Source organism: Bubalus bubalis, chromosome 5 (genome assembly GCF_019923935.1).
Source record: "Bubalus bubalis isolate 160015118507 breed Murrah chromosome 5, NDDB_SH_1, whole genome shotgun sequence".
NCBI lineage: Eukaryota > Metazoa > Chordata > Mammalia > Artiodactyla > Bovidae > Bubalus > Bubalus bubalis.
In genome coordinates, this window is record NC_059161.1 from 107,201,971 (window position 1) to 107,267,774 (window position 65,804).

Consider the following 65,804-nt stretch of genomic DNA (forward strand, 5'->3'; position numbering starts at 1 on the left):
ACTTCATAGATCAAAATTTAACATGTTTATCATAAATAAAAAATTTGTAATTTTTTCAATTTAAAAAATATCCTTGAAACAAATTTTCCAAAGAAGTTTGGATAAAGTTTAATACTGAGAACTATATACATAAAATTTTCACACTGATAAAATCATATATTGTACTATACTATATTGTATTTCTATGTTGCATTGTACTATTCTATTACTATATTTTTTAAATGAGCAAGTGTACATTACAGAGATTATTAGCTCTGCAAATACACTACTTTGTCTTTAAGCTTCAACAGAGCTTTCTTCACGTCCTTGTTCCTCAGAGTGTAGACCACAGGGTTCAGAAGGGGCGTCATCACAGTGTAGAAAACAGCCACAATCCTGTCCATAGCCTCCTTGGAGCCTGGTCTCAGGTAAATGAAAACACAAGGAACAAAGAAGCAAAGAACCACAGTGCAGTGGGAGGCACAGGTCTGGAAGGCTCTCCATCTTCCCTCTGAGGTGTGTATCTTCAGGATGGAATGGACGATGGATACGTAGGACAGCACTATCAGGAGAAAGCAGCCTGAGGCCACCACCCCAATGTTGACAAAGATCACCATCTCCACGGTGGACGTGTCTGCACAGGCCAGTTTGAGGATGGGTGGTGCATCGCAGAAGTAATGCTGGATCTGGTTGGACCCACATAAGGGCAAACGGAATGTCAGTGTGGTCTGGACAGCAGAGTGCACAGAGCCACTGAGCCACGTGGTTGTGGCCAGGAGAGCGCACGTCCTCCCACTCATCATGCTGGTGTACCTGACCGGGTAACTGATGGCCAGGAAGCGGTCATAGGACATGACGGTGTAGAGGAAGCACTCGGTGCTGCCCAGGAAGTGGAAGGAGTAGAGCTGGGCCACACAGCTGGGAAAGGAGATAGGACTGCCTTCTGGGGACACCAGGGTCATCAGCATTTTGGGCACAGTGACCGTGGAGAACCACATGTCAATGAAGGACAGGTTTGTTAGGAAGTAGTACATGGGGGTGTGCAGGTGAGGATTCACTATAATCACCAGCAGGATGAGAAGGTTCCCCACCACAGTGAGGACATAGATCACCAGGAAGATTCCAAAGAGAAATGTGTCCAGCTCTGGTGCATGGGGAAGGCCCGTGAGGATGAACGTTGTCACTAGGCTCATATTTGTCATTTCTCCAGGCTTTTGATCTCTCTTTCTCTCTATGGGAATATCAAGAGCATCCAGCATTTAATTGAGAACTGAGAACCTATTCTCTATATAGAAATTGCATTATACATGGTAGATAATTCTAAAATTATACTCCACTTTATTACAAAACTTCTTTGTTTTTTCTTTTTTTAAAAATATAAATTTATTTATTTTAATTGGAGGTTAATTACTTTACAATAATTTTATTTTTAATTGGGTGTTAATTACAATGTTGTGATCATTTCTGCATGGAATACCTTCATTATCATCCTCTGTGTCTCTGTCTCTCTTTCTCTCTCTCACACACACAAATTGAGATATATATATACATATGCAGATGAAAGTACAAGAAATCCATTTCATATATTTATTGATGCATCATTGTTACTGTTGTTCAGTCACTAAGTCATGTCTGACTCTTTGTGACCCCATGAACCGCAGCACACGAAGCTTCCCTGTCCTTCACCATCTCCCAGAGTGTGCTCAAACTCATGCCCATTGAGTCAATGATGCCGTCCAACCATCTCATCTTCTGTCATCCCCTTCTCCTCCTGCCCTCAATCTTTGTCAGCATCAGGGTCTCTTCCAATGAGTTAGCTCTTTGCATCAGGTGGCCAAAGTATTGGGGCTTCAATTTCAGCATCACTCCTTCTAGTAAATACCACAAATTTAGTAGCATGCTGCTGCTGCTGCTGCTAAGTTGCTTCAGTCATGTCCGACTCTGTGCAACCCCATAGACGGTAGCCCACCAGGCTCCCCCATCCCTGGGATTCTCCAGGCAAGAACACTGGAGTGGGTTACCATTTCCTTCTCCAATGCATGAAAGTGAGAAGTGAAAGTGAAGTCACTCAGTCGTGTCCAACTCTTAGCCACCCTATGGACTGCAGCCCACCAGGCTCCTCTGTCCATGGGATTTTCCAGGCAAGAGTACTGGAGTGGGGTGCCATTGCCTTCTCCGTTTAGTAGCATAAAACAATTCAAATTTACTGTTTTACAGTTTTTTGAGTAAGTTCAGAGCAGGTTAAGAATCTAAACTCCATCCAAAATCCCTACAACCTCCCATATGACCCAGAAAATGGCAACACTCACTACACTGCTGGCCTCATGCTTGTCTTCTTTTTAGATAGTTTTTCATGAGGCTCTGAGAACATAAACTTCATACGTGTTATCCCAACCACAGTCCCTGGGTAGGGACTGGTTTCTAATATAATGATACATATTACTCTCTTAAATATATATGTATTCTTTAATGTTGGCTTTGTTAGAGGTGATATTCCCAGCACCGCCCCCCACCCCATCTTCCACTCCTCATAAATCCAGGTGATACTCCCAGAAGAGAAGATAATTCTGTCAAGTATTTGATTCTTATTTAAAGTTACTACCTGTTATAGGAAAGAGAGAGCCAACATAAGAGAAAAGAGCATATGCCAGCTTGAAGTCAAGAAAAGTTGGAATTGTGTACAATGGAAAGTGAGGCAGAAATGATATTTGTAACAATGCAATAATGTTGAGGTCAGGGTTATTATGAATTATTTTTTGAGGGAAGACTCACCAAGATAGGAGAATTGAAGATATCTACTCTTAGCAAAGCCTATACAAAATGGATCTGATCTGCAGACAATGTGATTTAAGCTACATTAAAGCTATATTTTTCATATAAGAGAATAAATAATGGAGTCAGAGTTAACCCTATATATATATATAGACAGATATCAGAACTCAAAAAATGGAACAAATGTATCTCTAAAGTTTCTACTGTACCAGGGGATCCCATCATCAGGATAAATCACAGTCAGGTTAGATAACATATGAAAATTTTCATCAGGTGAATTGCAAGGTAGCCTGAGACCTGAGGCAGGAATATCATTGAGAGGTATGTGTTTGACTTGTCTGTCCATACAATAGCAACTTACTTGCTATTCGTAGGTCCTTATTACTATTTCATATATACATCTATGTATTTATGTTGTGAACAATGCAGGGCTTAGTGGCACCAACTTCTCACTCAGCCCCTGCACAGTCAAAAATCCATATAAAACTTTGACTTCCCAGAAACTTAATGACCAATAATCTACCGCTAACCTTCCCTTACTGATGGCATAGCAATAAATTAACAAATATTTTGTATGTTATATGTACCATATACTATACTTGTATAATAAACTAAAGAAAAGAAAATGCTATAAAGAAAATTATAAGAAAATACACTTATTGTACTGTATTTATGGATATTGCAAGTTTATGTCAACTGTTTACAAAAGGAATCACCTGTTTTAGCACTATTTTAATGTTGTCATTCAGGATGGAAGACACTGTAGGTGTTACTCATATCACTAATAGTAGACATCAAAATGAAAAGATAAGTGAAAAAGAAATTCACCTTTATTTACAGCTATAACAATTCATGCATTGATAATGAAGATGTAGTTAAATGATTGCTTCAAGGTAGCCTAGTTCATACACTAATGAATGAATTGTTAGAAAACTCTTATGCGATACAGTATTATAGCTATATTCATTGTACAATATTAACAACATTGTTACTTAAAAAAAAAACCATATATCTGTGATGATAGGCTAATGTTTCTTCCATTATGATGAAGAGAGGCATTCTGTATGGGAATGTAACTCTTTGAAAGTAAAGTTGTAAAATGGTACAAAAGCTAACACAATATTAGTTTTATGTTAAATGTCACTCATCTTTGCCTCTTTAAGGATATACTAGTATCTCCATATGTTTTATGTATTCATGACATACCTAACAGTTTCTTAATTTTTTTGATATTTCTAGGCTATGATTTCTAGGTGACTTTTTTCAAATTGTTGCAACCTCCAAAAACTTTCCAATATATTTATTCAAAAACTCTGTAAATGGATGAGTGTTCAAACTTGTTTTATTCAAGGTTCAACCATATGTGTGTGTGTGTGTGTGTGTGTACATATATGAGAGAGACTTGATGACTACATTTAGATGGAAGTCTAACAATCCCCAAGTAACTTAACTCTGAAGAAGTTTAAGAAGGGAAACAAGAGGAAATAAGAGAAATACACCTTTCTAAGAACTCACCTTCTAGTATGTGATTCATTTCAGTATAAAACTGATCTGTGCTTTTGGTTGTTGTTGTTTATACCAAAATCTTACTTCCTACATGCTATGTTGAGATACTTGTTTGCAGGTTACAACTAAAGGAACAGATACTCCCGTGATTGCTCAGTGAGAAAGAGTGCTTGATTTCTGTTCAAGAACCCCACTAGTTTAAATGCAGAGAATGGGAACTAACACAGCTGGATGGGTAGGAGATTATCTTGATTTAGTGTCTCAAGGGATAGGATTACTCTTGAGTCTTCAGGTTCCCTTGATAAGCAGAGGAACAACAGAAAGATTAATAAAAGGTTTTAAATAATCATGCATATTTCTCCTATGTGCTGGTTACTTGAATCATCTTGAGAAGAGTTCATGTCTTTCAGAAACTAATATTTATACCTAAGAAGAAAGAAGGATCCAGTTACCCCATCCCCTCAAAGGGGATGCAGGTAGACTTGTAACTGCTTTCTCTGAACTTAAAATGGTCCAGAAATTATAACTCTCATCACCTGCTGCCACTCTTCATCTCACTGTCTCTCTTCCACCATCTTCTTCAGGTGGCTTAAAACATCTACATTTCCAAAGATTTTTATTATTTAAAATTTTAGAGAGACTTTTCCTATAGAAATACCTAAAGATAATTATTTCCAAGTTGATAATTAACAATAATAAGATTCTATTGCTGACACATGTTTTATGGTGGCATGACAACTAAAAGCCAACAGAATATCCCTAAGGAGGAATGGGTGAACAAAATATGCTACATTATAAAATATCAAGCAGCTATTTAAAAGATTGTAACAACAGCAGTTAACTTTGTAGGGTTTTCATGAGATATTTTCATGGGGGCATATATGATGCACAGAGTGTAGATAACATTGTGCCATTTTTGTAAAGAAAACAATGACAGTTTATATATTTTAAAAGTATTGATAAAGGAGCATAAAAATATAATTATTAAACTAATCTGGGGTTGAGGGGTGGGAATGAAGGAAAACTAAAAAAAATGCAAAAATGCAAAAATAATAATATAGCATATATGATATAATGTAATTGTATTTAAATTATATACATTATCATATGCATAAAGAAACCAGAAAATATAAGAATTAGATATTGATTTACTGATTGAAGAGTGGCCCATAATATAATTTTTAAGTGAAAGAAAGAAGGGTAAACAAAATTTTATGTGTCAGCTAAAGCATACCATTATACTTTCTCATACACACTCACATGCAACAACCCAGAAAAGCCAAAGAACCAAACTTGTAAAAGAAATAGGAAACTGGTAGAATTATTGCAAAATCATGCCAATGAATATCTGGTGAGGGTCCACTGCTATCTCCATGCAGTTTAGCCCCACAGAGGGTCACCACAAACATAAACCTCCTAAAGCATGGCTGGCATGAAGTCAGTCCTGCCTTTCAAAACCAGATGTTGCCAATGCTATCACTGCATCATCCAAATTCATTCTCCCTTATATGTGCTTGTTATTGCTGCTTGCTTCTGATTCAAAGTCAAGATTGACAAATTCTGCTGTTCAAGGCTAGATCCCATACCCACCTTCTGTATTTGCTGTGAAAGTGAAAGTCACTCAGTCATGTCCGACTCTTTGCTACCCTATGGACTATAGAGCCCATGGAATTCTCCAGGACAGAACACTTGAGTGGGTAGCCAGTCCATTCTCCAGGGGATCTTCCCAACCCAGGGATCGAATCCAGGTCTCCCACATTGCAGGCAGATTCTTTACCAGCTGAGCAACCAGGGAAGCCCAAGAATACTGGAGTGGGGAGCCATTCCCTTCTACAGGGGATCTTCCCAACCCAGGAATCAAACCGGGGTCTCCTGCACTGCAGACGGATTTTTTACCAGCTGAGCTACATGAATGGGAAACTATCTGGTATTTTGGCTTCTATAGCAGAAAGCATTGCCACATGCACAGAGAGTATAGAAGATACACAGCCAAAATATATGAATAAGCAAATACATCAATAACAATCCATGACAGTTCACCACAAAGATCACTTACAAGTTGTAAACATACTACCCCTTGGATTTATACACACACAATATCAGCACCTAAAATAATGCAAGTTAATTCCTCATGTCACTCCTCTCAGAGAAAATGTCATGCCAATATATCACCGTTTATTTCATACAGATCAAATCTGTAGTCTCAAAAAATGTATAGATGTGTAGTCCAGGTTCGATGCACGATACTAGATGCTTGGGGCTGGTGCACTGGGACGACCCAGAGGGTTGGTATGGGGAGGGAGGAGGGAGGAGGGTTCAGGATGGGGAACACATGTATACCTGTGGCGGATTCATTTCGATATTTGGCAAAACCAATACAATATTGTAAAGTTTAAAAATAAAAAAAAGTGTAGATGCATTTTGTCCATAAATCACAAAACGTGACACATGGATAAAATAATAAAGTTATCATGAACCTGTCTTATATATGACAATGGAGTGAATGGAGGGGAGAAAATTAAAACACAAAAATAAATATACACTGAAACAATGCAGAAAACACATGGAGAAGGTTGGATACTAATTTCCCAAATGGTTAGGAGGTAACAGCTAATATTCATGACACTCGCTTCTTCAACATTTTATTATCAGGAAATTCAACATGCCAGTGTTGCCAAAAAGGTGAATCAAACCATTATTTCTGCAACACACAAACATGTTTGAGCTCGCTAAATTAGGTTACAGTCATTTGCTGTTAATTTTTCCTTCTGGATATAGTCAAATGCAGAGGCATCCCATGGAGTTACCTAGATTCACTGTCTGGATTGGGCTTCCCCAGTGGCTTAGTGGTAAAGAATTCCCCTCTATGCAGGAGATGCAGGAGATACAGGTTCAATCCATAGGCCAGGAAGATCCCTTGGCAGAGGAATGGAAACCCATTCCAGTATGCTTGCCTGGAGAATTCTATGGACAGAAGAGCCTGGTGGGCTACAGTCCATAGGGTCACAAAGAGTTGGACATGACTGAAGCAACTGAGCACAGCACTGCACTGTCTGAGTAAGGAAGAGGGCAAAGTATGAAATTACTGCCTATGTGTTAGTACAGTATCAGCATGTTGTTCAGTAGAGGGATAAAAGCCAGTCATTCTACAATTTTGTGTTCATATGACAGGCCAGATAACTCTCATAATACATTATGCCAAGAAAGTCTCCATATGAAAATAAGAAGGCATGTTTTCCCTTATATGTCAGGACCTCATTGAGATTATTTGAACTATTTATTTAGTGCTTCAAGAATAAAATGAAATAAAAGAAACTTCAGGATAAATTAGAAGTTTGTGGTTAACATAAACAGGCTGCTATATATAAAATAGATAAATAACAAGGGCCTATTTTATAGAACAGTAACTATATTCAATATCTTATAATAACCTATAATGGAAAATAATTTTAATATATATATATGCATATATACGTATATATGAGTTCACATGTATATATGTAACTAAATCATATTTTGTACACCTGAAAAACCTAAACATTGTGAATAAACTATACTTCAGTACAAAGTGGTTAACAAAAAGAAACAAGTAAATAATAAGAATAAACAAAACAAGTAAAAATAAATAAAAAATAAGATGAAAAATTCTGGCCTCTCCTTACCTAGTTCCCCACAAATGTGGCCACAACCACTGATATTCAGCCTCAAAACCACTATATTTTTTTGAGCATAATTACTTTCATTTTATTTTTTAATATAAATTTATTTATTTTAATTGGAGGCTAATTACTTTGCAATATTGTATTGGTTTTGCCATACATCAACGTGAATCTGCCATGGGTGTACATATGTTCCCCATCCTGAACCCCCCTCCCTCCTCCCTCCCCATACCATCCCTCTGGGTCATCCCAGTGCACCAGCCCCGAGCATCCTGTATCATGCATCGAACCTGGACTGGCAATTTGTTTCATATATAATAGTATACATGTTTCAATGCCATTCTCCCAAATCATCCCACCCCTCTGCCTCTCCCACAGAGTCCAAAAGATTATTCTATACATTTGTGTCTCTTTTGCTGTCTTGCATACAGGGTTATCATTACCATCTTTCTAAATTCCATATATATATGTGTTAGTATACTGTATTGCTGTTTTTCTTTCTGGATAACTTCACTCCGTGTAATAGGCTCCAGTTTCATCCACCTCATTAGAACTGATTCAAATGTATTCTTTTTAATGGTTGAGTAATACTCCATTGTGTATATGTACCACAGCTTTCTTATCCATTCGTCTGCTGATGGACATCCAGGTTGCTTCCATGTCCTGACTATTATAAACAGTGCTGCGATGAACATTGTGATACATGTGCCTCTTTCAATTCTGATTTCCTCAATGTGTACGCCCAGCAGTGGGATTTCTGGGCCATCAGATCAGATCAGATCAGTTGCTCAGTCATGTCCGACTCTTTGCGACCCCATGAATCGCAGCACCCCAGGCCTCCCTGTCTATCAGCAACTCCCGAAGTTCACTGAGACTCATGTCCATCGAGTCAGTGTTGCCATCCAGCCATCTCATCCTCTGTCGTCCCCTTCTCCTCCTGCCCTCAATCCCTCCCAGCATCAGAGTCTTTTCCAATGAGTCAACTCTTCGTATGAGGTGGCCAAAGTATTCTGGGTCATATGGCAGTTCTATTTCGAGTTTTTTAAGGACTCTCCACACTGTTCTCCATAGTGGCTGTACTAGTTTGCATTCCCACCAACAGTGTAAGAGTGTTCTTTTTCTCCACACCCTCTCCAGCATTTATTGCTTGTAGACTTTTGGATCGCAGCCATTCTGACTGGTGTGAAATGGTACCTCATTGTGGTTTTGATTTGCATTTCACTGATAATGAGTGATGTTGAGCATCTTTTCATGTGTTTGTTAGCCATCTGTATGTCTTCTTTGGAGAAATGTCTATTTAGTTCTTTGGCCCATTTTTTGATTGGGTTGTTTATTTTTCTGGAATTGAGCTGCAAGAGTTGCTTGTATATTTATGAGATTAGTTGTTTGTCAGTTGCTTCATTTGCTATTACTTTCTCCCATTCTGAAGGCTGTCTTTTCACCTTGCTTATAGTTTCCTTTGTTGTGCAGAAGCTTTTAAGTTTAATTAGGTCCCATTTGTTTATTTTTGCTTTTATTTCCAACATTCTGGGAGGTGGGTCATAGAGGATCCTGTTGTGATGTATGTCAGAGAGTGTTTTGCCTATGTTCTCCTCTAGGAGTTTTATAGTTTCTGGTCTTACATTTGGATCTTTAATCCATTTTGAGTTTGTTTTTGGAATGGAGAAGGAAATGGCAACCCACTGCAGTGTTCTTGCCTGGAGAATCCCATGGATGGAGGGCTGGTGGGCTACAGTCTACGGGGTTGCAAAGAGTCAGACATGACTAAGCAACTAACACACACACACATGGTGTTAGAAAGTGTTCTAGTTTCATTCTTTAACAAGTGGTTGACCAATTTTCCCAGCACCACTTGTTAAAGAGATTATCTTTTCTCCATTGTATAATCTTGCCTCCTTTGTCAAAGATAAGGTGTCCATAGGTGCGTGGATTTATCTCTGGGCTTTCTATTTTGTTCCATTGATCTATATTTCTGTCTTTGTGCCAGTACCATACTGTCTTGATGACTGTGGCTTTGTAGTAGAGCCTGAAGTCAGGCAGGTTGATTCCTCCAGTTCCATTCTTCTTTCTCAAGATTGCTTTGGCTATTTGAGGTTTTTTGTATTTCCATACCAATTGTGAAATTATTCGTTCTAGCTCTGTGAAAAATACTGTTGGTAGCTTGATAGGGATTGCATTGAATCTACAGATTGCTTTGGGTAGTATACTCATTTTCACTATATTGATTCTTCCAATCCATGAACACGGTATATTTCTCCATCTATTAGTGTCCTCTTTGATTTCTTTCACCAGTGTTTTATAGTTTTCTATATATAGGTCTTTAGTTTCTTTAGGTAGATATATTTGTACATATTTTATTCTTTTCATTGCAATGGTGAATGGAATTGTTTCCTTAATTTCTCTTTCTATTTTCTCATTATTAGTGTATAGGAATGCCAGGGATTTCTGTGTGTTGATTTCATATTCTGCAACTTTACTATATTCATTGATTAGCTCTAGTAATTTTCTGGTGGAGTCTTTAGGGTTTTCTATGTAGAGGATCATGTCATCTGCAAATAGTGAGAGTTTTACTTCTTCTTTTCCAATTTGGATTCCTTTTATTTCTTTTTCTGCTCTGATTGCTGCGGCCAAAACTTCCAAAACTATGTTGAATAGTAAAGTGAGAGTGGGCACCATTGTCTTGTTCCTGACTTTAGGGGAAATGCTTTCAATTTTTCACCATTGAGGATAATGTTTGCTGTGGGTTTGTCATATATTATATTGAGGTATGTTCCTTCTATTCCTGCTTTCTGGAGAGGTTTTTTTTTTTTTCATAAATGGATTTTTAATTTTGTCAAAGGCTTTCTCTGCATCTATTGAGATAATCATATGTCTTTTATTTTTCATTTTGTTAATGTGGTGTATTACACTGATTGATTTGCAGATATTGAAGAATCCTTGCATCCCCAGGATAAAGTCCACTTGGTCATGGTGTATGATATTTTTAATATGTTGTTGGATTCTGATTGCTAGAATTTTGTTAAGGATTTTTGCATCTATGCTCATCCATGATATTGGCCTGTAGTTTTCTTTTTTTGTGGCATCTTTGTCAGGTTTTGGTATTAGGGTGGTGGTGGCCTCATAGAATGAGCTTGGTAGTTTACCTTCCTCTGAAACTTTCTGGAAGAATTTGAGTAGGATAGGTGTTAGCTCTTCTGTAAGTTTTTGGTAGAATTAAGCTGTGAAGCCATCTGGACCTGGGCTTTTGTTTGCTGGAAGATTTCTGATTACTCTTTCAATTTCCATGCTTGTAATGGGGCTGTTAAGATTTTCTATTTCTTTCTGGTTCATTTTTGGAAAGTTGTATTTTTCTAAGAATTTGCCCATTTCTACCACGTTGTCCATTTTATTGACATATAATTGCTGATAGTAGTCTCTTATGACCCTTTGTATTTCTGTGTTGTCTGTCGTGATCTCTCCATTTTCATTTCTAATTTTATTGATTTGATTTTTCTCCCTTTGTTTCTTGATGAGTCTGGCTAATGGTTTGTCAATTTATCCTTTCAAAGAACCAGCTTTTGGCTTTGTTGACTTGGCTATGGTCTCTCTTGTTTCTTTTGCATTTATTTCTGTCCTAATTTTTAAGATTTCTTTCCATCTACTAACCCTGGGGTTCTTCATTTCTTTATTTTCTAGTTGCTTTAGGTGTTCAGTTCAGTTCAGTCGCTCAGTCGTGTCTGACTCTTTGCGACCCCATGAATCGCAGCGTGCCAGGTTTCCCTGTCCATCCAGGCCTCACTGTCCATCACCAACTCACAGAGTTCACTCAGACTCATGTCCATCGAGTCAGTGATGCCATCCAGCCATCTCATCCTCTGTCGTCCCCTTCTCCTCCTGCCTCCAATCCCTCCTAGCATCAGAGTCTTTTCCAATGAGTCAACTCTTCACATGAGGTGTCCAAAGTACTAGAGTTTCAGCTTTAGCATCATTCCTTCCAAAGAAATCCCAGGGCTGATCTCCTTCAGAATGGACTGATTAGATCTCCTTGCAGTCCAAGGGACTCTCAAGAGTCTTCTCCAACACCACAGTTCAAAAGCATCAATTCTTTGGTGCCCAACCTTCTTCACAGTCCAACTCTCACATCCATACATGACCACAGGAAAAACCATAGCCTTGACTAGATGGACCATGTTGGCAAAGTAATGTCTCTGCTTTTGTATATGCTATCTAGGTTGGTCATAACTTTCCTTCCAAGGAGTAAGTGTCTTTTAATTTCATGGCTGCTTTCACCATCTGCAGTGATTTTGGAGACCCCAAAAATAAAGTCTGACACTGTTTCCCCATCTATTTGCCATGAAGTGATGGGACCAGATGCCATGATCTTTGTTTTCTGAATGTTGAGTTTTAAGCCAACTTTTTCACTCTCCACTTTCACTTTCATCAAGAGGCTTTTGAGTTCCTCTTCACTTTCTGCCATAAGGGTGGTGTCATCTACATATCTGAGGTGATTGATATTTCTCCTGGCAATCTTGATTCCAGCTTGTGTTTCTTCCAGTCCAGCATTTCTCACGATGTACTCTGCATATAAGTTAAATAAACAGGGTGACAATATACAGCCCTGACGTACTCCTTTTCCAATTGGAACCAGTCTGTTGGTCCATGTCCAGTTCTAACAGTTGCTTCCTGACCAGCATATAGGTTTCTCAAGAGGCAGGTCAGGTGGTCTGGTATTCCCATCTCTTTCAGAATTTTCCCCAGTTTATTGTGATCCACACAGTCAAAGGCTTTGGCCTAGTCAATAAAGCAGAAATAGATGTTTTTCTGGAACTCTCTTGCTTTTTCCATGATCCAGCATAGGTTATTTATTTGACTTTTTTCTTGTTTCTTGAGGTATGCCTGTATTGCTATGAACTTTCCCCTTAGCACTGCTTTTACAGTATCCCATAGGCTTTGGCTTGTGTTTTCATTTTCATTCGCTTCTATGCATATTTTGATTTCTTCTGTGATTTGTTGGTTATTCAGAAGCGTGTTGTTCAGCCTCCATATGCTGGAATTTTTAATAGTTTTTCTCCTGTAATTGAGATCTAATCTTACTGCATTGTGGTCAGAAAAGATGTTTGGAATGATTTCAATTTTTTTGAACTTACCAAGGCTAGATTTATGGCCCAGGATGTGATCTATCCTGGAGAAGTTTCTGTGTGTGCTTGAGAAAAAGGTGAAATTCATTGTTTTGGGATGAAATGTCCTATAGATTAGGACATTAGGGCTAACTGGTCTATTGTATCATTTAAAGTTTGTGTTTCCTTGTTAATTTTCTGTTTAGTTGATCTATCCATAGGTGTGAGTGGGGTATTAAAGTCTCCCACTATTATTTTGTTATTGTTTATTTCCCCTTTCATACTTGTTAGCATTTGTCTTACATATTGTGGCGCTCCTATGTTGGGTGCATATATATTTATAATTGTTATATCTTGGATTGGTCCTTTGATCATTATGTAGTGTCCTTCTTTGTCTCTTTTCACAGCCTTTGTTTTAAAGTCTATTTCATCTGATACGAGTATTGCTACTCCTGCTTTCTTTTGGTCTCTATTTTCATGGAATATCTTTTTCCAGCCCTTCACTTTCAGTCTGTATGTGTCCCCTGTTTTGAGGTGGGTCTCTTGTAGACAACATAAGTAGGGGTCTTGTTTTTGTATCCATTCAGCCAGTCTTTGTCTTTCAGTTGGGGCATTCAACCCATTTACGTTTAAGGTAATTATCAATAAGTATGATCCAGTTGCCATTTATTTTATTGTTTTGGGTTCGAGTTTATACACTCCTTTTGTGCTTCCTGTCTAGAGAATATCCTTTAGCATTTGTTGGAAAGCTGGTTTGGTGGTGCTGAATTCTCTCAGCTTTTGCTTGTCTGAAAAGCTTTTGATTTCTCTTTCATATTTGAATGAGATCCTTGCTGGGTACAATAATCTGGGCTGTAGGTTATTTTCTTTCCTCACTTTAAGTATGTCTTGCCATTCCCTCCTGGCCTGAAGAGTTTCTATTGAAAGATCAGCTGTTATCCTTATGGGAATCCCCTTGTGTGTTATTTGTTGTTTTTCCCTTGCTGCTTTTAATATTTGTTCTTTGTGTTTGATCTTTGTTAATTTGATTAATATGTGTCTTCAGGTGTTTCGCCTTGGGTTTATCTTGTTTTGGACTCTCTGGGTTTCTTGGACTTGGATGATTATTTCCTTCCCCATTTTAGGGAAGTTTTCAACTATTAATCTCCTCAAGTGTTTTCTCATGGTCTTTCTTTTTGTCTTCTTCTTCTGGGACTCCTATGGTTCGCATGTTGGGGCGTTTAACATTGTCCCAGAGGTCTCTGAGATTGTCCTCATTTCTTTTAATTAGTTATTTTTTTTCGTCTCTGATTCATTTATTCCTACCTTTCTATTTTCTACCTCACTTATCCTATCTTCTGCCTCTGTTATTCTACTGTTGGTTCCCTCCAGAGTGTTTTTGATCTCATTTATTGCATTATTCATTATATATTGACTCTTTTTTATTTCTTCTATGTCCTTGTTAAACCTTTCTTGCACCTTCTCAATCCTCTCCAGGCTATTTATCTGTAACTCCATTTTGTTTTCAAGATTTTGGATCATTTTCATTATCATTATTCAGAATTCTTTATCAGGTAGATTCCCTATCTCTTCCTCTTTTGTTAGGTTTGGTGGGCATTTATCCCGTTCTTTTACCTGCTTGGTATTCCTCTGTCTCTTCATCTTGTTTATATTGCTGTGTTTGGGGTGACCTTTCTGTATTCTGGCAGTTTGTGGAGTTCTCTTTATTGTGGAGTTTCCTCGCTGTGGGTGGGGTTGTATTGGTGGCTTGTCAAGGTTTCCTGGTTAGGGAAGCTTGTGTCAGTGTTCTGGTGGGTGGAGCTGTATTTCTTCTCTCTGGAGTGCAATGAAGTGTCCAGTAATGAGTTATGATATATCAGTGGGGTTGGAGTGACTTTGGGCAGCCTGTATATTGAAGCTCAGGGCTGTGTTCCTTTGTTGCTGGAGAATTTGCATGGTATGTCTTGCTCTGGAACTCATTTGCCCTTGGGTGGTGCTTGGTTTCAGTGTAGGAATGGTGGTGTTTGATGAGATCCTATTGATTAATGTTTCCTGGAGTCAGGAGTTTTCTGTTGTTCTCAGGATTTGGATTTAAGCCTCCTGCCTTTGGTTTTCAGTCTTCTTCTTACAGTAGCTTCAAGACTTCTCCATCTATACAGCACTGATGCTTCTCAAGATCTATAGGCCCCTTCCTATGTAGTCGGTGCTAACTACAGGGTTTTAATCTATTGCACCTGTCACTTCCAAGGCGTACCCTCGGTTTGTTTTAGCTTCTGTTTGCTGATCTCTTTAGTGTCTAATTTCTGTCCTGACACAAGGGGGCGGTGGTGGACACTTTTTAGGCTCACTTGTTCAGTCGTGCTGTGGGGAGGGAGAAACACTGCAAACAAATAACACTGGCATGTGCTCGCAGTGTCTCAGCCACAGTGGGTTTGCCCCTGCTCACGGCGTATGTGCTTTCCCTGTCTACACTGCTTAGGCTCTAGGTTGCTCTGTCGGGAACTGTCTGAGGCTGGCCCTGGGTTGTATGCACTCCCCGGGTCTAAGCCGCTCAGGTTCAGGCACTAGGGTACTCCTCAGATGTACAGACTTGGTTAGGCCTGCGTTTTGTGCCCTTCCCAGGCCCAAGCAGCTCAGGTGAGCAGGTGTTTGGCGAGTGCAGTTGCTGCGACTTATCGCCTCCCCCGTCCCTGCCGCTTGGTTTTCTGGGTGTACAACCAGTGCACCTTCTCAGGTGGATGTCCACCGTCCAGAATCCCAAGAAATCTTAGTTAGCAATGAAGCCTGCTTGCAGTTTGGTAGATGATGCCTCTCTGGGGCCGCTATTGCCCCGTTCTGGCTCTGGCTGCTCTCGCCTTCCTGTCTCTAGCGGGGGATGGGCTGGTCCACAGCCGGCTAGCTCTAGTCAGTCCTTTGTTCTGTGAGCGGGCCTGACGGTGTCTTAGGTTAGGGCTTTTCGCGGGGTAGCTAGCCCAGTCTGGTTTCCTATCTGAAGTTAGTTCCCTCAGATTGCCCTAGGGGCATTCAGGCTGGGTCCTTTCTCTAAGCAATGCAGCCCGCGCTTCCCTGCCCAGTCCCTGCTTGCTGGTGGCGGATGTAAGCGTCTGCGCTGTTTCTCCACTGGGAGTTACCATTGGGCATGTAATCTATGGGTTTTAATTATCTATTTATTTTTCCTTCTGGTTATGTTGCCCTCTGAGGTTCCAAGGCTCACCACCAGACTCACCAGTGAAAGTGTTTCCTGGTGTTTGGAAACCTCTCTTTTTTAAGACTCCCTTCCTGGGACAGATCTCTGTCCCTATCTCTTTTGTCTCTCTTTTTATCTTTTATATTTCTTCCTACCTCCTTTTGAATACAATGGGCTGTTTTTCTGGGTGCCTGATGTCCTCTACTGGCATTCAGAAGTTGTTTTGTGGAATTTATTCAACATTCAAATGTTCTTTTCATGAATTTGTGGGGGAGAAAGTGGTCTCCCCGTCCTATTCCTCTGCCATCTTAGGACCGCCCCCCATGTCCAGTTCTAACTGTTGCTTCTTGACCTGCATACAGGTTTCTCAGGAATGATGAAAGCTGAGCTAAACTTTCAACACATTGTGCTGTATTTTGATGTATTCTCTTGAGACTCTCCTTGAAATAACTGAAATAACTTCTGTGGAGCCCTGAACTTGTTCTCAGAGACATTATTATGGTGTTGTTCCTCTGTTAACCTGAATTTTAAAATATTGTTTGTAGTAACATGATGTGTATGATTGATTCCTTGAAGCTGTTTTCTCTGAGTTTATTAGGACTTGAAAAGGATCCTAAATTATAGAAGTAAATAGTTAAATTATAAGAAGTAAATAGTTAACATAGAATCTGGCTCAACTCCATAATGAATAGGGATAACTGAGAGTGGAAAAGCTGGCTTAAAACTCAACAATAAAGACACTAAGATCATGGCATCTGGTCCCATCACTTCATGGCAAATAAAAGGGGGAAAAGTGAGATGACCATTTATGGGTTCTGGGCAATTTTATGTTTAGAATAAACAGTTGTGAGTTTATCTGTATCACTGATAAGGAAATAGGGTAACTGAGTCCTTCTTTCCTCTTAGGCATAAGTACTAGGTGCAGAAAGTCATGAACTCCTCTCAGGAGTGTTTAGATAACAAACACATAGGGAAATATGTAGGTAATTATTAAAAATCTTTCATTAGTCCCTTTCTGTTGTTTTTCTGTTCATCTAGGGAGCCTGAACACCCAAGAGTAATCCTATTCCCTGATAGAGCAAATCAAGTTACATTCCACCTTTCTAGCTATGTGAGTTTCCATTCTCTGCCCTTAAGTTAATTGGGTCCTTGAACAGAAATGAACCACTCTTTCTCAACAAGCAACCACAGATACACCAGCTCTTTGAGTAGTAACTTGCAAATAAGTGCCTTGACATAGCATGCTGAGTGTTCATTCTTCAGGGTGAAGGGTAAACACAAATGAATTTTATATTTTTATAAATTTATATAGTTATATTTTTATAAATTTAAATATATTAAATTTAAATTATCAATATAGTTATATTTATATATTTGGAGAAGGCAATGGCACCCCACTCCAGTACTCTTGCCTGGAAAATCCCATGGATGGAGGAGCCTCGTAGGCTGCAGTCCATGGGGTCGCTGAGAGTCGGACATGACTGAGCAACTTCACTTTCAGTTCTCACTTTCATGCATTGGAGAAGGAAATGGCAACCTGCTCCAGTGTTCTTGCCTGGAGAATCCCAGGGACGGGGGAGCCTGGTGGGCTGCCGTCTATGGGGTCACACAGAGTCGGACATGACTAAAGTGACTTAGCATAGCATAGCATATTTATATATTTATAAAATATATATACATAATCATGCAGTGAAGGTGAGTTCTTAGAAAGGTAAATTTCTCTCATTTCCACTTGCTTTCTCTCTTAAGCTTTCATTGAGAGATAACATATTGTTATCTAACATCGTTAGATAAGGTATTGCTAATCACTTGTGGTTATCAAGTCTTGACTGTCTTTCACTCTCTGCCTCTGTTTCTATACTTATTCTTTCTCTCTGTATGTGTAATACATAACACAAACTGCAGATATATATACACACACATATATGTATATACACACAACATACACATATCTGTATGTGTACAATTAGTAATAGGGACATATGAAAAGGGACAAAGTTGCTATAGCATAAACAGACAAGTCAAACCCTGTTATCTCTCTCTGATAATGCCAGCCTTAGGTCTCAGGCTACCTTGCAATGCACCTGACGAAAATTTTCATACTTTATCTAATCTCTGGGATTTATCCTGGTGATGGGATCCCACTGGTACAGTAGAAATTTTAGAGATACGTTTGTTTCATTTTTTTGGTTCTGATACCCACATAGGATATGAGAGTAATTGTCACTGCTATTTACTCTTTCATTTGAAGAATATAGCTTTAATGTAGCTTCAGCCAGATTGACTGGCGAGAGTATCCACTCTGTGTGGGCTTTATTAAGAGCAGAGAACCTCAATTCTCTCACATTGGTGAATCTTTCCTTGAAAAATAGCAACAATCTTGAATTCAACAATATTTTGGATTAAACTAAAAACATCATTTCTGCCTCACTTTCCATTGTACACAATTTCAGCTTTTCTTTATATTCAGTTCAGTTCAGATCAGTCACTCAGTTGTGTCTGACTCTTTGCGTCCCCACGTACTGCAGCATGCCAGGCTTCCCTGTCCATCAACAACTCCCGAATCTTGTTCAAATGCATGTCATCGAGTCAGTGATGTCATCCAACAATTTCATCCTCTGTCATCCCTTTCTCCTCCTGCCTTCAATATTTCCCAGGATCAGGGTCTTTCCAATGAGTCAGTTCTTTGCAACAGGAGGCCAAAGTATTGGCGTTTCAGTTTCAGCATAAGTTAGGATGAATATTCAGGACCGATTTTCTTTAGGATGGACTGGTGGGATCTCTTTGCAGTCCAAGGGACTCTCAAGAGTCTTCTCCAACACCACAGTTTAAAAGCATCAATTCCTCAGCACTCAGCTTTCTTTATAGTCCAAGTCTCACACACCCATAAATGACTATTGAAAAAGTCATAGCTTTGACTAGACAGACTTTTTTTTTTCAGCTTAATCTTTTTACAATTTTTTTTATTTTTAAACTTTGTTGGCAAAGTAATGTTTCTGCTTTTTAATACACTGTCTAGTTTGGTCATAGCTTTTCTTCCAAGGAGCCAGTGTCTTTTAATTTCATGGCTGCAGTCACCATCTGCAGTGATTGTGGAGCCCCCCAAAATAAAGTCTGTCACTGTTTCCATTGTGTCCCTATCTATTTGCCACAAAGTAATGGGACTGGATGTCATGATCTTAGTTTTTTAATGTTGAGTTTTAAGCCAGCTTTTTCACTCTGTTCTTTCACTTTCATCAAGAGGCTCTTTAGTTCTTTGCTTTCTGCTATAAGTGTGGTGTAATCTGCATATCTGAGGTTATTGATATTTTCCCCAGCAATATTGATTCCAGCTTGTGCTTTGTCCAGCCTGGCATTTCACATGATTTACTCTGCATATAAGTTAAATAAGCAGATTGACAATATACAACCATGACATACTCCTTTCCCTCTTTGGAACCATTCTGTTTTTCATGTACAGTTTTAACTGTTGCTTCTTGACTGGCATGCAGACTTCTCAGAAGGCAGGTAAGGTGGTCTGGTACTCCCATCTCTTGAAGAATTTTCCATTGTTTGTTGTTATCCACACAGTCAAAGGCTTTGGTGTAATCATTAAAACAGAAGAAGATGTATTTCTGGAACGCTCTTGCTTTTTCCATGATCCAAAGGATGTTGGCAATTTGATCTCTTGTTCCTCTGCCTTTTCTAAATCCAGCTTGAACATCTGAAAGTTCACGATTCATGTACTGCTGAAGCTTGGCTTGGAGAATTTTGAACATTACTTTGCTAGTGTGAGAGATGAGTGCAATTGTGCGGTAGTTTGAGCATTCTTTGGCATTGCCTTTCTTTGGGATTGGAATGAAAACTGACCTTTTCCAGTCCTGTGGCTACAGCTGAGTATTCCAAATATGCTGGCATATTGAGTGCAGCACTTTCACAGCATCATCTTTCAGGATTTGAAAGAGCCAAACTGAAATTCCATCAAGTCCACTAGTTTTGTTTGTAATGATGCTTCCTAAGGCCCACTTGACTTCACATACCAGGATGTCTGGCTCTAGGTGAGTGATCACACCATCGTGATTATCTTGGTCGTGAAGATCTTTTTTGTACAGTTCTTCTGTGTATTCTTGCCACCTCTTCTTAATATCTTCTGCTTCTGTTAGGTCCATACCATTTTTGTCCTTTATCGAGCCCATCTTTGCATGAAATGTTCCCTTACTATCAATAATCTTCTTGAAGATATCTCTAGTCTTTCCCATTCTATTGTTTTCCTGTATTTCTTTGCATTGATCACCGAGGAAGGCTTTCTTATGTCTCCATGCTATTCTTTGGAACTCTGCATTTAAATGGGTATATCTTTCCTTTTCTCCTTTGCCTTTAGCTTCTCTTCTTTTCTCAGTTATTTGTAAGGCCTCTTCAGACAACAACTTTTCCTTTTTGCGTTTCTTTTTCTTAGGGATGTCATGATCATTGCCTGCTGTAATGTCAGGAACCTCTGTCTATAGTTCTTCAGGCCCTCTATCCCATCTAATCCCTTGAATCTATTTGTCACTTCACTGTATAAGCATAAGGGATTTGATTTAGGTCATACCTGAATGGTCTAGTGGTTTTCCCTACTTTCTTCAATTTCAGTCTGAATTTGGCAATAAGGAGTTCATGATCTGAGCCACAGTCAGCTCCTGGTCTTGTTTTTGCTGTCTGTCTAGAGCTTCTCCATCTTTTGCTGCAAAGAATATAATCAATGTGATTTCAGTGTTGGCCATCTGGTGATGTCCATGTGTAGAGCCTTCTCTGTGTTTTTGGAAGAGAATCTTCCAACATGACCAGTGTTTGTTATGACCAGTGTGTTCCCTTGGCAAAACTGTTAGCTGTTTCCCTGCTTCATTTTGTACTCCAATGTGAAATTTGCCCGTTACTCCAGATATCTCTTGACTTCCTACTTTTACATTCCAGTCCCCTATAATGAATAAGACATCTTATTTGGGTGTTAGTTCCAGAAGGTCTTGTAGGTCTTGATAGAACTGTTCAACTTCAGCTTCTTCACCTTTACTGGTTGGGGCATAGAGTTGGTACAGTAATATTGAATGGATTGCGTTGGAAATGAACAGAGATCATTCTGTCGTTTTTGAGACTGCACCCAAGTATTGCATTTCAGACTCTTTTGTTGACTATGATGGCTATTCCATTTCTTCTAAGGGATTCTTGCCCACAGTAGTAGATATAGTGATCATCTGAGTTAAATTCACCAATTCCAGTCCATTTAGTTCACTGACTCCTACAATGTCGATGTTCACTCTTATCATTTCCTATTTGACCAACTCTAATTTGCCTTGATCATGGACCTAACATTCTAGGTTCCTATTCAATATTGTTTTTACAGCATAAGACTTTGCTTCCATCACCAGTCACATCCACAACTGGGTATTGTTTTCACTTTGGCTCCATCTCTTTCTTCTTTCTGGTGTTATTTCTCCAATATTTCTTGATATTAAGTTAACATAGACCTTTTTCTCTTATGTTGATTCTTTCTTGTTACAGGTAGTAGATTTTACATAAGAGTCATATGCTTCATAGAATTGTCTTCTCTTTTGAGGTCATTTCATGGATTTATGAGTATAAGGAATGGAAGATTTGGGGAGAATATCATCTCTTACAAAGCTTATAAGAGAAAGTATTATATTTAAATGTTTAGGATAGAAATCTATATGTGAGAAACTAGCTACTTCCCAGTGGATTGTGGTTGGGAGAACACATATGAAGTTTATATTTTCAGAGCTTCCTAAGTGGCTACATAAAATAAGGCAAATTTGAAGCTAGCTGTGTTGTGATGGTTCATATTTTCTGGATCACATGAGAGGTTGTCAGGATTCTGTATGAAGTTTATAGTTTCTTAACCTGCTCTGAGTTTATTTCCTATATAAATAATTAGTGGTAGTTAGTGAGACACCAGTACCAATACCAGTGATGAAATTTTCCTCAAAATTGTAGCTTTGAAATTGAGAAGTCTCTATAGCACAATGAGAATTTATTTTCTCTCTCTACTCCCTCTCTGTCTCTGTCTTTTTCTCCCTCCATAGCTATATCTATACATTTAAAATAACAAGGCAACAGCTCCAAATAATTTGATATCATTTACTGAGTACCTATGAATGTCATTACTTTACTAAGTCATTGTCATTTATTATTATCTTACTTCACTCTGACATTGCCACTGAGGCAGGTGATCCTGAACTTCAGATGAGATGAGAGACCAACCTGAAACTTTGATTTCAACATTGTGAGACCTGGAGCATACAACAAGCTAACATGATCCAGAGAAAGTATAAAATAGAAAATTTGGCTTGTTTTATGGTGCTAAGTTAGTAGTGTTAATGATACATCAATAGAAACTTGCATGGTTTTCTCCCTTTTTCACATCTATCTGTGTGTGCCTGTGTGTGTGTGTGTGTGTGTGTGTGTGTGTGTGTGTGTGACACACAGAGAGAATGAAAGGGATATAAGAGAGAGAAGATGAAATAGTTCTGTCTCTTTTTTCAAGGGAGGTTTGTGGTAAGCAAAGTTGAGTATGACTCTAGAATTACAGACCATGTATAATGAAGTTCTCAGTTCTCAATAAAATGTTGGATGCTATTGATATACCCACACAGACAGAGAGACCAAAAGTGTGGAGAAATGAGAAACATGAGCATAGTGACAACGTTCATCCTCATGGGCTTTCCCCATTCACCAGAGCTGGACATGCTCCTTTTTGGAATCTTCCTGGTGATCTATGCCCTCACTGTGGTGAGGAACCTTCTCATCCTGCTGGTGATCACAGTGGATCCCCGCCTGCACACCCCCATGTACTACTTCCTGAGCAACCTGTCCTTCATTGACATGTGGTTCTCCACGGTCACTGTGCCCAAAATGTTGATGACCCTGGTGTCCCCAGAAGGCAGTCCTATCTCCTTTCCCAGCTGTGTGGCCCAGCTCTACTTCTTCCACTTCCTGGGCAGCACCGAGTGCTTCCTCTATACCATCATGTCCTATGACCGCTTCCTGGACATCAGTTACCCGCTCAGGTATGCCAGCATGATGAGTGGGAGGATGTGTGCTCTCCTGGCCACAACCACGTGGCTCAGTGGCTCTGTGCACTCTGCTGTCCAGACCACACTGACGTTCCGTTTGCCCTTCTGTGGACCCAACCAGATCCAGCATTACTTTTGTGATGCACCACCCATCCTCAAACTGACCTGTGCAGACACCTCTGCCAACGAGTTGGTGATCTTTGTCAACATTGGGGTGGTGGCTTCAGGCTGCTTTCTTCTTATAGTGCTGTCCTACATGTCCATCGTCCACTCCATCCTGAAGATCCACACCTCAGAAGGGAGATGGAGAGCCTTCCAGACCTGTGCCTCCCACTGCACTGTGGTCTTTTGCTTCTTTGTTCCCTGTGTTTTCATTTACCTGAGACCAGGCTCCAAGGAGGCTATGGACAGGATTGTGACTGTTTTCCACACTGTGATGACGCCCCTTCTGAACCCTGTGGTCTACACTCTGAGGAACAAGGAAGTGAAGAAAGCTCTGTTGAAGCTTAAAGACAAAGTAGTGCATTCACAGAGCAAATAATCTCTGCAATGTAGACTTGCTCATTTAACAAATATAGTAATAGAATAGTATAGTGAAACATAGAAATATAAGAGTGTATAGTACAATATATGATTTTATCAGTGCAAAATATTTTGTATATAAAGTTCTCAGTGTTAATCTTTATCCAAACTTCTTAGTCAGAAACATTTGTTCCAAGGATTTTTTTCAAATTGAAAAAATTACAAATATTTTATTTATGATAAACATGCTAAATTTTGATCTATGAAGTCTTTTCTCTGCAACATGTTTATTTTACCTTTCCTTCTAATTTTTTTCATATACAATTGGCATATAACACAATTTTTACCATTTTAAAGAGTGAATATTCAACTTGGATCTTGGATGCAGAATAGTGAGCTATTTATATATACCTAAGTTGATAATATGCTTTTTTGCTTTTGTCTTATGCACATAAACTGGGGACACAGCTTAAGAACAGCCAAAATTATCAGAGTCACTTACTGAGACAGCTGTGCACCTGCCTCCTCAGTTCTTGTGTGTGTGTGTGTGTGCGCACGTGCACGTGCGTGCATGCCTGTGTGTGTGTTTGCATGAAGGTCCCAAGGTAGCTGCCCTGCTTTCCAGGACCTCTTGACCCTGGTCAGTGCTCCCACACTGAAAGAGTCCCACATGTCTGAGAGGATTGTTGTCTCTCCAGGTAGGTCTGCCAGGACAAGCTGTGGATCGGAGAGGCTCCTTTCAGAGACTGGGAACCATCACCACCTTCATAGAGCCCTGAGGTTTCTCAGGTTTGGTCAGTGTGATCAGGAGGAAGCTACCATCAGACACCTCTAGTCTCCATCACATAATCTGGCCTTAAATTCCTGTATTAATGGACCTGATGCTTATATTCAGCACAAACATTCTATGCTGGGTCATTTCACTATGGATGGTGATGAAGGTCATGCTGCTCAGAGAGCACCTTCTCTCAATATTTCAGAGTCTTGGAAATTCAGATTCACCAAATCTCAATCTGCTCTAGGACAGGGACACCCTACATTGTAGGCTGGAGGCAAGGGTGCTTGCTATTTAGAAAGAAAGTCGAAAAATTAATGTGTAATTAAATCACTTGGCATCATGGGATTTCAACATATTTCTTTCACAAATTAGAAAAATCAGGCCTAGTAAAGATAAAACACCCTAAAACCCCCCAGTGCATAGCTACACAGCCCATACAAGTGGACTTCCATGTGCAATGGGTGAAGTGTTATAACTGCATGTAGACAAAAGCAAATATTGGTTCAAATAAGGTTAGAAATAGTTTTATGCTTTGTATCTCTGTTTTTCAGCTGTGAAAGACTTTCTCTAGCAATACTGTTTGGAGGATTCAATGAGTTAATAGAAGTAAAAGTGCTTTGAGAACTGAAAGAGTTGGTCATTCAGTCCTGTCTGACTTTTGTTACTCTGTGGACTCTAGTAGTACTGTACACAATAGTTTCTTAATTAAAGTTTAAAATTCAAACCTGGGACCACCAGCTAGATAGCCTGATTCTCAGTTCAATGCTTTTACAAACTATTTTCGTGAATGACTAGTGATTCATGCATCTTCAAAAGTACAGTAATTTGAAGATGGCGTGAATGTAATTTTCTTTAAATAATGGATAATAAATTAGTATCATGATTAACACAATTATTGACAATGCAATTATTCCAAATGTTTTGATAAATTTAATATTCACATATTTACTAGTTTTCAAGTAATTTAACTGCAATAAAGTCCATGAAACATTAAAATTATATGGAATTAAATTATTCTGGAACAATTCAGAGGCAAAAACATAAATGTTATTGAGCTTGGGATATAACACACACCTTATTTATTCTTTACTAGAGACTTTATTATTACCCAAACCCTATGCCATAGGTACTATTGATACATAATAGGAGAAAACTGAAGATGATTAGGTTCCTTACTCAAATTCACAGTTAGTATGGAATGTGGTTAAGGCTTAATCCCAAATGGGTTGGGTTGAGTCATTCAGTATTGTCTGACTCATTGCGACCCCATGGACTGTAAGCTTCCAGGCTCCTCTGTCCATGGATTTTCTGGGCAAGAGTACTAGAGTGGGTTGCCATTTTCTTCTCCCAAGAGATCTTCCCTACCTGGGGATCAAACCCAGGTCTCCCGCGTTACAGGCAGATGCTTTACCATCTGAGCCACCAGGGAAGCCCTGCACACAAATACCCAAATATCCAGCACAAAAACCCATGGAGTGAAATTCTAGCCTGTATTGGTATAACAGAATTTCAGGAACATTTTAATTCTTTGAGGACTAAACATCAGTTAACATCAATAAGCACTGAAATAACAAAGAATTGAATTTTGTATAGTTGTGTGTAGTTTATATATCAAATTTAGGCATTTTTTCAAAAGCTAATTTCCCCCCATATACTATGAAAAGCACTTTAGCTACCCTAATTCTGCCTGACTTAGATTCTAGGTGCTTTGTAACACTATATATTTTTGAGCTCCAAATTAAGTTGTGGACTTCTCAAGGAAAAATATTGTCTTTTCTTGTAGTAATCCACTTTCATAAATGTTGGTCTCATTTCTTTAAGATGCTCTCCCTGCTACAGACTCTTTCCACTTCCCAGTATGTTTATACTTTCTGAGGGACTCAACTTCTGATGCACACTCATAATTTCAGATATCACTCCTAAACAGGGGCCTTCTCTTTCTGTCCATGCTGTTTCTGCCTTCTTTGTTCAAGTCCCTAATAACTTTAGTTTGTCAGATATTTCTGTTAGTAGATAAAGCTATTGCATCAAATTTTATGTGTTTAAACACTTTTCCCACTTATTCAACATTTGCCTCTTATTTGCTATGATTGTCCCAGCAAAATGTATGCTGAAGCTCAGAGGGTCTGCCCATAATTCTTCCTTATACCCTTCTTTTAAAATTGAAAGAATAGTAAGAGAGATAAATAGAGAAAGATGAGACAGATGGGACAACATGAAAAAGCTCTGGAAAATAAAGTACAATAATGGATAATTGAAATACTTCATTAAAATTTTTTTACATTATCAAATATTAATTGGAACAGCATTATTTGTAAATATTTCATTATGTCATTGTTATGCCCTAAGAGTTACAAGTGCTGTTCTCAAAACAGGAAAATAAAAAGAGTAAAATAATTCACAATTGGTACTGCACTTGAGGAATGATGCTGTTGTTCAGTTGCTCAGTCACGTCTGTCTCTATTTGACCACATGGACTGCAGCACACCAGGCCTCCCTGTTCTTCACCATCTCCCAGAGCCTGCTCAAATTCATGTCCACTGACTTGGTGATGCCATCCAACCATCTCGTCCTCTGTTATTCCCTTCTCTTCCTGCCTTCAATTTTTCTTAGTATCATGGTTTTCTCCAGTGAGTCAGTTCTTTGCATCAGGTGGCCAAAGTATTGGAGCTTCAGCTTCAGCATCAGTCTTTCCAATGAATATTCAGGGCTGATTTCCTTTAGGATTTACTGGTTTGATCTCCTTGCAGTCCAAGGGATTCTCAAGAATCTCCTCCAACACCACAGTTCAAAAGCATCAATTCTTCGGCGCTCAGCTTTCTTTATAGTCCAACTCACATCCATACATGACTACTGGAAAAACTATAGCCTTTACTAGACAGACCTTTGTTGACAAAGTAATATCTCTGCTTTTTAATATGCTGTCTAGGTTGCTCATAACTTTTCTTCCAAGGAGCAAGCGTCTTTTAATTTCACAGCTGCAGTCACCATCTGCAGTGATTTTGGAGCCCACTGTCACTGTTTCCATTGCTTCCCCATCTATTTGCCATGAAGTGATGTGACAAGATGCCATGATCTTAGTTTTTTGAATGTTGAGTTTTAAGCCAACTTTTTCACTCTCCTCTTTCACCTTCATCAAGAAGCTCTTTAGTTCCTCTTTGCTTTCTGCTGTAAGGGTGGTGTCATCTGCATATCTGAGGTTATTGATATTTCTCCTCCTGCTGCTGCTGCTGGTAAGTCGCTTCAGTCGTGTCCGACTCTGTGTGACTCTAGAGATGGCAGCCCGCCAGGTTTCCCCGTCCCTGGGATTCTCCAGGCAAGAATGCTGGAGTGGCTTGCCATTTCCCTCTCCAATGCATGAAAGTGAAAAGTGAAAGTGAAGTCGCTCAATCATGTCTGACTCCTAGCGACCCCATGGACTGCAGCCTACCAGGCTCCTCCGTCCATGGGATTTGCCAGGCAAGAGTACTGGAGTGGGTTGCCATTGCCTAGCAATCTGGATTCTAGTTTGGGCTTCACGCAGTCTGGCATTTCTCACCATGTACTCTGAATATAAGTTAAATAAGCAGAGTGACAATGTACAGCCTTGATGAACTCCTTTCCCAATTTTGAACCAGTTCATTTTTTCATGTCCAGTTCTAACTGTTGCTTCTTGACCTGCCTACAGGTTTCTCAGGAATGATGAAAGCTGAGTGAAACTTTCAACATACTGTGCTGTATTTTGATGTATTCTCTTGAGACTCTCCGGAGAAGGCAATGGCAACCCACTCCGGTACTCTTGCCTGGAAAATCCCATGGAAGGAGGAGCCTGGTAGGCTGCGGTCCATGGGGTCGCTAAGAGTTGGACACAACTAGTGACTTCACTCGGAGAAGGAAATGGCAATGCACTCCAGTGTTCTTGCCTGGAAAATCCCATGGACGGAGGAGCCTGGTAGGCTGCAGTCCATGGGGTCGCTAGAGTTGCACATGACTGAGCGACTTCACGTTCACTTTTCACTTTCATGCACTGGAGAAGGAAATGGCAACCCACTCCAGTGTTCTTGCCTGGAGAATCCCAGGGACAGGGAAGCTTGGTGGGCTGCCTTCTATGGGGTCGCACAGATAGGACACGACCGAAGTGACTTAGCAGCAGCAACAGCAGCAGCGACTTCACTTTCACTTTTAACTTTCATGCATTGGAGAAGGAAATGGCAACCCACTCCAGCGTTCTTGCCTGAAGAATCCCAGGGATGGGGAAGCCTGGTGGGCTGCCGTCTATGGGGTTGCACAGAGTCGGACATGACTGAAGCAACTTAGTAGCAGCAGCAGCTTGAGACTCTCCTTGAAGCTTGAGACTCTCCTTGAAATAACTGAAATAACTTCTGTGGAGCCCTGAACTTATCCTCGGAGACATTATTATGGTGTTGTTCCTCTGTTAACCTGATATTTAAAAATATTGTTTGTAATAACATGATGTGCATTATTGATTCCTTGAAGCCGTATTCTCTGAGTTTATTAGTACTTGAAAAGGATCTTAAATTATAAGAAGTAAATAGTTAACACAGAATCTGGCTCAACTCCATAATGAATAGGGATGACTTAGAGTGGAAAAGATGGCTTAAAACTCAACATTCAAGACACTAAGATCATGGCGTCTGGTCCCATCACTTCATGGCAAATAAAAGGGGAAAAAGTGAGATGACCATTTATGGGTTCTGGGCAATTTTATGTTTAGAATAAACAGTTGTGAGTTTATCTGTATCACTGATAAGGGTAACTGAGTCCTTCTTTCCTTTTAGGCATAAGTACTAGCTCCAAAAAGTCATAAACTCTCAGGAGTGTTTAGATAACAAACACATAGGGAAATATGTAGGTAGTTATTAAAAATCTTTCATTTGTCCCTTTCTGTTGTTTTTCTGTTCCTCTAGGGAGCCTGAACACCCAAGAGTAATCCTATTCCCTGAGAAAGCAAATCAAGTTACATTCTACCTTTCTAGCTACCTGAGTTTCCATTGTCTGTCCTTAAGTTAATTGGGTTCTTGAACAGAAATGAACCACTCTTTCTCAACAAGCAATCACAGATATACCAGCTCTTTGAGTAGTAACTTGCAAATAAGTGCCTCGACATAGCATGCTGAGTGTTCAACATTCTCCAGGGTAAAGCTTAAACACAAATGAATTTTATATTGAAATAATCATGCAGTGAAGGTGAGTTCTTAGAAAGGTAAATTTCTCTCATTTCCACTTGCTTTCCCTCTTAAGCTTTCACTGAGATTTAAGATATTGTTATCTAACATTGTTAGATAAGACATTGATAACCACTTGTGGTTATCAAGTCTTGACTGTCTTTCACTCTCTGTTTCTATTCTTATTCTTTCTCTCTGTATGTGTAATACACATGCACAACTGCATATATATATATATACACACACACACACACACACATATATGTATATACACACACAACATATACATATCTTTATATGTACGATTAGTAATAGGGACCTAGGGACCTAGGGATTAGAAAAGGGACAAAGTTGCTACAGCATAAACAGACAAGTCAAACCCTGTTATCTCTCACTGATAACACCAGCTTTAGGTCTCAGGCTGCCTTGCAATTCACCTGATGAAAAATTTCATACTTTATCTGATCTATGGGATTTATATTGGTGATGGGATCCCACTGGTACAGTAGAAATTTTAGAGATACGTTTGTTTCATTTTTTTGGTTCTGATACCCACATAGGATATTAGAGTAATTGTCACTGCTATTTACTCTTTCATTCGAAGAATATAGCTTTAATTTAGCTTAAGCCAGATTGTCTGGAGATAGTATCTATTCTGTGTGGACTTTATTAAGAGAAGAGAGCCTCATTTCTCTCACATTGGTGAATCTTTCCTTGAGAAATAGCAACAATCCTGAATTGAACAATATTTTGGATTAAACTAAAAACATCATTTCTGCCTCACTTTCCATTGTACACAATTTCAGCTTTTCTTGATATTCAGTTCAGTTAGATCAGTCTCTGAGTTGTGTCTGACTCTTTGTGACCCCACGTACTGCAGCATGCCAGGCTTCCCTGTCCATCACAAACTCCCGAAGCTTGCTCAACCTCGTGTCCATTGAGTTGGTGATGCCTACAACCATTTCATCCTCTGTCATCCCTTTCTCCTCCTGCCTTCAATCTTTCCCAGGATCAGGGTCTTTTCCATTGAGTCACTTCTTCACATCAAAGTATTAGAGTTTCAGCTTCAGCATCAGTCCTTTCAATGAATATTCAGGGCTGCTTTCCTTTAGGATGGACTGGTGGGATCTCCTTGCAGTCCAAGGGACTCTCAAGAGTCTTCTCCAACACTACAATTCAAAAGCATCAATTCTTCGACACTTAACTTTCTTTATAGTTCAGCTCTCACATCCATACATGACTACTGGGAAGACCATAGCTTTAATCAGATGGACTTTTGTTGGCAAAGTAATGTTTCTGCTTTTTAATAGCTTTTCTTCCAAGGAGCAAGCGTCTTTTAATTACACAGCTGCAGTCAGCATCTGCAGTGATTTTGGAGCCCAAGAAAATAAAGTCTGTCACTGTTTCCATTGCTTCCCCATCTATTTGCCATGAAGGTGATGGGACTGGATGTCATGATCTTAATTTTTGAATGTGGAGTTTTAAGCCAACTTTTTCATTCTCTGCATTCACTTCTATCAAGTGGCTCTTTAGTTCTTCTGCACTTTCTGCTATAAGGGTGGTGTTATCTTTGTATCTGAGGTTATTGATATTTTTCTCAGCAATCTTGATTTCAGCTTGTGCTTTGTCCAGCCTATCATTTTGGATGATATATTCTGCATGTAAGTTAATAAGGTTGACAGTATACAACCATGACATACTCCTTTCCCTATTTGGAACCAGTCTGTTGTTCCATGTCCAGTTCTAACCGTTGCTTCTTGACCTGCATACAGATTTCTCAGGAGGCAGGTTAGGTGGTCTGGTATTCTCATCTCTTTCAGAATTTTCCACAGTTTATTGTGATCCACACAGTCAAAGGCTTTGGCATAGTTAATAAAGCAGAAGTTTTTCTGGAACTCTCTTGCTTTTTCGATGACCCAACGGATGTTGGTAATTTGATCTCTGGTTCCTTTGCCTTTTCTAAATTCAGCTTGAACATCTGGAAGTTCACGATTCATGTACTGCTGAAGCCTGGTTTGGAGAATTTTGAGCATTACTTTGCTTGCATGTGAGATGAGTGCAATTGTGTGGTAGTTTGAGCATTCTTTGGCATTGCCTTTCTTTGGAATTGGAATGAAAATTGACCTTTTCCAGTCCTGTGGCCACTGCTGGGTTTTCCAAATTTGCTGGCATATTGAGTGCAGCACTTTCACAGCATCATCTTCCAGGATTTGAAATAGCTCAACTGGAATTCTATCACCTCCACTAGCTTTGTTCATAGTGATGCTTCCTAAGGCCCACTTGACTTCACATTCCAGGATATCTGGCTCTAGGTCAGTGATCACATCATTGTGATTATCTTGGTCATGAAGATCTTTTCTGTACAGTTCTTCTGTGTATTCTTACCACCTCTTCTTAATATCTTCTGCTTCTGTTAGGTCCATATCATTTCTGTCCTTTATCAAGCCCATCTTTGCATGAAATATTCCCTTGGTATCTCTAATTTTCTTAAAGAGATCTGTAGTCTTTCTCATTCTATTGTTTTCCTCTATTTCTTTGTATTGATCACTGAGGAAGACTTTCTTATGTCTCCATGCTATTCTTTGGAACTCTGCATTTAAATGGGTATATCTTTCCTTTTCTCCTTTGCCTTTAGTTTCTTTTCTTTTCTCAACTATTTGTAAGGCCTCCTCAGATAAGCATTTTGCCTCTTTGTGTTTCTTTTTCTTGGGGATGGTCATGATCACTGCCTCCTGTACAATGTCAGGAACCTCCATCCATAGTTCTTCAGGTGCTCTTGTCTATCAGATCTTATCACTTGAATCTATTTTTCACTTCCACTGTATAATTGTAAGGGATTTGATTTATGTTATACCTGAATGGTCTAGTGGTTTTCCCTACTTCCTTCAGTTTAAAAGTTTGAATTCTGCAATAAGGAGTTCATGATCTGAGCCACAGTCAGCTCCCCATCTTGTTTTTGCTCATTGTATAGCACTTCTCCATCTTTGGCCACAAAGAATATAATCAATGTGATTTCCTTATTGAGCATCTGGTGATGTCCATGTGTAGAGTCTTCTCTGTGTTGTTGGAAGAGGGTGTTTGCTATGACCAATGCATTCCCTTGGCAAAACTCTGTTAGCTGTTTCCCTGCTTCATTTTGTACTCCAAGGCCAAATTTGCCTATTACTCCAGGTATCTCTTGACTTCCTACTTTTGTGTGCCAGTCCCCTATAATGAATAGGACATCTTTATTGGGTGTTAGTTCTAGAAGGTCTTGTAGGTCTTGATAGAACTGTTCAACTTCAGCTTCTTCAGCATTAATATTGAATGGTTTGCCTTGGAAATGAACAGAGATCATTCTGTCATTTTTGAGACTGTACCCACGTACTGCATTTCAGATTCTTTTGTTGACTGTGATGTCTACTCCATTTTTTCTAAGGGATTCTTGCCCACAGTAGTAGATATAATGGTCATCTGAGTTAAATTTGCTGATTCCAGTCCATTTTAGTTCACTGATTCCTAAAATGTTGATGTTCACTCTTTCCATCTCCTGTTAGACCACTTCCAATTTGCCTTCATTCATGGACCTAAGATTCCAGGTTCCTATGCAATATTTTTCTTTACAGTATCGTACTTTACTTGCATCACCAGTCACATCCACAACTGGGTGTTGTTCTCATTTTGGCTCCATCTCTTCTTTCTTTCTGGTGTTATTTGTTCAATATTTCTTGATATTAAATTAACATAGGTCCTTTTCTTTTGTTCTTCCTTGTTATAGGTAGTAGGTTTTACATAAGAATCATATGCTTCATAGAGTTAATTGTCTTCTCTTTTGAGGTCATTTCATGGATTTATGAGTATAAGGAATGGAAGATTGGGGGAGAATATCATCTCTAACAAAGCTGATAAGAGAAAATATTATGTTTAAACATTTAGGATAGAAATATGTATGTGAGAAACCAGCCGCTTCCCACTGGATTGTGGTTGGGAGAACACATATGAAGTTTATATTTTCAATGCCTTATCAATGACTGCATAAAAGAAGACAAGTTTGAGGCTAGCAGTGTTGTGATGGTTGATATTTTCTGGATCACATGAGAGGTTGTCAGGATTCTGTATGAAGTTTATAGTTTCTTAACCTGCTCTAAGATTATTTCCCATGTAAACAGTTAGTGGTAGTTAGTGAGACACCAGTACCAATACCAGTGATGAAATTTTCCTCAAGATTGTAGCTTTGAAATTGAGAAGTCTCTATAGCACAATGAGAATTTATTTTCTCTCTCTACTCCCTCTCTGTCTCTGTCTTTCTCTCCCTCCATAGCTATAGCTATACATTTAAAAAGCAAGGCAACAGCTTCATATAATTTGGTATCATTTACTGAATACCTGTGAATGTCATTACTTTACTAAGTAGTTGTCATTTATTATCTTACTTCACTCTGACATTGTCACTGAGGCAGGTGATCCTGAACTTCAGATGAGATGAGAGACCATCCTGAAACTTTGATTTCAACATTGTGAGACCTGGAGCATACAACAAGCTAACATGATCCAGAGAAAGTATAAAATAGAAAATTTGGCTTGTTTTATGGTGCTAAGTTAGTGTTCATGATATATCAATAGAAATTTGTGTGGTTTTTTCCCCTTTTTCACATCTATCTGTGTGTGCCTCTGTGTGTGTGTGTGTGTGTGTGTGTGTGTGTGTGTGAGAGAGAGAGAGAGAGAGAGAAAGCGAGAGGGATATAAGAGAGAGAAGATGAAATCGTTCTATCTCCTTTATCAAGGGAGATTTGTGGTAAGCAAAGTTGAGTATGACTTGTATAATGCAGTTCTCAGTTCTCAATAAAATGTTGGATGCTCTTGATGTTCCCATAGAGAGAGAGAGAGAGACCAAAAGTGTGGAGAAATGATGAACTTGAGCGTAGTGACAACGTTCATCCTCATGGGCTTTCCCCATTCACCAGAGCTGGACATGCTCCTCTTTGGAATCTTCCTGGTGATCTATGTCCTCACTGTGGTGGGGAACCTTCTCATCCTGCTGGTGATCACAGTGGATCCCCACCTGCGCACCCCCATGTACTACTTCCTGAGCAACCTGTCCTTCATTGACATGTGGTTCTCCACGGTCACTGTACCCAAAATGCTGATGACCCTGGTGTCCCCAGAAGGCAGTACTGTCTCCTTTCCCAGCTGTGTGGCCCAGCTCTACTCCTTCCACTTCCTGGGCAGCACCGAGTGCTTCCTCTACACTGTCATGTCCTATGACCGCTTCCTGGCCATCAGTTACCCGCTCAGGTATGCCAGCATGATGAGTGGGAGGACGTGCGCTCTCCTGGCCACAACCACGTGGCTCAGTGGCTCTGTGCACTCTGCTGTCCAGACCACACTGACATTCCGTTTGCCCTTCTGTGGACCCAACCAGATCCAGCATTACTTTTGTGATGCACCACCCATCCTCAAACTGACCTGTGCAGACACCTCTGCCAATGAGTTGGTGATCTTTGTCAACATTGGGGTGGTGGCTTCAGGCTGCTTTCTCCTGATAGTGCTGTCCTACGTATCCATCGTCCATTCCATCCTGAAGATCCGCACCTCAGAAGGGAGATGGAGAGCCTTCCAGACCTGTGCCTCCCACTGCACTGTGGTCCTTTGCTTCTTTGGTCCTGGTGTTTTCATCTACCTGAGACCAGGCTCCAAGGAGGCTATGGACAGGATTGTGGCTGTTTTCTACACTGTGATGACGCCCCTTCTGAACACTGTGGTCTACACCCTGAGGAACAAGGACGTGAAGAAAGCTTTGTTGACACTTAAAGTAGTGCATTCACAGAGCAAATAATCTCTGTAATGAAGATACACTTATTTAACAAAGTTAGTAATATAATTTAGTGATCAATAAGAAATGTATTACAGTTATATATCTCGGTGTTTAACTTTATCCAAATCTGCTACTCGGGTTTAATGAATGTTTCTGAGGAATGTTATTATAAAAACCACATTATATTTTTAAACATGATTTTCCAGTTTACTAATTTAGTAAAATGAAAACATTTTTTCTTTTTAAAAATTTTTTTTTAAATTTAAATTTATTTATTTTAATTGGAGGCTAATTACTTTACAATATGTCAGCAGATGAATGAATAAGAAAGCTGTGGTACATATACACAATGGAGTATTACTCAGCCATTAAAAAGAATACATTTGAATCAGTTCTAATGAGGTGGATGAAACTGGAGCTTATTATACAGAGTGAAGTAAGCCAGAAAGAAAAACACCAATACAGTATACTAATGCATATATATGGAATTTAGAAAGATGGTAATGATAACCCTGTATGCAAGACAGCAAAAGAGACACAGATGTATACAACAGTCTTTTGAAAACATATATTTTCTTAAACTGCATAGCTCCTTATAATATAATTTGGTTTAATCTTTTTTTTTAATTGAAGAATTACAGTTTTTGTTTTAGGGTATAGTTGATCTAAAATGTGTTAGTTTCAGGTGTACAGCATAGTGATTCAGTTATACATATACCTGTATTCATTCTTTTTCAGATTCTTTTCCCACTTAGGTTATTGAAGAATATTGAATAGAGTTCCCTGGGCTATTTAGTAGGTCCTTGTCAGTTATCTATTTCATATATAGTAGTGTGTGTGTGTGTGTGTGTGTGTGTGTGTGTGTGTTTGTGTTAAACCCAGGGTCTTCCCTCTCCCCCTTCTTCCCCACCATGTTTCTCCTTGGTAACCATACGTTTGTTTTTGAAATCTGAGTCTGTTTCTGTTTTGTAAATAAGTACTTTTATATCATTTTAGAAATTAGATTTTACAAGTGAATCATATCATTTGATATGTATCTTTTTATGACTTACTTCACTTAGTATGAGAATCTCTGGGTCCATCCATGTTGTTACAAACGGTATTATTTCATTCTTTTTAATGGTTGAGTAATATTCCATTGTAATTTTTTAAATGGAAGGATAATTGCTTTACAGAATTTTGTTGTTTTCTGTCAAACATCAATAAGACTCAGCTGTAGGTACACCCTCTCAAATCTCCCTTCCATCTCCCTCCCCATCTCACCCTTCTAGATTGTCTCAGAGGCCCTGTTTGAGTTCTCTGAGTGACATTTGGGTTGCTTCCATGTCTTGGCTGTTGTAAATTGTGTTACAGCAAACATTTGTGTGCATGTATCTTTTCAAATTAGGGTTTTCTCCAGATATAGGCCTAGGAATGAGATTGCTGGATCATATGGTAGCTCTACTTTTAGTTTATTAAGGAACCTACATACTGTTCTCCATATTGGCTGCACAAATTTTCATGCACACCAACCGTGTAGGGGTTCCCTTTTCTTTACACCCTCTCCAGCATTTGTTGTTTGTAGATTTTTTGATGATGGTCATTCTGACTGGTGTAAGGTGATATCTCAATGTAGATATGTTTTGATTTGTATTTCTCTAATTATTAGTGATATTGAGCATCTTTGCATGTACTTTGTGTCCATCTGTATATCTTCTTTGGAGGAATGTGTATTTATATCTTCTGCCCACTTTTTGATTGAGTTGTTTTTTTTTTTTTTTTTTGACATAGAGCTGCATGGGCTGTTTGCATATTTTGGAGATTAAACCCTTTTCAATTGCTTCATTTACACACTTTTTACCCCATTCTGGGGGTTGTATTTTCTTTTTGTTTATGGATCCCTTTGCTGTGCAAAATCTTTTTCTTTTTCTTTTTTTTTGTGCAAAATCTTCTAAGTTTAATTAGTTCCCTTTTTTTTATTCTTCATTATTTTAGTAGGTGGATCAAAAAAGATCTTGCTGTAATTTATGTCAAAGTGTCTTCTGACTACTTTTTCCTCTAATTGTTTTATAGTATTACTCTTATTATTTAAAATTCACACTTATGTTTTAGATAAATTAAAAATAAGAAAGATAATATTTTACTAATATTTATTCTTCTCTGATGCTTTTTTAAAATGTCAATTCAAGCATCTGACCTAGATTATTTTTATTTTGCCTAAAGAACTACTTTTAATATTTTTTGCAAGGTAGGCCTCGGGTAACAGATATTTTCAGATTTTGTTTATCTGAGAATATCATTATTTTACCTTCAATTTGAAGGATAACGTCATTGGATTTAAAATTCTAAGCTGGTGATTTTTGTATTTCAACACTTAAAATTTTTTACTCCACTCTTTTTTGATTGCCCAGTTTCCACTGAGAGTTCCTCTGTAATTCTTTTTTTTTTTCCCCATTTAGATTTTTTTATAAACATAAATTTATTTATTTTAATTGGAGGCTAATTACTTTACAATATTGTATTGGTTTTGCTCTGTTCCCTGTAGGTAAAATATCCTTTGCTCTTGGTTTCTTTTAAGATTTTCTTTTTGTTGCTGTTTTGTTTTGTTGGCATATACTTGATGTACTATGTTATTTTCAGGTGTGCAACATAGTAATTTAATATTTAGTTACATTATGAACTGATCACCATGGTAAATGTGGTAACTATCTGTCTCCATACAAAGTTATTATAATATTATTGAGCATTTTCCTGATGCTGTATATTTCCATGACTTTTTTATTTTGCAACTGGACATTTGTATTTCTTTATTCCCTTCACCTATTTCTCTCTTCCCCCAACACCATCCCCTCTGGCAACTACCCACTTGTTCTCTGTGTTTGTGAGTCTGGTTTTGTTTTATCTGTTTTTTAGAGATCACAAGTTGGTGAGATCATACAGTATCTGCCTTTCTCTTTCTGACTCATTTCACCTAGATCCATTTATATCATAAGTGGCAAGATTTTATTTTATTTTTTTATAGCTGAGCAATATTTCCAGGTGGCTCTAGTGGTAAAGAACTTGTCTGCCAGTGCAGGAGACATAAGAGATGTAGGTTCAATTCCTGGGTCGGGAAGATCCCCTAGAGGAAGGCATGGCAACCGACTCCAGTATTCTTGCCTGGAAAATTCCATGGACAGAGAAGCCTGGTGGGCTATAGTCCATGGGGTCATAAAGAGTCAGGCATGACTGAAGCAATTTAGCACACATACACACCAATATTTATTCATTCATCTGTCAATGGACACTCTGTCACAATCATTTTTATATTTAAAAATTCTTAAGTTTCATGTTTTACATTAAGATCTACGATTCATTTTGTGACAGTTTTTGTTAATGTGAGGTACAGATTGAGTCTCTGATTTGTTGGTGTATTTATTTGTTTTTGATATGAATATTTCTACAGCATTGCAAAGCCCATCATTTCTTCATTAAATTGCCTTTGTATTTTTGTCAAAATTATTGTTCCGATAAATGCAGATCTATTTCTGGACTCTGTACCTCATCTCACTGAGCTGTGTATTCCTTGGATTATTTCTTTTCTTTACTGTTGAGTGGATGTGGTTTACGTATTTTGGATACTAGGTCTTTATCAAATAGATGATTTGCACATTTCTCTTATTCTGTGTGCTGTTCTTTTACCTTCTCCATGTCTTTTGGAGGCACTCCTTATATTGAGCAGTGGAAACATTTGAAGAACCTGGCACTTTCTAACTAGTAAGGAAATCCTCTAGATTAAGTATAGGATTTCACTTGATTTTTTCTTTAATTTTATCCAAAATTTAACCATAGTTTTGATAGTTGTATTTTTATTACAATGTTCAGTGTACTTTTATTACAATGTTTCAGTAGCCCATTGGGTAACTGAAGATCACTGAAAATTTTTAAATTAGAAAGGGGCAGATGTATGCTTTCAGAACATATTCTCCAGCTATGTATATGGCCAAATAAGAGGGAGTATATGGGAAAAGCTAGAATTATAACTGGCATTATTACATTTCAGCATATAGTTCAGTAAAAACCTAAAAAGCTCTAAACTTGTGTGGTGGCTGAGGGAAAAGGATGGAAGTTAGTGTGCCTGTTGACCCTAATGCTGAGCATGTGAGAAACGTGAGAAACATTTGGAAGGCTTTCACTAGAGAACAATGTAACTTACAGAGTTATTTATAGAGTGGCTACTGTGTACTCTGCAGTATTCACAGCACTACAAGAGAAGTGGCAAACAAGACAGAAGAAATGTTAGTCTTTATAGAGCTTACAGTGTATAAGGGACACAGGAATTAAAGGGAAAAATGGTGAGTGTTATGATGGGAGACTTGCAGAAAGTTTTGAGAACATTATATGATGTCAACTGACATTGTTGATTATATACCATGTGCCATGTACTGTTCTAACCATTTTATGTGTTTTTTCCATTTAATCATCAAGACAACTCAATGAAGGAGATGCTATTATTATCATCACTGTTTTAGAAATTGTAAACCTGAGGCATAGAGAGTTTAAGCGCCATGTCCAAGTTAGTAAGCATGGGGATAGGACTGAAACTCGTACCCTCTAATTGAATAGGCCCCACTCTTTCCTGTGATGAGAAGGACTTGATGACCTCAGTTAATGAAATAATACATTTAAGGACCCAGTTGGAAATTATTGATTAGAATCAGGGTGCAAGTAGTCTAGGAGAAGGGTTTCTCTGTGTTTATTTACACTATTTTTATTGGTAACCTTCTCATTCTATTTCTTTCTCACCATGGGGAAGGAAATTTGAGTTGTCTCTCAAATATTTTTCAATTTTTAAAAGTATGTCTTCTTTATTTCATACTACTTTCACAATTTCCTTTTCCTATTCCTAATTAAGAATAGCATTAAGAAATATATTCATCTCTTTTAAATTGTTGTTATGAGCTTTGGCTGTTTTTTTTTCCTACTTGGAAAAGATGAATGATTCTGCTAATGATAAAGTAACACTAATGGGACTTTAAAGTCTTTTTAAGTGTATACCTTTCTTATATCCTTCATTGTACAGAAATCCTCATGACAGTTTCCAGTTAGTTTTCAGTGAGAGTTGTTCTGTATGTAGGTGTATTTTTGATGTGTTTGTGGGGGTTGTGAGCTCCAAGTCATCCTACTCTGCCATCATTATTTCTCTTCCTGCCCTTTATGTGTTTTTAAAATTTGAAAACCTATAAGTAAATAAGTGCCCAAGATGTTAATTCAGAATAAATACACATGCGTGCATGCTAAGTGGCTTTAGTTGTGTCCAACCTTTGTGACCCTATGAACTGTAGCCGGCCAGGCTCTTCTGTCCATGGGATTCTCCAGGCAAGGATACTGGAGTGGGTTGCCATGCTTTCCTCCAGGAGATCTTCCTTACCGAGGGATCTAACCAGCTTCTCTTCTGTCTCCTGCATTATTAGCAGGTGGGTTCCTTACCACCAGTGCCAGCTGGGAAGCCCCAAGAATAAATACATATGTATCCCAATTTCTGTATACTGTTAGGCCTTTTGATCGTTATCTATTATGTTGTTGCTGTTTAGTCACTAAGTCTGTTGTCTACTGTGTGTGTGTGTGTGTGTGTGCATGTTCAGTCGTGTTGATTTTTTTGCTACCCCATGGACTATAGCCTGCCAGGCTTCTTTGTGCATGGAATTTTCTAGGCAAGAATACTGGAGTGGGAAAGTGCCCTTCTCCAGGGGATCTTCCCGACCCAGCAATCGAACCCATGTCTCTCACATCTCTTGCATTGGTAGGTCAATTCCTTACCACTAGTGCCACCGGGGAAGCCATGCTGTTCTTCAAAACAGAGTCATAAAGAGATGTGAAAGGAGATGGGCAGGGTAAAGCTCAAGGGTCTTACTCTCTGAGGACTAGGAAAGGTATACCTTGCTGATCCAGAGGGTCAAACTTGGAGAGAAAACTAGGAACCAGATTCTGATGTTTTAGTATCAACTTGGGTCTGTCCCCAGAATTAAGTCTGTGAGCTTTAGATTAAAAAAAATTGTGGCTCAATTCCTACCTCTTCTACTCAACATTGTATAATCGGGAAAAATTACTCTCTTTGATGACCATGTCATCATTTATAAAGTGGACTAAAAATAACTACCCTGTGTGGATGTTGTAAGAAGTAAATAAAATAAGATTTTAAAAGATCTTTTCACAAGTGGACTCTCTTTAAATGTTAGTTCCATTTTCCCTTTCTTGGATTGGCTTGTTGAATCCTGAGAACCTGGAAAATCTTGTTTAGATTCCATAGGAAACAATCCATTATTATGAAAAATATTCTGATATTCCTTTTTTTTTTGTAACTCTATACCTATTATTTTATTTTGTTTTGTTTCATTTTGGTTTGGTTTCTCACCATCTCTTTCACTATCGTTATAATGAAAGTGTTAGTTGTTCAGTAGTGTTGAACTCTTTGCGACCCCATGGACTGTAGCCCATCAGGCTCCTCCATCCATGGAACTCTCCAGGCAAGAATACTGGAGTGGGTAGCCATTCCCTTCTCCAGGGGATCTTCCCAATCCAGGAATCAGACCCAGATCTCCTGCATGGCAGGCAGATTCTTTACTGTCTGAGCCACCAGGGAAGCCCCAAACTATAATTACTAGTTGATAAAAGAAATGAAACAAACTGACTAAACTGAAAAAAACAAAACAATGAAAAAACTCAAATTAAGAAGAGAAGGGGTAAAAGAACTTAAAAAGATTCTAACAATGAATACAAGTCTATGTTCCATCCAATTTCAATACAAATAATTAAGTAGCATGTGCCAGGAAGTTTACACGTGTTATCTCATTTACTCTACATTTTCCCTATGAAATAACTCCAATTTATGAAGGACTATATTATGGTTCAGAGAAGAGCACTGGCTTGCTCAAGGACTTACAACTAACGAGAAACAGACTTGTTCTTCACACCAGAAACTTCCAAGGTGAATGATCTTTTCACTATGTTACAATTTCTTCTACTGCTGCTTCTTCTACAACCATAAAAAGTAAGGGAATAGGTAGAGACTCAAAAAATGACAGAGAAGGAAGTCAAATCTGTGAGGTCTATGAAGAACAAAAAGGGTTCTTGAAAGTCTAACCAGAGTAGAGAATTAGGGTGGCCACAGGGGATCCACAACTTCCTTGATTCCTAATTGCTTGAAGATTGTCTTGATTACCGTGTAGTCTTTTCTCAGTCACGAGCTCTCTCAACATCCAGCATTTGATTGCTCCCTGTGCTCAAGGGTTCCTGTTCCCTGAGTCCTGGGATGTATCATGGATGGGGCTCCAGAGGGAGTAAGAGATCATTTAAAACCCTACAAATGTAGGAGATCTTACTTCTGCTAACTCTGAAGAAATCACCCTAGATGATGGGTGAGCCATCAGACATATACTATCCTCTCTCTGTGTAATCCTGAATGGAAAAGACCATTTGGGGGTCTACACTTAGGAAGCCCAAATCCATTTCTGTTGCACCCAGGGAAGAGAGATGTTCAGAATGGTGAGTCCCACAAGTCTATAGAAGAAACTGAACTTAAAGGTAGGAAAAACAACATTTGTTTTCCTTAACTGAGCCATGTAACTGTCCAGAGCATTTTCCCATCTTCTTTAATTTTAACTTTAATTTTAATTTTAACTTTTACTCTGCTATGGATTCCATTGTTGGAAGCAATCATGACCAAAAGCTTCCTTCTTATTTTGTGCAATGACTAGAGTCCTTTCCTCCATTCACCCCACAAAATAGCATGCAGAAATACATTCATCTATTGTTTCTTTTGTTGTTCCTTAATCATTAATTCAGCATCTGTCACTTTTAAAGAACCACACACTTGCTTAAGAATAAAAATTAGTTGCATATTCTCCCTGACAACAGAGAAAATTCTAAGACATGGAGAAAATAATAATTTTCATGATAAATAGTATGCAAAAGACATTCTCCTGACCTTTTCCAAATCATATGATGAATGTATATATTTCTTATTAAATGGCTCCCTTTTCTTCTCCTTTTCCTAAAATGTAGTATCTCTCAAAGTTTGGTCTCTCGTTCCTTCTTTATCCATAATTTACCCTGTCTCTCCTGGTGACTTCATTCAGGCTTGATACTAACTCCGATCTTCACACAGGTAACTCCTTCCCAAATTCTTTAGCATGGATATCTCTATAGAAAATACAATTATAATGAACCATTATACAGTATCTTACTGTGTATCAAAATCTTTCCTGAGCATCATCACATTTAATCTTTACAGCAATTCTGGGAGGTAAATATTATCTCAGTTAATCAGAAAAAAATATTCAGTGGGTACCCTCTGTTTATTCAGCACAATTATAAGAATATGCCATATCCTCAAGGGACAGTTATATCAGAACATGTCAAAATAAAGATCTGTAGGACACACATGAGGGAAGAAAGACTATTTAATGGTTGAACAGACATGTTCCTATTTTACCCCTCTTATCCTGTCTTAGTTATTAATAATGCTTTCTTTGACTCTCAAAAGTGTCCTGCTTGGAATAAAATATTTAACTGATTGAAGGTTGAGACTACTGGTGCAGGGAATACTTTCTGCTATATAAAGATGAGAAATTGAGATTCCAAGATTATAAACAACTTGAGTACATGGAGAGCATTATCTTACCATTTTTCAGGTTTTTTAGAAGATAAAATTATCAATCAATAACTATTAATAATATTAAACACATGTATACCTGTGGCGGATTCATTTTGATATTTGGCAAAACTAATACAATTATGTAAAGTTTAAAAATAAAATAAAATTAAAAAAAAAGAAAAGAAGATCAGAGAAGTTGACCAGGAATTATAATTAGAAATTCAAACCATTATAATTGGACATTTTAAAATATATTTTGCATCTCAAAAAAAGCAAATTATAATGGTAAAAAGTGTAAGTGAAAAAGACATCTCTCTTCTTTTTTAAAGTTAATTTATTGGAGTATCGTTGCTTTACAATATTGTGTTAGTTTCTACACTGCAGGAAAGTTAATTAGCTATACATATACATAAGTCGCCTCTTTTATTTTGGATTTATTTCCCATTTAGGTCACCAAGGAGCATTGAGTAGAGTTCCCTGTGCTATACGGTAGGTTTTCATTAGTTATCTATTTTATGCATAGTATCGTGGCATCTCTTCTTGAGAAATTCAGGAGCTCAACCATTGTAGCAGACAGCTAACCACAGCACTCTCTACTGGCCCTTTCATGTTCTCGACATAATGAGTTTTTCCTTTAAACTAAAACAATTATACTCTTAAAAACAAAACACAGAATGATGGCTACCAGGGTTAGGGCACAACAGGAAATGAGAAATTGCTAATGAATAGGTAGAAAGTTTCACAAATGCTGTAAAACATTATGTTCATAGTTAATATTACCTTGTACACTTAAAAATCTGTTTAGAGAGTAGATCTCATGTGAAGTTTTATTACCACAATAAAATTAAAATTAGAATTTAAAATAATCAGAAGACACAGAAAAGTCTGCAGAATTGAAATACTTTGGATTTCAAAATTTCAGTAGTTAGCAAGCATCAAGTGTTCCAAAAATTCATCTTTATATATGATAACTTCACTAAAACCTATCACCTACATAGTCTCTAAACATCTACTAATCTCTAAACAAACCAAACACCAGAATAATAATCAAATTTGTCACTGTTAATTTCTTTTCAGGCAGATAACCTTCAGTTCAGTTCAGTCACTCAGTTGTGTCCGACTCTTTGAGACTCCATGCTCAGACTAAGAAATATATTCAGTTAGAATGATATCATATACCCAAATCTTACTACTCCTTAAACTGTATCACAGTCCATTCTTCTCAACAGAGATGTGGGTGCCCAAATTGATCTTTGATGAATATTTAGGGTGTTTGAACACATATTTGAGCAACTGTAGCTTTGTAATAGAGTCAGGAGGGTCAGGCTTCCACATGTTTTCAGGTTGATCTTAAATTTGGGACATTTTTGTTGTTGTATAGTTGGTTGTGGACTTAATTCAAACTATGCTCATCTGCTCAGTATTGATGCCTATGTTCTCATAGTACATCCAGTATTTTACTTTGCTAAAGCTTCATATTGCTTTGAATCCCTATTCATAAAAGAATGTGATATCTTGAGATACGAAGGCACACATCCGCTTTACTAGCCCCTAAATATTATTCCCAGAATTTCTGATTCTTAATTTCAACCTCATGTTTATATGTAAACAAAGATCAGTGATGATGAATGTATCGGTATTGCGTCTGTCACAATCAGCCTCCACAGTCATGCTTTCCTGTCTTTTGTCTCCCCTAGACCTTCCTCCCAGGAACATGAGGAACCGCACTGAGCTGAATGAGTTCATCCTATTGGGCATACCTCAGACACAAGGACTGGAGACTGTGCTCCTTGGCATCTTCTCGTTCATTTACCCTTTGACCCTGCTCGGAAATTTGCTCATCCTTCTAGCAATTGTCTCCTCCTCGACCCTTCACACTCCCATGTACTTCTTCTTGGGACTCCTCTCGATTTTGGACATGCTGTTCCCCTCTGTTCTCTGTCCCAAGATGCTAGTCTATTTTTCTGGCCAGAACCGAGCCATTTCTTATAAGGGATGTGCTGTTCAGCTCTTCTTCTATCATTTCCTGGGTTCTATGGAAGGCTGCCTCTATTCTGTGATGGCTTATGATCGCTTTGTTGCCATCTGTCACCCACTGAGATATATGCTCATCATGAGACCTGGAGTCTGTGTTGGTTTGGTCTTGGCAGCCTGGTTGGTGGGTTGTCTTCAGGCCACTATCCTGACATCTTTTACCTTTCAGCTACCCTACTGTGGCCCCAATCGGGTGGACCACTTCTTCTGTGACATTCCTGCTGTCTTACCCCTGGCTTGTGCTGACAGCTCCTTTGCCCAGGGTGTAGCTTCCACTAGTGTTGGCTTTCTGGCTTTAACGCTTTGGTTGAGTATTTGTGCCTCCTACACACGCATTGGGATTGCCATTTTGAGGATCCGTTTGGCAGAGGGCAGGCAGAAAGCTTTCTCTACCTGCAGTGCCCACCTCACTGCCATTCTCTGTGCCTTTGGACCTGTAATCATTGTCTATCTGCAGCCCACACCCAACCCCTTGCTAGATGCCACGGTGCAACTATTAAATAATACTGTCTCACCCATGCTGAACTCATTAATCTATTCCTTAAGGAACAAAGAAGTGAAAAGTTCCCTAAAAAGGATTTTCCACAATGTAGTATTTACTGTTCTGCACTAAATTAAGGGTTTTATAATGGATTTTAAAATGTATTGACTCTTACTATCACCCACCTACTCAATCAAATGAGTAATTAGATAAATAATCAAATAATATCAAGGGAAAATGCTTTCTCTAAAGCATTAAGTTTGCCTAATAAGATTTTCTATTTTTGTGCATAATTATAAACCCTGAGGCCCCATAAGTAACTTCATAATTCATGCTATTCTCAGTGCACTAATCCTGGGGAAGGAATCCAAGGGAAATTGCAAGAAGCTTGAGACAGATTTCTTATAATAGACAGCAAATTTTGCCTGATTGAAAATACTGAAGATCTATGGCAATCCAAAAGTTATCCTTCAATAGCCATCTCTGTGCCAAATTAGTTTTTCTTACTTCACTTAGAATGTAATCATTCCTCGGTTCTCCCTATATGCATTTCAGTTTGTCCATGTTGCTAACAGTAGTATTAATCGTAATTGCTAGACCATGATCTGTGATGAATATTCCATAGATACCATCTCATGTAATCTTCATATCACCCCCATAAAGGAATTTCAATTTCAAAGAAAAAGAACTTTGAGGATTAGAAGCTTCAAATAATGGAGCCAAGTTTGCACATTAAGTGGCAAATCAGACCTCACATTCAGATCTTGTTAATTAAATAGTTCTTACTCTTAATCCCGCTACCACATGACTACCCTGAAGGACCTGCTTGGCAATTTATTCAAACTCACTACCTCTTTCCGGAGCTCATGATACCCAGAGAGCATTCAATAAATAACTAGTAAAATATGCATGGACATAGGTCATGTTTATATGTTGACTTTATTATTATCTCCATTAATTCTGTGCCATGACTCATTGTATCCCTCTGTACATGGTGGCATTGAGATCTAGAAATAAGTATCTTGCCATTCATAATACATTTAATTACAGTAAAGCCAGGTCTAGCCCAAGCCCTCTTAACTCCTATTGTCATTTTTTCCCTACTCTACCATACAGACAACATCCCAGATTACTCTTTATTGTGAAAGGGTTGGGAGAGCCTTCCTGTTCAGTGTTGTTTGAAGAGATGTCCTGATTACTGGGTTCGATGACCAGGTTTATCCTGTTCTCCCACCAAGACATTTTCCAAGTTGGCTTCCAGTGATACTCAAGTTGGTCATTATTTCTCAGTTTTCTCCAGAAATCAGGGGGAAAGAGAGAGCAATATTTACTGCCCTTAGCTTTTATGACATTTATTAATTTGTAGTTATTTTGTATTCCATTTTTATTCCCCAAAGTTTCCATTCTACCTGAAACCATTAAAAACAAAACAAAAAATACAACCCTGAATTAAATACACTGTTGCCTTTACAAAAGGCATGAGACAAAAAGGACAAAATAAAGCCCATTTAAATGTAGACAATGGTTTGATATGCAGTGTGAGAGTTCCAAGGCCCTTCCTAACATGACCAGTAAACATCACAATAAAAATTCTTATGCTTTGGGAATGTATCCTAGACAATATGCTGCATTTAAGCAATTCTACTATAGTTTGATGTCCTATTAATGCTGGGTATTGGTGGAAACCCCACATGCTATGATATCTGATAAAGCCTGGATATAGATTATGGACAGATACTTATAGATTTTTTTTCTATGCAATGGAAATTCCATCATGTTTGTCTTATTCACTGTTATACCCACAGGACGTGGCCCAGTGATCTACTAGGAACTGTGGGTGAGTTTGTTGCATGAATAAACGGATACCGCTTAGACTTTCAAATTAAATGTAATTACCTATTCATTTACATAAAACAGAAACATGAGTGAAATAATTAGGATAGGTAAAAATCACATTCACTAATTTAAATATGTATTCTCATTAAAGTTGAAGATGTATGAAAGCTGAATATGAATGAACTCCAACCACTTGCCTCCTTCTAATAATTACTACTTAGCACTGAAAAAAAATCAAAGCTGTTTAAATCTTTCCTATATGTGAAGTTTTAGTACAGCACCCAATATAAAATTTTATTTAAATAATGTGTACACACACATGCACACACTGCTTTTTAATATTGTACTCCATCAACAGTAACAATAAACAAATATCTTGATCAAAAAGGAGATCAAGGACTTAAACAGACATTTCTCCAAAAAAGACACACAAATGGCCAATAAGCATATGAAAAGATGCTTAATCTCTACCGCTAGAGAAATTCAAATCAAATTCATGAGAAATCACCTCACACCCATTAGAATAGCTCTTACTGAAAAAAAAAGAGGAAAAGATAAGAAATGTGAAGAAGCTGGAACCATTGTTCATTATTGGTGGGGATATAAAGTGGTGCAGCCACTATGGAAAGCAGTATGCTGGTTCCTCAAAAAATTTAAAAATAAAATTGCCCTGTGATTTAGCAATTATCCTTCTGAATTATGTCCAAAAGGGTCTTAAATAGATATTTGTAGCATGCTCCTCATCATGGCATTATTCACCATAGGCAGGAGGTGGAAGCAATTCAGGTGTCCATTAATGATGAATAGATAATCAAAATGTGGTACATACATACAGGCAATAGTACTCCCATCTTTACAAGGAAGAAAATTGACATACGCTACTAGATGGAAGAAACTTGAAGAGATTATGTTAAGTGAAATAAGCAGTCACAAAATAAGACAGATACTATGTGATTTCTGTATGATTGAAGTATATGAGGTTTATAGAGTTGTCAAAATATAGAAAAAGAAGGTAGAATCACCATTCTTCCTTGCCAGGGTTGCCAGGGGTGGGGAAAGGGAAAATAGTTTAATGGATGTAAAGTTTCCTTTTGTAAGATGAAAAAGCTGTAAAGTTTGGTTGCACAACAGCATGAATATACTTAGCACTACTGAACTGTACACTGAAAATGGTTGACAGTAAATTTTGTGCTTTATGTCTTTTAGCACAGTTTAAAAATTAGGCTGCTTATTTAGTTTTCACATATCCTGTGATTTTTGAGTTTGCTGCTGCTGCTAAGTCCCTTGTTGTGTCCGACTCTGTGCCACCCCATAGACGGCAGCCCACCAGGCTCCCCCGTCCCTGGGATTCTCCAGGCAAGAACACTGGAGTGGGTTGCCATTTTCTTCTCCAATGCATGAAAATGAAAAGTGAAAGTGAAGTCACTCAGTCGTGTCCGACTCTTTGCGACTCCATGGACTGCAGCCCACCAAGCTCCTCTGTCCACAGGACTTTCCAGGCAAGAGTACTGGAGTGAGGTGCCATTGCCTTCTCCGTTTGAGTTTGCTAGTTCTCCCCTTTTTCTTATAACTCCATCTGCAGTTCAGTCAGTTCAGTTCAGTTCACTTGCTCAGTTGCGTCTGACTCTTTGCGATCCCATGGGCTGCAGCATGCCAGGTTCCTCTGTCCATGAGATTCTCGAGGCAAGAATACTGGAATGGGTTGTCATTCCCTTCTCCAGGGGATCTTGCTGACCCAGGGATCAAACCTGGTCTCCTGCATTGCAGGCATATTCTATATTGTCTGAGCCACCAGGGAAGCCCGTGTGCTTCTGTTACCTTCATAATTTTACAATGACTTTATAACACTTTAAAAAAAAAATAAGCCTTTTTTTTTTTTAAAGATACATGTAAATATGCAATTATTGAGGCAGGATATCTGAACAGAAAGTTTTGAGGAAAAAATCCAGAGCAATTACTTCACAGAAAAACGGGAACCAATTTTTTCCCTAAAACCGTGGTGTACTATATATTATATTGTTTATAGATTATGCCTAATTTGTAAAAACAGGTTCTGATCCCAAAGACTGGGGTTCTACTGTTCTCATTCTCATACTGTTACTCTCCTTTGTTGGTTCTGATCTTCTCGGTGTTCCCAGGAGACACTTGTGTGGAGGCTTTTCCTGATTATTAGAATCCAAGTCTAGTTCTCAGGGTAATTTCAGGTACAGAAACTTAAATGCAAAAAAATTCTATTCTAATGTCATCTGGTTAGGCTAAAGGAGGATATTAATCCACATATATTCCCAGTAGCATTTCTCTGACTTAGTTACCATCTTTTCTCCTTTTTTCCTGACCAAGTATCTCAAACTTCTACAGTCCAAGGACCTTCCTTATTTGTTTTTCTCAATGTATTTGAGCTCCTCCAGCCAACCTCCCCATGATAGTTGGTGTTATCTCTTCACATGCCCTCTTTCCAATAATACACTCAAATACAAGGCTACTAAAAACCCTCTGAGAGTTTTTCAAACATCCTAATATAGAGACCACAATATAGAAAGTGACCAATCCAGCCCTGGGCAATCATTTCTTATGTGGGGCTCTCAAGCTTTATCTCGGGCTTTTCTGGTGGCTCAGTTGGTAAAGAATCCACCTGTAATGCAGGAGACCAAGGTTTGATCCTTTGATCCTTAGGAAGATCCCCTGAAGAAAGAAATGGCAACCCATTCCAATGTTCTTGCCTGGAGAATCTCATTGACAGAGGAGCCAGGTGGGCTACAGTCCATGGGGTCACAAAGAGTTGGACATGATTGAGCAACTAACACACACACACACATCTGTCTACCTACCTATATGTGCTTATTTTGACAAATATAAGAAAAATTATTAATCAAAAAGTTAATATTAAAAAGGAATTATGCAAAACTACATATAGGGTATGATTGTAAGTAGTTAAAAATATAACTGTGTTTATAGCGATTGGAAAGAGCATATTAAATAAGGTCAAGGAAAGATACTGGTATTTTTCTCACTCTTGAATATTTGCCAGATAGTTAATAAAGTTGTAATGCTACATTTACAATGAATCTATAATATATTATGAAATAATGAGGTGTGTAATGGGAAACGGGTGTTAACATAGACAGGAGGACCTCTAATTACTCCCTTTGGTGATTCATGATTCTTAAGTCTAAGAGTGGGCCACAGGGGATAGTGTCTTAATAGAAACTCTCCAGTTTGAAAATATCATAAATCTAGCGTTTCAGGACCAGACTACATGACAGGGCTGAGTGTGGAAACTTTGTGTCTTGGGCTCAAGAGCACAAGGTGCTGAACCTTGTCTCTATGTCATGGCATCTTACGTCAATACGGACTTTTGGCTTTAGAAATATATTCTTGCCTAAAAACTTGACAAAAATCACTCTGCCCATGTTAGGTGTGTTTTCCATTAGCTGGTGTTTGTCTAAAACTTTACCTCCTTCTATTCAACTCTTGTTCTGCTTCTTCCTTTTCTCTCTCTCTGTCTTGCTTTTAACTCTATTTGTCCTGATCATTTTCCCTGTTCAGACAACTGAAGAAGGAGAATTATGGAAGTTATGAAAATTCTTATATGTTGCTGAGTCCTGTGATTCATTAGGAAGTCAGCACTGAGAAGGACATGAAGCAGGGGAGACCTAAAGATAAGTGTGCTCATACAGTAGGAGAATGGTTTGTATGAGTAAGGTGGATGAGATTGAAGCAGATAGATTCTTTGTTTATGAATTTCCTTTTGTAGTTAGTATAAAAAATAAAAACTATCCCCACTCTTAACATCTACTCTTTTAATCAATATCAATCTACTCCTCTTATCAATATGAGAACTTCCTTTAGCAGGTGTATGTACTTTCATTGTCATTGAACCCTTAAGGTTAAAATGCAAATTTCTTTGAATGTGGTGATAGCGAAAGTCACAGAATTTATAAAATGCTAATAATATAAAATTTTAGAATTCAGAGTTGGAAGAAAATATCTAGTTTAGTCTCCTTTGCAGCAAAACAATTCCTTCTTGTGTTTCCCTAAGAGTAAAATTTTCTGCTTGAAAATCTTCTGTTAATATCTGTTCTTAGAAAATTTTTTCCTGGTATGTCAGATTCTTTCCTGAGAATAGGTTTGGATGGAGTTAAGGCATTGAGTGCTAACTGCAGAGGAGGAAAGAGAACTTTGAAACTGAATCTAAGGTACTTTGTGAAACCTACACTTTTGCTGATCACATGTTTGGAACAAACACCTTTGTGAATTTGACTGTTGAGCTAGAAACAAAAAAAGTTCAGGTAAATGGAGAATTTATGCACTTCTAGCCTACAAAATATCTTTTAATTCTGCCAGATATTTACATAATCCTCTGCTGAAGGTCTGATGGAAAGAACATTTTTCCTGACCTGTGTGTTTTTCTTTGATATTTTTAAAAAAGCTTTATTTTTTTAAATGAGTTTTTGGTTTACAGTACAGATTTCTCATATACCGTAGGCCCGTACACATGTACAGCCTGTCCCATCTTCAAACATCCCCATCAGAGGGTGCACTTGTTATAAATGATAAATCTACCCTGATACACCATAATTACCTGAAATCCATAGTTTACTTTGGGGTCCACTTTCAGTTTTGTCCATTCAATGGATTTGAACAAATATGTAATAGCATCTACCTACCATTCCATACAATGTACTTTCATTGACCTAAAAGTCCTTTGTGCTCCACCTATCCATCCCCCGTCAACCAGTAATCTTTTTACTGTCTCCAGAATGTCATATGGTTGGAATGATAAAGGTTGTAGCTCTTTCAGATAGACTTCTTTCACTTAGTATTACAGCCTTATTATTCCTCCATGTCTTTGCATAGGTTGATGGCTTATTTCTTTATAGCATTTAATGATGTTCCATTGTCTGGATGTACCATAGTTTATCCATTCACCTACTGAAGGACATCTTGGCTGCTTCCAAATTTTGGCAATTGTGAATAAAGTTTATATAAACATCAATGTGCAGACTTTTGTGTTAATATACGTTTTCAACTCCTTTGCTTAAATATCAAGGACCATGGCTGCTAGATCATGGTAAGAATATATTGAGATTCATAAGAAACTGCCAAACTGTCTTACAAAGTGACTGTGCCATTTTGCATGTCTACCAGAAATGAGAGTTCCTGTTACTTCACATTCTCACTAGTATTTGGTATTGTGAGTGTTTTAGATTTTGGGCATTCTAGGTTTGCAGTGTTATCTATTTGTTTTAATTTGTATTTCCCTGATTACATAATGTGGAACATCCTTTTATGTCCTTATTTTCCAGCTATATAATTATCTTCTTTGGTGAGATATCTATTAAGGTCTTTGGGCTAATTTTTAATTGGGTTGTTGGTTTTCTTATTACTGAATTTTTAAGAGTTCTTCATAACATTAGTTGTCTGTCAGATGTTGTCTTTTACAAAATATTTTCTCTCATTCTGTAGCTTATCTTCTCATTCTCTTAGCTGTGTCTTTGGCAAAACAAGTTTTTTTTTTTTTCTTAATTTTAATGAAGTTCAGTGTATCAGTTATTTCTCTTATGAATTGTGCCTTTGGTGCTATATCTAAAAACTCATTGCCATATCCAAGATCATTTAGATTTTCTCCTAAATTATCAACTATGAGTTCAGTAGTTTTGCATTTCACATTCACGTTTGTTATTCATTTGGAGTTAATTTTTGTGGAGGGTGTAAGGTCTATGTCTAGATACATTTTGTGTGTGTGTGTGTATGTGTGTGTGTGTGTGTGTGTATGTGTGTGTATGTGTGTGTGTGTGAGAGAGAGAGAGAGAGAGAGAGAGAGAGAGAGAGATGTCCTGTTCCGGAATCGTTAGTTTTAAGACTATTTTTCTCATTGCATTGCCTTTGCTCTTTTGCCAAAGATCAGTTGACTATCTTTACTCTACTTTTTTTCAAATCTTGCAGATCCCTTTTCAAGTCCATTTCTAGTTATATCTTCATCACACCCTCAATGCTTTTGTTTTAACTACATTACCATTGTCTTGTATGCATGAGGTTAGTCTCTAATATTGGACATTTACTACCAAGTGCCAAGCACTGGGCAAGGAATTTTATTTTTGTTATCTCATTCAATCCTCACAAAGACTTTATGAGGCAGACAATATGATTATCCACTGTTCTTCTGTAAGAGTTGAGGCTCAGATAGGTTAAGCAAGTTTCTTATGGCCCAGAGATAGAAAATGATAGAGTCAGGGTCAGAGTTAGAAACCAGTTTTCTATTAGGGTAAGTTCTTTAGGGGATAACACTTTAGTTTATTCATCTTTATATTTCTAGCAGATGGATAGAAAATTAATGTTTGTGAGATTAAATTGATTGATGAGGCTTAAACTCAATGTGTAAAGTATATTTTGGGCTGGAAAGGAGTTTTTTTGCTTTCCTGTTTGTATTTTTGCCAGAATCACAATCTACTCAAACATTTTGTATAGGACAAGCTTTATACAGGGCCCTGGCTCTATAGATTGATTTCAAGATTATTCTGAAGAGCTCCTATTTTCTCCACTTTTTCATTCTTTGCCATAAATTCTACTTATTGAGCTTTTTTTTCCTGTGTGGCTATAAGCTTTTTTGCCTGTATGGCTTTTTTCTTATAAAATTGAAACAATGTAGGAAATGGTAAGAGATTAGCAATTTATAAATTAGTATTAATAGATCTATCAGTTAATTTCCTATGAGCAAATATTGATCACAGGCAGAGAAAAATCAGTTATATCCAAGTGACAACATGTGGAGGGCTGACATAAAATTTGATTCAAAGGAAAAAAAAAAAGATATTGGGCCTTCAGAAGAAATAATTGAGGATCTTTAGGTTTATCTGACTGACATTAATTAATGAAGTTAAAAAATAATAATGTCATTGAAACTTACATGTATGAGATCTGTGGTATAGAAATGAAGTCTTCCCGAGGAGGGATATATTTCTGGTGGGATGCAATAATTATTTCTGTTACTTACATGAGGCTTTCTTCTAGACTCAGTGTAATTCCTGTGTGTGTGTGTGTGTGCATGTTATAAATATGAATTGTATATCTTTTCTTGAATGTAAATGCTAAACAATGGAAAACACTATTGCTGAAAGTAAAAATAAATAGGTAAGTGAATATCATTTCTGTTTAGGTTCACATTTTTATAGGCATATACTTGGATAGTTGATCTATTGCTTTGCTGTGCTTAGTTGCTCAGTTGTGTCTGACTCTGCAACCCCATGGACTATAGCCCACCAAGATCCTCTTTCCTTGGGATTCTCTAGGCAAGAATACTGGAGTTGGTTGCCATGCACATCTTCAGGGGATCTTCCCAGCCCAGGGATCAAATCCAAGTCTCCAACATTACAGGCTGATTCTTTACCAGGTGAGCCACCTGGGGAAGCCCACAAATACTGGAGTGGGTAGCCTATCCCTTCTCCAGGAGATCTTCCCAACCCAGGAATCAAACCAGGACCTCCTGATTTGCAGGCAAATTCTTTACCAGCTGAGCCACCAGAGAAGCCCAGTTGGTCTATTTAGCAACTAATTATGATTTGGCTTATAATACAAAACAAGTTTACCACCTGATGCCAAATTTCCTTGGAGAAGATGCTTCTGTAATATACCAGTTTGTGTGATGATAAACTGGATTGGGAGAGACTATCTAAAACCTATAATAAGAGTTGACTACTCCGAGGTTTGCCCACTATCAGATCAGATCAGTCTCTCAGTCATGTCCGACTCTTTTCGACCCCATGAATCGCAGCACGCCAGGCCTCCCTGTCCATCACTAACTCCCGGTGTTCACTCAGACTCACATCCATCGAGTCAGTGATGCCATCCAGCCATCTCACCCTCAGTCGTCCCCTTCTCCTCTTGCCCTCAATCCCTCCCAGCATCAGAGTCTTTTCCAATGAGTCAACTCTTCACATGAGGTGGCCAAAGTACTGGAGTTTCAACTTTAGCATAATTCCTTCCAAAGAAATCCCAGGGCTGATCTCCTTCAGAATGGACTGGTTGGATCTCCTTGCAGTCCAAGGGACTCTCAAGAGTCTTCTCCAACACCACAGTTCTAAAGCATCAATTCTTTGGCGCTCAGTCTTCTTCACAGTCCAACTCTCACATCCATACATGACCACAGGAAAAACCATAGCCTTGACTAGACAAACCTTTGTTGGCAAAGTAATGTCTCTGCTTTTGAATGTGCTATCTAGGTTGGTCATAACTTTCCTTCCAAGGAGTAAGCGTCTTTTAATTTCATGGCTGCAGTCACCATCTGCAGTGATTTTGGAGCCCAGAAAAATAAAGTCTGACACTGTTTCCACTGTTTCCCCATCTATTTCCCATGAAGTGATGGGACCGGATGCCATGATCTTCATTTTCTGAACGTTGAGCTTTAAGCCAACTTTTTCACTCTCCACTTTCACTTTCATCAAGAGGCTTTTGAGTTCCTCTTCACTTTCTGCCATAACGGTGGTGTCATCTGCATATCTGAGGTGATTGATATTTCTCCCAGCAATCTTGATTCCAGCTTGTGTTTCTTCCAGCCCAGCGTTTCTCATGATGTACTCTGCATATAAGTTAAATAAGCAGGGTGACAATATACAACCTTGACGTACTCCTTTTCCTATTTGGAACCAGTCTGTTGTTCCATGTCCAGTTCTAACTGTTGCTTCCTGACCTGCATACAAATTTCTCAAGAGGCAGATCAGGTGGTCTGGTATTCCCTTCTCTTTCAGAATCTTCCACAGTTTATTGTGATCCACACAGTCAAAGGCTTTGGCATAGTCAATAAAACAGAAATAGATGCTTTTCTGGAACTCTCTTGCTTATTCCATGATCCACCGGATGTTGGCAATTTGATCTCTGGTTCCTCTGCCTTTTCTAAAACCAGCTTGAACATCAGGAAGTTCATGGTTCACATATTGCTGAAGCCTGGCTTGGAGAATTTTGAGCTTTACTTTACTAGCGTGTGAGATGAGTGCAATTGTGCAGTAGTTTGAATATTCTTTGGTATTGCCTTTCTTTGGGATTGGAATGAAAACTGACCTTTTCCAGTTCTGTGGCCACTGATGAGTTTTCCAAATTTGCTGGCATATTGAGTGCAGCACTTTCACCGCATCATCTTTCAGGATTTGGAATAGCTCAACTGGAATTCTATCACCTCCACTAGCTTTGTTTGTAGTGATGCTTTCTAAGGCCCACTTGACTTCACATTCCAGGATGTCTGGCTCTAGGTCAGTGATCACATCATCATGATTATCTTGGTCGTGAAGATCTTTTTGTACAGTTCTGTGTATTCTTGCCACCTCTTCTTAATATCTTCTCCTGTTAGGTCCATACCATTTCCGTCCTTTATTGAGCCCATCTTGGCATGAAATATTCCTTTGGTATCTCTGATTTTCTTGAAGAGATCTCTAGTCTTTCCCATTCTGCTGTTTTCCTCTATTTCTTTGCACTGATCACTGAAGAAGGCTTTCTTATCTCTTCTTGCTATTCTTTGGAACTCTGCATTCAGGTGTTTATATCTTTCCTTTTCTCCTTTCCTTTTTGCTTCTCTTCTTTTCACAGCTATCTGTAAGGCCTCCCCAGACAGCCATTTTGCTTTTTTGCATTTCTTTTCCATGGGGATGGTCTTGATCCCTGTCTCCTGTACAATGTCACGAACCTCATTCCATAGTTCATCAGGCACTCTATCTATCAGATCTAGGCCCTTAAATCTATTTCTCACTTCCACTGTATAATCATAAGGGATTGGATTTAGGTCATACCTGAATGGTCTAGTGGTTTTCCCTACTTTCTTCAATTTAAGTCTCAATTTGGCAATAAGGAGTTCATGGACTGAGCCACAGTCAGCTCCTGGTCTTGTTTTTGCTGACTGTATAGAGCTTCTCCATCTTTGGCTGCAAAGAATATAATCAATCTCATTTCAGTGTTGACCATCTGGCGATGTCCATGTATAGAGTCTTCTCTTGTGTTGTTGGAAGAGGGTGTTTGTTATGATCAGTGCATTTTCTTGGCAAAACTCTATTAGTCTTTGCCCTGCTTCATTCCGTATTCCAAGGCCAAATTTGCCTGTTACTCCATGTGTTTCTTGACTTCCTACTTTTGCATTCCAGTACCCTATAATGAAAAGGACATTTTTTTGGGGTGTTAGTTCTAAAAGGTCTTGTAGGTCTTCATAGAACCGTTCAACTTCAGCTTCTTCAGCGTTACTGGTTGGGGCATAGACTTGGATTACTGTGATATTGAATGGTTTGCCTTGGAAATGAACAGAGATTATTCTGTCGTTTTTGAGATTGCATCCAAGTACTGCATTATGGACTCTTTTGTAGGCCATGATGGCCACTCCATTTCTTCTGAGGGATTCCTGCCCGCAGTAGTAGATATAATGGTCATCTGAGTTAAATTCACCCATTCCAGTCCATTTCAGTTGGCTGATTCCTAGAATGTTGACATTCACTCTTGCCATCTCTTGTTTGACCACTTCCAATTTGCCTTGATTCATGGACCTGACATTCCAGGTTCGTATGCAATACTGCTCTTTATAGCATCGGACTTTTCTTCTATCACTAGTCACATCCACAGCTGGGTATTCTTTTTGCTTTGGCTCCATCCCTTCATTCTTTCTGGAGTTATTTCTCCACTGATCTCCAGTAGCATTTTGGGTACCTACTGACCTGGGGAGTTTCTCTTTCAGTATCCTTTTGCCTTTTCATACTGTTCATGGGGTTCTCAAGGCAAGAATACTGAAGTGGTTTGCCATTCCCTTCTCCAGTGGACCACATTCTGTCAGATGTCTTCACCATGACCCACCCATCTTGGGTTGCCCCATGGGCATGGCTTAGTTTCATTGAGTTAGACAAGGCGGCTGCCACCGGCACACTAAGCGCAGGCGGCTGCTACCGGTGCGCTAAGCGCAGGTGAGAGGAGCCACCCCACGTCCGAGGTCAGGGGCAGAAGCCGGGAGGACCCCACACCCGAAGGGCGGCGGCCAAGAGGAGTTACCTCACGACCGAGGTCAGGGGAAGTGGCCGAGAGTACCAGACTGCGACAGCGCAGGAACGGCCGAGAGGAGCTATCCCGAGTCCGAGGTCGGGGGGGGGGGTGGGGGGGTGGGGGGGGCGGTCGAGAGGAGATACCCAGCGTCCAACGTCAGGGGCGGCGACGAGTGGAGTTAACCCGCGTCCAAGGTCAGGGGCGGCGGCCAGGAGGAGATACCCCACGCCCCTAAGCCCGAGGCTAGGGGCGGCAGGCAGGAGGACCAACCCCACGTCCAAGGAGCCCTGGCTCTGCGGGCTCAGGAGGGCCTAGAGGAGCTATCCCACGTGGAAGGTCAGGAAGGGCGGCGGTGACGAGATACCCCTTGTCAATGGTAAGGAGCAATGGCTGTGCTTTGTTGGAGCAGCCATGAAGAGATACCCCACGCCCAAGGTAAGAGAAACCCAAGTAAGACGGTAAGTGTTGCAAGAGGGCATCAGAGGGCAAACACACTGAAACCATACTCACAGAAAACTAGTCAATCTAATCACACTAGGACCACAGCCTTGCCAACTATAGAGATAAAGTATTCTATGTAGTTTTGCACATGAAAAATACTGAGGCCAAATGCAACACATTACTTGGTTGCATGTCTGGATTTATTACTGGTTTCCTTTTCCTCTTTGACCTTTCTTTGCTCACAGTCACTGCTTGAGAAATAACTCTACTAGGAAGATATTTTCTCAGTTATCTGTGGTCTTATATCATGAATGCTTTGCTTTTCCAGGACTGCCTGGTGCACAGACATGCAGAACTACACTTCCATGTCAGAGTTCATATTGTTGGGAATTCCTAACACTGGAGGGCTGGAGAAATTGCTATTTGCCCTGTTTTTGACGTTCTATCTCTTCACTTTACTGGGAAACCTGCTCATCTTCCTCACCATTCTGGTTTCTTCCAACCTCCACACCCCCATGTATTTCTTCCTGGGCAACCTGTCAGTGTGTGACGTATTTTTCCCTTCAGTGAGTTCCCCCAAAATGATGCTCTACCTACTGGGGCAAAGCCGGACCATCTCTTACCAGGGCTGTGCCTCCCAGCTCTTCTTTTACCACTTTCTGGGTGGTACCGAGTGTTTCCTGTACACTGTGATGGCCTATGACCGCTTTGTGGCTATTTGTCACCCTTTGCGATACATGGTTATCATGAACCCAGCGTGTGTCCCAGCTTGACAGTGGGCTCTTGGCTGGGTGGCTGTCTACTTGGAAGTATCCTCACATTTCTTGTCTTTAAGTCACCCTACTGTGGCCCCAATGAGGTGGACAATTTCTTCTGTGACATCCCAGTGGTGCTACCCCTGGCCTGTGCGGACACCTCTCTAGCTCAGATGGTAAGCTTCACTAACGTGGATTTTGTGACTCTTACATGCCTTATCCTTATTCTTACTTCCTATGGTTGCATTGTCCCTTCCATTTTCAAAATCAGATCCTCCGAAGGCAGGTGCCGAGCTTTTTCAACCTGCAGTGCCCACCTGATTTCAATCATCTTGTTCTATGGGCCTGTGATGCTCATCTATCTTTGGCCTGCTTCCAGCCCCTGGCTAGATTCTGTTATCCAAGTGTTAAATAATATTGTCACCCCTTCCCTTAATCCTTTGATTTATACCTTGAGAAACAAGGATGTGAAGCTGGCTCTGAGGAAAGTATTAACTCAAGTGGTCCATGTTCTGGGGCATAAGGTATGGTGGCAGTTCCTTTCTGAAATTCTTTGAGGAGTTGCTTCAGATACACTACTTGTACAACAGGATTGCTGCTGAAATAGTAAGCTGGGTGAAGATGCTATGTGACATCTCTTGGGAGTCCTAAAACATGTGGTCGGGGATTGGTGGGCTGAGCCACGATGTACCGCTTCATGGAAGCTTTTCAAATTAACTCAGCCTTTCTCTGTTTTAATTTGCCAAAACAGTGTATCTTTTCTGCTTTACACAGTCTGTTCTTGTTGGAACTGTGTTTTGATTGATTACCATAAAGAAGCAAGGTTCTGGAGAACACAGACTGGCTTCCTTACTTTTTTCCCAAAATATATGCCTTACTCTATCTTACAATCTCTCTCTGGCCATTTAATAAAACTAGGTCAACAAGGTATGAAATTTTAAAGTACAATTGCAGAGTTTGGTAAATTTAAGTTTAAACTTGGTTTATAACTTCTATGGCTTTAATCATGTCTTCTCAGTACAAAACAATCCCATTTGAAGTTTTATGCTTTTGGCCATCAGAGAAAATTTGGCATTAAAATTCTACTCATATGTCTCAAGTGAGAAGTTGGCCATTAATCTATTCTTATAAAATGGGAGACTGGATTTCTGTAAATTGGCAGAGGAAAGTCTCTCTGAGCCAGCATTCTCTATTCATAATAGGTTTGGTGCATTTCCTGAAAATCTAATGGATCTGTAATTAGTTAAAATTGAACCACTAACAATATAACTTACTTGTTTTTGAATCTTTCAACATTTAAATTTTGATCTTTAATCAAATGAGTTTTAGGTTGCTTATCTATTTAGATTTATCCACTCAAACACCTAGAATAAGAGCTAACACTTAAAATAGTCCAATGTATATGATATGCTTTACATGTGTTGACTAATTTAACTCACAAAATCCTAAGACATAGATACATAGACATACATATCCTCCTTTCATAGGTGAAGCAACTAAGGCCAGAGAAGTTTTTACTCCCAGACAGTCTGAATCTAGAGCTGAATGGTTACTGGCTTATAAAAAGTATTGAAGAATCATAAATTCTATATAATTATAGTTATCCTTACATCTTGCTTTCTGAATATTATTTGCTGTTCTATTTTTCATATACAGACAAAAAAGAACACACATTTCATGACTCCATTTGTAAAAAATATCCCCAAAGGGCTAAAGTAGATTAATGGTTGCCTAGAACTTGGAGTGGAGAAGGAAATGGCAACCCACTCCAGTGTTCCTGCCTGGAGAATCCCAGGGACGGGGGAGCCTGGTGGGCTGCGTCTATGGGGTCGCACAGAGTTGGACACGACTGAAGCGACTTAGAAGCAGCAGCAGCAGCAGCAGAGCTTGGAGTAGGGATGGAAATGATTGTAAACGGACATTTTTTTCTTTTAGTATGAGGGAAATATTTTAAAATTAGATTGTGATTATAGTTGTACAATTTTATAAATACATATTCTTTGTAAATATATTCTCATTGAGTTGTACACATAAAATAGGTATTTTATGGCATACAGATTATATCTAAATAAACTTGTTAAAAAACTAAAAAAATCAATGCTAGTCAAAAAGCTTTAAGGTTTTATGATTATCTGACTTAACATCTTTATTTTGAAAACAAAGCTAATGAATAAGATAATGAGTAGTAATATATGACTATAACATATTTACTTTTTAAATTAAGATTCAAATAATTTATTCCACTTTGTTAGAAGTGACCAAAAGCTTTAAATGCAGGCAGACTGACATTCAAATCAAAGTTTTGTGATTGACTTTTGGAGTTAACTTTGGCAATTATTTAAACTTTTTGAGTGTTATTTTATCTTTAAAAAGAAAATAATATCTACTCATAGGGTTGATGCCAGAATAAAATAAAGGGGTCTTGAAGAGTTTGGTTAAAAAAAAATAGGAGATTCACAGTAAAATGTAACAATAATTTCAAAACCATGGAGAAAGAAGACTCTTCTGAATTCATTAGCATGAAAAAAAAAGACAATGATGATTAGAAAGCTGTAAATTCTTAAACCATTTTAGTGCATTTTGTATTATCCCAAAGTGATTTTAGCTATAACAAGTTTTCTATTAGAAAAGTTTATTGGCATATAGTTGCTTTAAAATGTTGTGTGAGTTTCTGCTTTATAACAAAATGAACCACATATATATATCCACTCTCTCTTGAGGCTCCGTCCCACTCCCATCCTACCCCTCCAGGTCATCACAGAACACTGAGCTGAGCTCCCTGTGCTGTACAGCACTTTCCTACTTGCTATCTGTTTGACACACGGTAGTGTGTATACGTCAGTCCTAATCTCCCAGTTTGTCCTCCCTTTCCTACCGACCCCAACCCATGTCTGCAAGACTGTTCTCTAGACCTGTGTCTCTATTCCTGCCCTGCAAAGAAGTTCAACAGGACCATTTTTCTAGATTTCATATATATGCATTAATATATGATATTTGTTTTTCTCTTTCTGGCTTACTTCACTCAGCATGCCAGACTCGAGGGCTTTCCAGGTGGCACTAGCGGTAAAGAACCTGCCTGCGAATGCAGGAGACATAAGAGACATGGGTTCGATCTCTGGATCAGGAAGATCCCCTGGAGAAGGAAATGGCAACCCACTCCAGTACTCTTGCCTGGGAAATCCCATGGACAGAGGAACCTGGCAGGCTACAGTTCATGGGGTTGCCAAGAATCAGACACGACTGAAACTACTTAGCCCAGCACAGGTTCATCCACAACACTACAAGTGACCCAATTTCATTGTTTTCTGTGGCTGAGTATAGTCCATGTATGTATGTACTACCTCTTCCGCATGCTTGTTTCATTGAGCAGCCAGTAAAAATAACGTGCTCACAGCCCTACCTAATTTTATCTTTTTCTGCTCTGATTCTTTCTCTACACAGCAATCAGCAGACTGATTCCTAAAATGTTAAGTTGAATCAAGTTACAGTAGTTAAAGCATGCTGAGAGAAACACAAGTAGTGATCTTTAACAAGAATAAAGAAATGAAAAAATAAACAAATGGATTTTTAGAAAAGGATGTTAATTCAGGAAGATGAAAAACTGATGTTGGAGGACTATACAGCTAATTATGAGAAAAAAAAAAAAAAGCAGCTTTGTTAATAACAAATGGGATTGGCTGCCTCATTTCTGCAAGTGGTTACTTCGCTAATCCTAGCTGTTTCTTTAAACCCAGCTCTTTCAAGCACAGAATCACTGGGCAATTTAAAATATCTAACTTAAAGGATGGCTCCCCACTACAGGAAAAATATGCCCAAGAGTTACTGTTTTTTTTTTTTTTGGCTATGCAGTGTGTGGGATCCTGGTTCCTGACCAGGGATCAAGCTCATGCTCCCTACTTTGGAAACTCGGAGTGTTTTTTTATTTTTTTAAATTTATTTTTGATTGCACTGGGTCTTGTTGCTGCACATAGGCTTTCTCTAGTTGTAGAGAGTGGGGGCTACTCTGTTGTTTCTCTTGTTGTGGAGCCCAGGCTCTAGGTGCATGGGCTTCAGTAGTAGTGACTTGAGGGCTCCAGAGTGCTGGCTTTAGTTGCCCTGTGGCATGTGGAAACTTCCCAGACCAGGAATCGAACCAGTGTCTACTGCATTGACAGGCAGATTCTTATCCACTGTACCATCAGGAAAGTCCAGGAGTTATTGTTAATCAAAAGGATTTGAAAACTGAAAATAAGTTTTTTGCATAATACATTTTTTGTTTTAAAATTAATAAGGTGGAGACACTGGGGAGAAAGAATGAAGGAGGGGAAAGTCTCTGATTAATTGCTCTCTGTTGTACAGCTGCCCCACATGGGGAGAGAGTGGGTCCCAAAGGCACACCCCAAACATCTCTCATCAGGGAACTGATGCTTTTTTTCTCAGGGACACAGGCACTGTTGGTCTAGATTTTAAGTTCTGACTGGCTGAGTCTAACCAAGAGGTGCATTCATCTTCCCTGGTATCAGAGCCTGGCCTTCTGTTTCACAACATCTAAAAGAAAGAAAGCAGGAGGGTGGATGTGGAGCCTGGATTCTAACCAAGTCGTCTTTCCCTTACATCTGTAGGTTCCTTCTTTCTAGAATGCTCTCTCCTCATCTAATGGGTTAAAAACATCATGGGCAGGTGAGAGAAGATGCGAATTGGCTCTATTGGAGTTTGGGCTAAAACTGACTTAGTTGACTCCATGGATTGTCTTAAGATATTCCCTAGTTAATGATGCTGAATCTTAAAAACCTTCATCGGGATGGCATATATTGTCATATTGCAGACATAATTCCTACTGAGATTAAATGTTACATTGAAGTAAGATAGCTATTTTTATTATTGCTAAGTGCCTGTTGCTTTTTCCTGTATTAAATATTATCATTTCCATACTGTTTCACTCTATTTCCACTAGATGGTTCTTAGTTGTCTGTTGTTCTAGCTGATGATGGAGAAAGCATTTTTGTGAATCATTTTAATCAACAGGTGATTCCAAAGTGCTGTAGGCACAGGTCAGCTAAAGCCCAGTGCTATGTGGAGTAAAGGAGCATTGAAATCAGAATATTAGTACCCTGAGTGAATTTTCTAATGAGGGTGGGTAGCTGTAGTCATTATGTTAGGGGTTTTATATACATTAA

The 65,804-nt window shown here is 38.8% G+C and overlaps 4 protein-coding genes, 1 non-coding gene and 1 pseudogene across 5 annotated transcripts; 4 read left to right on the forward strand and 2 right to left on the reverse strand.

The window, feature by feature from the left end:
- Positions 1 to 248: 248 nt before the first annotated feature.
- LOC102407105 (olfactory receptor 10G9-like) lies at positions 249 to 1,181 on the reverse strand. The gene has a single exon (XM_006056044.2). It carries the CDS (start codon positions 1,179 to 1,181, stop codon positions 249 to 251), a length of 933 nt encoding a protein of 310 aa, XP_006056106.2.
- Positions 1,182 to 22,788: 21,607 nt separating this feature from the next.
- On the forward strand, positions 22,789 to 23,765 carry LOC102406793 (olfactory receptor 10G9-like). The gene has a single exon (XM_006056043.3). The coding sequence runs from the start codon at positions 22,830 to 22,832 to the stop codon at positions 23,763 to 23,765; it is 936 nt and encodes a 311-aa protein (XP_006056105.2). The 5' UTR covers positions 22,789 to 22,829.
- Positions 23,766 to 25,881: 2,116 nt separating this feature from the next.
- On the reverse strand, positions 25,882 to 25,953 carry TRNAY-GUA. Its single transcript has one exon. It is a non-coding gene; the product is annotated as a tRNA-Tyr (tRNA).
- An 8,621-nt stretch (positions 25,954 to 34,574) lies between these two features.
- Positions 34,575 to 35,504, forward strand: LOC102406465 (olfactory receptor 10G7-like). The gene has a single exon (XM_006056042.2). The coding sequence runs from the start codon at positions 34,575 to 34,577 to the stop codon at positions 35,502 to 35,504; it is 930 nt and encodes a 309-aa protein (XP_006056104.2).
- A 10,307-nt stretch (positions 35,505 to 45,811) lies between these two features.
- On the forward strand, positions 45,812 to 46,744 carry LOC102404512 (olfactory receptor 148-like). The gene has a single exon (XM_006056099.4). The coding sequence runs from the start codon at positions 45,812 to 45,814 to the stop codon at positions 46,742 to 46,744; it is 933 nt and encodes a 310-aa protein (XP_006056161.2).
- A 13,496-nt stretch (positions 46,745 to 60,240) lies between these two features.
- LOC102404187 lies at positions 60,241 to 61,205 on the forward strand (annotated as a pseudogene).
- Positions 61,206 to 65,804: the final 4,599 nt, after the last annotated feature.

What these genes read in the sequence shown, in the direction of transcription:
- LOC102406465 (XM_006056042.2), top strand. Translation starts at nt 34,575, where the DNA reads ATGATGAACTTGAGCGTAGTGACAACGTTCATCCTCATGGGCTTTCCC.
- LOC102406793 (XM_006056043.3), top strand. Translation starts at nt 22,830, where the DNA reads ATGAGAAACATGAGCATAGTGACAACGTTCATCCTCATGGGCTTTCCC.
- LOC102407105 (XM_006056044.2), bottom strand. Translation starts at nt 1,181, where the DNA reads ATGACAAATATGAGCCTAGTGACAACGTTCATCCTCACGGGCCTTCCC.
- LOC102404512 (XM_006056099.4), top strand. Translation starts at nt 45,812, where the DNA reads ATGAGGAACCGCACTGAGCTGAATGAGTTCATCCTATTGGGCATACCT.